The sequence below is a fragment of the Lolium perenne genome, chromosome 1, assembly GCF_019359855.2.
Source record: "Lolium perenne isolate Kyuss_39 chromosome 1, Kyuss_2.0, whole genome shotgun sequence".
Lineage (NCBI taxonomy): Eukaryota > Viridiplantae > Streptophyta > Magnoliopsida > Poales > Poaceae > Lolium > Lolium perenne.
Window position 1 is genome coordinate 97,127,107 of NC_067244.2, and position 72,089 is coordinate 97,199,195.

General features: G+C 45.9%; 1 long non-coding RNA gene across 3 annotated transcripts; it reads right to left on the reverse strand.

Moving 5' to 3' along the window:
• Positions 1–31,749: 31,749 nt before the first annotated feature.
• Positions 31,750–35,722, reverse strand: LOC127297801 (uncharacterized). Of its 3 annotated transcripts, none has more exons than XR_007849505.2 (3): positions 34,773–35,715; positions 34,380–34,626; positions 31,750–32,141 (listed from the first exon to the last, which is right to left on the reverse strand). It is a non-coding gene; the product is annotated as an uncharacterized lncRNA (long non-coding RNA). The 3 variants fall into 3 exon arrangements; XR_007849499.2 differs by having other exon boundaries at positions 31,750–34,626; positions 34,773–35,034; positions 35,155–35,710; XR_007849493.1 differs by having other exon boundaries at positions 31,750–34,626; positions 34,773–35,722.
• Between the last annotated feature and the right edge of the window lie 36,367 nt (positions 35,723–72,089).

Sequence of the window (72,089 nt, forward strand, 5' to 3'; positions counted from 1 at the left end):
CCATGAGGAGGGAGTAGTTCTCCATCGAGGCTCGGGGCTGTACCGGTAGCTATGTGGTTAATCTCTCTCCTATGTACTTCAATACAATGATCTCATGAGCTGCTTTACATGATTGAGATTCATATGAGTTTTGTATCACTATTCATCTATGTGCTACTCTAGTAATGTTATTAAAGTACTCTATTCCTCCTGCATGGTGTAAAGGTGGCAGTGTGTGCATCATGTAGTACTTGGCGTAGTTTATGATTGTGATCTCTTGTAGATTATGAAGTTAACTATTACTATGATCGTATTGATGTGATCTATTTGGTTATGTTGATCTATCTTGCACTCTAAGGTTATTTAAATATGAACATCGAATATTGTGGAGCTTGTTAACTCCGGCATTGAGGGTTTGTGTAATCCTACACAGTGGTGTTCATCATCCAACAAGAGGGTGTAGAGTCTAGCATCTATCTATTTATTTATGTGATCAATGTTGAGAGTGTCCACTAGTGAAAGTATGATCCCTAGGCCTTGTTCTTAAATACTGCTATCGCTGCTTGTTTACTGTTTTACTGCATCTGTACTTCCTGCAATATTACCACCATCAACTACACGCCAGTCCTGGACAGCAAAGCACTTTTCTGGTGCCGTTGCTACTGCTCATATATATTCATACCACCTGTATTTCACTATCTCTTCGCCGAACTAGTGCACCTATTAGGTGTGTTGGGGACACAAGAGACTTCTTGCTTTGTGGTTGCAGGGTTGCATGAGAGGGATATCTTTGACCTCTTCCTCTCAGAGATCGATAAACCTTGGGTGATCCACTTAAGGGAAACTTGCTGCTGTTCTACAAACCTCTGCTCTTGGAGGCCCAACACTGTCTACAAGAATAGAAGCTCCCGTAGACATCAAGCACTTTTCTGGCGCCATTGCCGGGGAGGAAAGGTAAAAGGCACTCATACTCCGGTTCCAGGTAACAGTACTTTTCTGGCGCCATTGTGTTTGTGCTCGAAGCTATTTCCTTTAGATCCTGCAATTGCATATTTTTGTTTCTTGTTTTACACTAGTTAGGCATAATGGACAACAGTGAGCTTCTTATTTTATTTCCTGATTTAAGACATGGATGGTTTGATCCGAAAATTAAAAAACCCATGGAACATATTAGCATGAACACATTGAACACCATTGTTGCTAATGATATGGAAAATTCTAAGCTTGGGGAAGCTGGTTTTGATGAGCATGATCTTTTTAGTCCCCCAAGCATTGAGGAGAAAATTTACTTTGATGATACTTTGCCTCCTATTTATGATGATTTTAATGATAATAGTCTTTTGGTGCCGCCTGTTATGGAGGATAAATTTGATTATGATTACAATATGCCTCCTATATATGATGATGAGAATAATAATGATAGCTACTTTGTTGAATTTGCTCCCACTACAATTAATAAGAATGACTATGCTTATGTTGGGAGTAGTAATAATTTTATGCATGAGACTCATGATAAGAATTCTTTATGTGATAGTTATATTGTTGAGTTTGCTCATGATGCTACTGGAAGTTATTATGAGAGAGGAAAATATGGTTGTAGAAATTTTCATGTTATTAAAATACCTCTCTATGTGCTGAAATTTTTGAAGCTATACTTGTTCTATCTTCCTATGCTTGTTACTTTGCTCTTCATGAACTTGTTTATTTACAAGATTCCTTTTCATAGGAAGCATGTTAGGCTTAAATTTGTTTTGAATTTGCCTCTTGATGCTCTCTTTTGCTTCAAATACTATTTCTTGCGAGTGCATCATTAAAACTGCTGAGCCCATCTTAATGGCTATAAAGAAAGAACTTCTTGGGAGATAACCCATGTGTTTATTTTGCTACAGTAACTTTGTTTTATATTTGAGTCTTGGAAGTTGTTACTACTGTAGCAACCTCTCCTTATCTTAGTTTTGTGCATTGTTGTGCCAAGTAAAGTCGTTGATAGTAAGGTTCATACTAGATTTGGATTACTGCGCAGAAACAGATTTCTTTGCTGTCACGAATCTGGGCAAAATTATCTGTAGGTAACTCAGAAAATTATGCCAATTTACGTGAGTGATCCTAAGATATGTACGCAACTTTAATTCAATTTGAGCATTTTCATTTGAGCAAGTCTGGTGCCTCAATAAAATTCGTCTTTACGGACTGTTCTGTTTTGACAGATTCTGCCTTTTATTTCGCATTGCCTCTTTTGCTATGTGGGATGGATTTCTTTGTTCCATTAACTTCCAGTAGCTTTGAGCAATGTCCAGAAGTGTTAAGAATGATTGTGTCACCTCTGAACATGTGAGTTTTTGACTATGCACTAACCCTCTAATGAGTTTGTTTCGAGTTTGGTGTGGAGGAAGTTTTTAAGGGTCAAGAGAGGAGGATGATACAATATGATCAAGGAGAGTGAAAGCTCTAAGCTTGGGGATGCCCCGGTGGTTCATCCCTGCATATTTCAAGAAGACTCAAGCATCTAAGCTTGGGGATGCCCAAGGCATCCCCTTCTTCATCGACAACATTATCAGGTTCCTCCCCTGAAACTATATTTTTATTCCGTCACATCTTATGTGCTTTACTTGGAGCGTCTGTATGTTTTTGTTTTTGTTTTTGTTTGAATAAATGCTTGTGTGGGAGAGAGACACGCTCCGCTGGTTCATATGAACACATGTGTTCTTAGCTTTTAATTTTCATGGCGAAGGTTGAAACTGCTTCGTTAAATTGTTATATGGTTGGAAACGGGAAATGCTACATGTAGTAATTGGTAGAATGTCTTGAATAATTTGATACTTGGCAATTGTTGTGCTCATGTTTAAGCTCTTGCATCATATACTTTGCACCCATTAATGAAGAAATACATAGAGCTTGCTAAAATTTGGTTTGCATAATTGGTCTCTCTAAGGTCTAGATAATTTCTAGTATTGAGTTTGAACAACAAGGAAGACGGTGTAGAGTCTTATAATGTTTGCAATATGTCTTTTATGTGAGTTTTGCTGCACCAGTTCATCCTTGTGTTTGTTTCAAATAAACCTTGCTAGCCTAAACCTTGTATCGAGAGGGATTACTTCTCATGCATCCAAAATCCTTGAGCCAACTACTATGCCATTTGTGTCCACCATACCTACCTACTACATGGTATTTCTACGCCATTCCAAAGTAAATTGCTTGAGTGCTACCTTTAAACAATTCAAAATTTATCACCTCTGATTTGTGTCAATGTTTTATAGCTCATGAGGAAGTATGTGGTGTTTATCTTTCAATCTTGTTGGGCAACTTTCACCAATGGACTAGTGGCTTCATCCGCTTATCCAATAATTTTGCAAAAAGAGCTGGCAATGGGATTCCCAGTCCCAAATTAATTAATAAAAATAGACACTCCTCCATGGTATGTGATTGTTGGACGGCACCCGAAGGATTCGGTTAGCCATGGCTTGAGAAAGCAAAGGTGGGGAGGAGTGTCATCATAATAAAACTAAAATAAAAAGGCACTCCTTCATGGTATGAGATTGTTGGCAGGCACCCGAAGGATTCGGTTAGCCATGGTTTGTGAAAGAAAGGTTGGAAGGAGTGCCACCCAAAAATAAAAATAAAATGGGAGCCGCTCTTTGAAGATTTGTCTGGCAAGGGGGGTTAGAGTGCCCACTACCATTCGTTGACAACTACAAACACCTCTCAAAATTTTACTTTTATGCTCTCTTTATGTTTTCAAAATCAAAGCTCTAGCACAAATATAGCAATCGATGCTTCCCTCTGCGAAGGGCCATTCTTTTACTTTTATGTTGAGTCAGTTCACCTATTTCTCTCCATCCCAAGAAGCAAACACTTGTGTGAACTGTGCATTGATTCCTACATACTTGCATATTGCACTTGTTATATTACTTTACATTGACAACTATCCATGAGATATACATGTTACAAGTTGAAAGCAACCGCTGAAACTTAATCTTCCTTTGTGTTGCTTCAATGCCTTTACTTTGAATTATTGCTTTATGAGTTAACTCTTATGCAAGACTTATTGATGCTTGTCTTGAAGTACTATTCATGAAAAGTCTTTGCTATATGATTCATTTGTTTACTCATGTCATTTACATTGTTTTGATCGCTGCATTCATTACATATGCTTACAATAGTATGATCAAGGTTATGATGGCATGTCACTCCAGAAATTATCTTTGTTATCGTTTACCTGCTCGGGACGAGCAGAAACTAAGCTTGGGGATGCTGATACGTCTCCGACGTATCGATAGTTTCTTATGTTCCATGCCACATTATTGATGATATCTACATGTTTTATGCATACTTTATGTCATATTTATGCGTTTTCCGGAACTAACCTATTGACGAGATGCCGAAGGGCCAGTTGCTGTTTTCTGCTGTTTTTGGTTTCAGAAATCCTAGTAAGGAAATATTCTCGGAATCGGACGAAATCAACGCCCAGCATCTTAGAATTCCCGGAAGCATCCAGAACACCCGAGAGCCGCCAGAGAGGGGACACAGGCCCCCCAGGAGATAGGCCGGCGCGGCCCAGGGGTGGCCCGCGCCTCCCTGTGGTGTCGTCGCCTCGTTGACCCTCCGACGCCGCCTCTTCGCCTATTTAAGGGTCCTCGACCTAAAACCTCGATACGGAAAAGCCACGGTACGAGAAACCTTCTAGAGCCGCCGCCATCGCGAAGCCAAGATCTGGGGGACAGGAGTCTCTGTTCCGGCACGCCGCCGGGACGGGGAAGTGCCCCCGGAAGGCTTCTCCATCAACACCACCGCCATCATCATCAACGCTGCTGTCTCCCATGAGGAGGGAGTAGTTCTCCATCGAGGCTCGGGGCTGTACCGGTAGCTATGTGGTTAATCTCTCTCCTATGTACTTCAATACAACGATCTCATGAGCTGCTTTACATGATTGAGATTCATATGAGTTTTGTATCACTATTCATCTATGTGCTACTCTAGTAATGTTATTAAAGTACTCTATTCCTCCTGCATGGTGTAAAGGTGGCAGTGTGTGCATCATGTAGTACTTGGCGTAGTTTATGATTGTGATCTCTTGTAGATTATGAAGTTAACTATTACTATGATCGTATTGATGTGATCTATTTGGTTATGTTGATCTATCTTGCACTCTAAGGTTATTTAAATATGAACATCGAATATTGTGGAGCTTGTTAACTCCGGCATTGAGGGTTCGTGTAATCCTACACAGTGGTGTTCATCATCCAACAAGAGGGTGTAGAGTCTAGCATCTATCTATTTATTTATGTGATCAATGTTGAGAGTGTCCACTAGTGAAAGTATGATCCCTAGGCCTTGTTCCTAAATACTGCTATCGCTGCTTGTTTACTGTTTTACTGCATCTGTACTTCCTGCAATATTACCACCATCAACTACACGCCAGTCCTGGATATCAAAGCACTTTTCTGGTGCCGTTGCTACTGCTCATATATATTCATACCACCTGTATTTCACTATCTCTTCGCCGAACTAGTGCACCTATTAGGTGTGTTGGGGACACAAGAGACTTCTTGCTTTGTGGTTGCAGGGTTGCATGAGAGGGATATCTTTGACCTCTTCCTCCCTGAGATCGATAAACCTTGGGTGATCCACTTAAGGGAAACTTTCTGCTGTTCTACAAACCTCTGCTCTTGGAGGCCCAACACTGTCTACAAGAATAGAAGCTCCCGTAGACATCATGGATGCTCTTAGCTTTTTGCACCATGAACACTAGCTATGGACAGACAAAAAAAACTAGTTGACTCAGCTTTGTCTAGATACCTCCATCCCAAAGCTTAAGGCTTATTTATTTTTGAGAAATCAAAACAAGTAAAGTTTGACCAAAATTTTAGAACATTCTATCAACAAATATAATATTGTGTAGATACCGTAGGAAAATATATTTCACAACCTATTTAATGATATTAATTTTGTATTTTGCATGTTAATGATTTTTGGTAAAAGCTTAGTCAAATATGGTATAGTTTGACTTTCTAAAAATAATATAAGCCCTAAGCTTTGGGATGGAGGTAGTAGTATCTAGAGCTAAAACACGTCTAGATACATTCGTATCTACAGATAGTTGAGTCAATTAATTTGGATCTGAGGGAGTATCAGATTCAGACTACATCATGGAAAGTTGGTTAAAAAAATTACCCCTGGGCGGTCCCTGCCCAGCTCGGCAGTGGCATTTCGCTTCTTGTGCTGCAGATCTGGCCATGCTCCTGCAGCAGGTGGGGCGCTATCGTTCCCCATAGCCTCAGCACGGAACCTGGAGGTACCAACCTGATACAGAGAATATAGAGCATGGTGTCACAGAGGCTTTACGCACAAACAGCTGAAGACATGTGCTACTTTAAGCATTTTTCCAGAACAGGAACAGATTGAGGATGCAGACAGACGGAGTGGATAAGCAAATGGAGTACCCGCTTTCCGGGGCTGGGGATGCAGCTCAGGCTCAGCCAACTGCCCACATGCGTGGTGGCCTTACGCTTCATTGCCCCCACCACCACCACCACCGAGGTCTTCCCTTTCCTTTACAAGCTGACAAAAGATACAGTGAGGATCAGCAAAAACTACAAAGGTTGCAAATGTCGACAAATAAAAGAAGAACACCCCAATCCAAGCAAAGGTAGCCCCCGCCCCCCATCCCCATCAATCACTCCCAGCGCGAGGGTGACCAGAAAGACACCCCTTCGCCCAGAATAGGAAATAGATGCGCAAGATGTCGAGGTGAGGAAAAAAGAACCGATCTCGAGAAAGGAAAGAACATTACTAGTACTACCTAATCCGCTTGGTCTAGATGTAGCTTGCCCCTCCAAGCTGGATGCCTGGACGGTGGAGGCGAAAGGAGGGGATCGAGCTAGCGGCTTGCATCCGTCGGCTGCCGGCACTCGATCGGGAGAGACAAGGGGGGCTACATAAAGGGGAGGGGTAACATATTTTATTACACAGTGAACTTACTGATGTGACTAGTCATTACATGTCTCACTGAAACTGGGGCACATAGTGTGGCACCCCAAATTCACTTGAACCTGCCCGCGGGACGCATTGGCGCGTCAAGAAAACCCCCGAATTGTAGCGGGGAAATGAAACATTTCACAAAAATTCGAAATTCAAGCACACTGCCACGCGCCAAGCATGCGGGCTGTTCCTTCCTCTTCCTCGGTTCCTCCTCCCCTATCCGAAAAAACCCCAAATCCCAAGCTCAAACAACAACAAAAAAAACCAAATCCCCCGGCCGCCATGCATGTGAAGGAGATTTGCCCTAGAGGCAATAATAAAGTGGTTATTATTTATATCTTTATGTTTATGATAAATGTTTATATATCATGCTATAATTGTATTAACCGAAACATTAGTACATGTGTGATATGTAGACAAACAAAGAGTCCCTAGTATGCCTCTTAAACTAGCTTGTTGATTAATGGATGATTAGTTTCATAATCATGAACATTGGATGTTATTAATAACAAGGTTATATCATTGTATGAATGATGTAATGGACACACCCAATTAAGCGTAGCATAAGATCCCGTCATTAAGTTATTTGCTATAAGCTTTCGATACATAGTTACCTAGTCCTTATGACCATGAGATCATGTAAATCACTTATACCGGAAAGGTACTTTGATTACACCAAACGCCACTGCGTAAATGGGTGGTTATAAAGGTGGGATTAAGTATCCGGAAAGTATGAGTTGAGGCATATGGATCAACAGTGGGATTTGTCCATCCCGATGACGGATAGATATACTCTGGGCCCTCTCGGTGGAATGTCGTCTAATGTCTTGCAAGCATATGAATAAGTTCATAAGAGACCACATACCACGGTACGAGTAAAGGGTACTTGTCAGGAGACGAGGTTAAACAAGGTATAGAGTGATACCGAAGATCAAACCTCGGACAAGTAAAATATCGTGTGACAAAGGGAATTGGTATCGTATGTGAATGGTTCATTCGATCACTAAAGTCATCGTTGAATATGTGGGAGCCATTATGGATCTCCAGATCCCGCTATTGGTTATTGGTCGGAGTGAGTACTCAACCATGTACACATAGTTCGCGAACCGTAGGGTGACACACTTAAGGTTTGATGTTGAAATGGTAGAACTTGAATATGGAATGGAGTTCGAATATTTGTTCGGAGTCCCGGATGAGATCCCGGACATCACGAGGAGTTCTGGAATGGTCCGGAGAATAAGATTCATATATAGGAAGTCATATTCCAAGTTTGGAAATGATCCGGTGCATTTATGGCAGGTTCTAGAAGGTTCTAGAAAAGTCCGGAAGAAATCAACATGGAAAGTAGAGTCCCGGAGGGACTCCACCTTGCATTGCCAGCCAACCCTAAAGGGGAGGAGTCCAAGGTGGACTCCCCAAGGGTGGCCGGCCAACCCCCCTCATGGAAGGGGGGAATCCCACCCCAAGTGGGATTCCCACCTTGGGTAGGTTTCCCTACACATGGAAGGTTTTTGGTTCGGGTCTTATTCGAAGACTTGTAGTCCAACACTTGGGGCTTCCACCTATATAATGAGGGGCATAGGAGAGGGGGCTGACCACCACAAGCCCATAGCTTGGCCGCACCCCTAGGTGGCCGGCCACCCCCTCTCCCAAACCCTAGCCGCCCCCTCTCTCCTCCTCTTCTCCCGCACGCTTAGCGAAGCTCCGCCGGAGATCTCCACCGCCACCGCCACCACGCCGTCGTGCTGCCAGATTCAAGGAGGAGCTACTACTTCCGCTGCCCGCTGGAACGGGGAGAAGGACGTCGTCTTCATCAACACCGAACGTGTGACCGAGTACGGAGGTGCTGCCCGATCGTGGCACCGTGATCAAGTTCTTCTACGCGCTTTTGCAAGCGGCAAGTGATCGTCTACCGCAGCAATAAGAACCTACTCTTATAGGCTTTGGAAATCTTCAAGGGTTAGTCTTGATCATCCCCTCGTTGCTCCCGTCTTCTAGATTGCATCTTGGCTTGGATTGCGTTCTCGCGGTAGGAAATTTTTTGTTTTCTATGCAACGTTATCCTACAGTGGTATCAGAGCCAGGTCTATGCATAGATGGTTGCACGAGTAGAACACAATGGTTTTGTGGGCGCTGATGCTCTTGCTGTATTTAGTTTGAATACTTTGCATCTTTGTGGCATAGTGGGATGAAGCGGCCCGGACTAACTTTACATGACCGCGTTCATGAGACTTGTTCCTCGTTCGACATGCAACTTGTATTGCATAAGAGGCTTTGCGGGTGTCTGTCTCTCCTACTATAGTGAAGATTCAGTTTACTCTTCTATTGACAACACTATTATCACCGTTGTGGTTCATGTTCGTAGGTAGATTAGATCTCTCTCGAAAACCCTAAACCACGTAAAATATGCAAACCAAATTAGAGACGTCTAACTTGTTTTTGCAGGGTTTGGTGATGTGATATGGCCATAATGTGATGATGAATATGTATGAGATGATCATTATTGTATTGTGGCAACCGGCAGGAGCCTTATGGTTGTCTTTATATTTCATGTTGAGAGGTATTTCAAATTAGTTGTAATAGTTGCTACATGAGGTGAACAACCATGAAGACGGCGCCATGGACCTTGACGCTACGCCAACGATGATGGAGATCATGCCCGAAGATGATGGAGATCATGTCCGTGCTTTGGAGATGAAGATCAAAGGCGCAAAGACAAAAGGGCCATATCATATCACATATGAACTGCATGTGATGTTAATCCTTTATGCATCTTATTTTGCTTAGATCGCGACGGTAGCATTATAAGATGATCCCTCACATTAATATCAAGATAATAAAGTGTTCTCCCCTCATATGCACCGTTGTACAGTTCGTCGTTTCGAAGCATCTCGTGATGATCGGATGTGATAGATTCAACGATTCACATACAACGGGTGTAAGCCATGTTGCACACGCGGAATACTTGGGTTTGCTTGACGAGCCTAGCATGTACAGACATGGCCTCGGGACAACGGAAACCGAAAGGTTGAACACGAGTCATATGGATGATATGATCAACATGTTGATGTTCACCATTGAAGCTACATCATTTCACGTGATGATCGGTTTTTGGTGTAGTGAATTTGGATCGTGTACCACTTAACAACTATGAGGGATGTTGTATTAAGTGGGAGTTCATTAGTAATTAGATTAAAACATGAACTAATTATCATAAACATAGTCTGAGTAGTATTTTGAATTAATTTTGTAGTATTGGCATCCGTTTACTACTATGCGCTAGTCTTGTAATTGAGATAGAAATACTGTTAAAATCTGACAAGAAACTTTACGGATTGGTACCGTATTGTTAAAGAATCAAGAATTAATTAAGTCCTATTGCAAACTTTTAGTAAACCTCACATTGTTGATTCAAAGAGCTATGGTTTCAATTAGTACCTAAAGTTATCTTGTCTCCGTGAAACTTGAAGTTCAAATCTGTTTGAAAAGTAAGGAGCTGAAAATTTAGTTTTCAGAAATAATCAAGGTATGAGATATATGTGATATCTAAGACCTTATTGCAAGATGATAGAATATAAATTTGGTGAGACTACATAAACTCATAAGTTTTATGAGAATGTATGAAGGTTGAAGACGCCAGGCGTCACAATCCTCCAACTATTGGGGCACTAATAATATTCGCATATCCATGAAGTTATCATCCTTAGTATGCACCGTTGCTAAGACTCGTCGTTTCAAAGCATCACGTGATGATCGGGTGTGATAGATTCTACGTGTGCTTACAACGGGTGCAAGCTAGATTTGCACATACGAATACCAAGGTTAAAACTTTACGAGCCTAACATGTACAGACATGGTCTCGGAAAGTCGTCATGATATGATGGATAAAATTATGAGTGAAATTGTTCATCATATTACAAAGTTACTAATAGTGAAATCTGAAACACTTGTCATATGATGATCAACTTAAAGTAAGAACCTCAAGGTTATTGGTATTTGACCAACAAACCTAGAAGTTAATAAAGTTAAAGTGTTTTTCTGAATAATGAGGAAAACTAAAAGAGAAACTGCAAAAGATATTTTGGCAAAAAGAAAAGAAAAGACTAGAAAGTCTAGCTCAGGTGTATATAAATGATATACATGTTATGGTTGTATTCCTAGTTAAGTCACACTATGAAATTCTTGGGTATTAGTACTATATTGGTTGGTATGAAGTGTCATACAAAACGAATACAATGGCCTAAGTGACTGACAAGGAATATGATAGGAATGCACGTCTGGAACAAAAATAAAGTGTTATTATGTTCGTCGTTGGCATTCTATCTAGCGCTTAGAATTTATAATAAAGAACTTAATAATTGTTATTTTGCTCTGGTCAAATGAAAACAATGAGTTGTTCAAATTATGACATTACTCCATGTACGATGGATAAGTTATTATAAATCTTAATGGTGAAACACATATACATAACACTGACGCTAAAATGCCATAAGGCAAATGATTTGAATTCCACTTATTTGTGGAACCGCCATTTAGGTCATGTTAGAAAGGATCGCATGAAGGAACTCCATGCAAATGGATTTTTGGAGTCATTCGATTTGTTGAATCGTTTGGCACTTGCAAAATCTTTTCTAAAAAGTAATGACTGAAATACCGTTCATAGGTCGAGAGTTGAACGGGCAACTAACTTAGTGAAAACATACATAATGATATATGTGGTTCACTGGGCATAGTTGTGTGCGGGAGATTCTTCTACTTCATGAAAACTTTCAACAATGAATTGAGTATATATGTGGATATATTCAATAAGGAAAAAGTTTGAAACATTTCAATGGAGTCAAATAAATTTCAGCATGAAGTGGAAATCATCGTAATAGAAAAGTCAAATATCTATGATTGGATCATGGTGAAAATATTTGAATTACGAGTTTTAGCGAACATCTAAGAGAGTCATGAAATTGTTCTACAACTCACATTTCTTGGAGAATCATAATGATATAGTATCCAAGAGATGTATCCAAACCTTGTTGGATTAATGATGAGATAAAATATTATGACGCCATTATATTTTTGTAGATTATGCTTTAGTGACTACCGCTTTTACACTGAATAGAGCATCATCATGATCCGTTGAAATGACACCATACAAGTTATGGTATGGGTATAAACCCTAATTGATGAGGTCTAAGACCCCGTGTGTGGCCCGATCTCGCGGATTGACTTCGAAACCAAGGGGGAAGATGGGAAAACGCGAGGAACACGAAGAACACGGCGATGAACACGAGGAACTCCGAGACTCACGCACACACACACCCCGATACACCCGATGCTTACCTCCGTGGCTCGATGGACCACGCCAATAGAATCTCCGAGGAAGAGACACGCGGTAGAATTCCCCGGGGAGAGATTGGGATTGGAGAAGAAGAGCTTGGTGAGGGAGAGAGAGTATCTTGTACTAGAATCTCACTCAACAAGTTCCAAATCAACAACCAAGGTGCCTTGATTACAGAGGGATGATACCCAAGGGAGACTAAGCTCAAATTTAGGTTTGAGTTCAAAACAAGTCTAACCCTAATCTGGAGGAAGGGGTGAGGTACTTATAGGTCCAGATTCGTACAGGGGTAAAATCGGCACTACATAAATTATCCTGGTCCATAGATGCGAAATCAACGGTTGAGATGAAGTCAACAGGGGCTTGGCCGGCAGTGCCGGTGATGGTTGGCCGGCAGTGCCGGTGAGGCCGGCAGTGCCGCTGGTCCGAGGCCGGCAGTGCCGCTGGTCACGTCTGCAGCTGGAGGGGCCGGCAGTGCCGGTGTCCTGAGGCCGGCAGTGCCGGTGCGAGTAGGCCGGCAGTGCCGGTGGCTTGGGGCCGGCAGTGCCGGGGTGAGCAGGCCGGCAGCGTTTGCACCGGAGGCCGGCAGTGCCGGTCCTGAGTGGAGTCCTTCGGCGGCCACTCTTCTCCTCCTCCTTCCTCGTCCATCTTCGGGTCTGCTGCGACGTCCTTCTCTCGAGGTTTATATCTGATAACACAAAGCATATCGGCCTGAGGTAGCAGTCCGTCCAATGGGGTATCAAGATCAAGGGTAGTGAGGAGTGAGTTCACCTTATCATGTAGCGCTTTGACTCGGGCTCGTGTCATCGGTCCACTTGGGGGACTTGTTGGTCTTGGTGTAGCGACGTCGGTGACCGGGGCTACATCATCTCCCCCCCCTTGGGAAAGAGTCGTCCTCGACTCTTGCACTTCCTCATCTCCATGATAGGGTGACAAATCCGAGACGTTGAACGTGTTGCTCACCAAGTACTTGGATGTTGGTATGTCGATGACGTAAGCGTTGTCGTTGATGCGTTTGAGGACCTTGAAGGGGCCATCTCCTCTTGGCTTGAGCTTGGAGTTGCGCTCATGGGGGAACCGTTCCTTCGGAGGTGGATCCAAACGAGGTCTCCTTCTTCGAATATCCTTGCCTTCTTCTTGGCGTTGATGTGGTTGGCTTGACGAAGAACATGTGCTTGTATGGTTGCCCTTGTCTCTTCATGTAGTTTCTTGACGGCGGCGGCGCGCTTGTCGAAGTCCATGTTGATGCGCTCGTGGAGGGGAAGCGGAAGTATGTCGAGTGCCGTGTAAGGTTCGAAGCCGTAGACGACCATGAAGGGGCTCCTTGATGTAGTCTTGTGCTTGGCGCGGTTGTAGGCGAACTCGGCGTGAGGAAGGCACTCCTCCCATGACCTCAAGTTTTTCTTCACGAGGACCCGTAGGAGGGTGGAGAGGCTTCGATTGACCACTTCCGTTTGGCCATCCGTTTGCGGGTGCGATGATGATGAGAACAAGAGCTTGACTCCAAACTTCGCCATGATCGACTTCCAAAGATAGCTCATGAACTTGACGTCTCGATCCGACACAATGCTTTGCGGTACTCCATGTAGGCGAACGATTTCCCTGAAAAACAATGAAGCAATGTGTGAAGCATCGTCGCTCTTATGGCAAGGTATGAAGTGAGCCATCTTAGAGAATCTATCCACTACAACAAATATGGAATCATGACCATGCTTAGTGCGAGGCAAGCCTAGAACGAAATCCATGCTAATATCGGTCCATGGTGCATAAGGAATAGGCAATGGTATGTAGAGACCATAAGGGTTGGAGGTAGACTTAGCTTGTAAGCATGTTGTGCACCGACGGCAAAGGCGCTCCACATCTCGCTTCATCTTTGGCCAATAGTAGTGGGTTGAGAGCATGGCATATGTCTTGTCACGGCCAAAGTGGCCCATAAGACCTCCTCCATGAGACTCTTGCAAAAGCAATTTTCGAAGCGAAGACGCGGGAATGCAAATCTTGTTGGCTTTGAACAAATAGCCATCATGCAAATAGAAATCATCCACTCCTCGCTCAACGGAGCACTTCTCAAAAATGGGAGCAAAGAAAGAATCGGAAGGATAGAGTTCTTTGATCTCTTCAAGTCCCAAAACATGAAAATCCAAACGAGTTAGCAAAAGGGTGTTTTTGCGGGAAAGAGCATCCGCCACAACATTGTCCTTGCCCTTCTTGTATTTGATCACATATGGGAAGGACTCAATGAACTCGACCCATTTTGCATGTCGTTTGTTCAAGTTGTGTTGGCTTTTCAAATATTTTAAGGACTCATGGTCGGAATGAATGATAAACTCTTTTGGCCAAAGATAGTGTTGCCAAACTTCAAGAACGCGAACCAAAGCGTAGAGCTCCTTGTCATATATAGGATAGTTGAGGCGTGCGCCATCCAACTTCTCACTATAGTATGCCACGGGTTTGCCCTCTTGCATAAGCACACCACCAATACCAAGCCCACTTGCGTCACACTCAATCTCAAAAGTTTTTGCAAAATTTGGAAGAACAAGAAGTGGAGCTTCGGTAAGTCGTTTCTTCAACTCATCAAAAGCATTTTGTTGGGCCTTGCCCCAAACAAATGGAACATTCTTTTTGGTAAGTTCATTCAAAGGACACGCAATGGTGCTAAAGTCTTTGACAAAGCGGCGGTAAAACCCGGCAAGTCCATGGAAGCTTCGGACTTGGCCAACATTTGTAGGGGTAGGCCAATTATGGATGGCCTCCACCTTGGAAGAATCAACTTCAATCCCATTAGCGGAAACCACAAAACCAAGAAAAACCAATTTGTTTTGAGCAAATGTGCACTTGGGGAGGTTAGCATAAAGCTTTTCATGGCACAAGATGCACAAGACTTCTCTCACATGTTGCACATGGTCCTCGAGGTTTTTGCTATAAATAAGAATATCATCGAAGTAGACAACCACGCTCTTGCCAATGAGAGGACGCAAGATGTGATTCATGAGGCGCATGAAAGTAGATGGTGCATTGGAAAGACCAAAAGGCATAACGAGCCATTCATAGAGACCAAGTTTGGTCTTGAATGCCGTTTTCCATTCATGACCAATAGCCATGCGGATTTGATGGTAACCACTACGCAAATCGACTTTGGAGAAAATTGTGGCACCACTAAGTTCATCAAGCATGTCATCTAAACGCGGAATGGGATGGCGGTAACGGACGGTAATGGCATTGATGGGGCGACAATCCATACACATCCGTTGCGTCTCATCCGGTTTAGGCACAAGAATCACGGGAACCGCACAAGGGCTAAGGCTTTCTCGGACGTACCCTTTTGCGAGGAGATCTTGAATTTGGCGGTTGATCTCCTTGGTCTCTTCGGGGTTGGTGCGGTAGGCGGCACGGTTTGGAAGCGGAGCGCCGGGTATGAGGTCGATGCGGTGTTCTATGCCGCGGAGTGGTGGTAGTCCATGAGGGAGCTCGTCGGGGAAGACGTCTCGAAATTCCTGCAAAAGAGACAACAAAGACGGAGGAATGTTGGTTAAGTCGTTAGTCTCCGACGCGGTTCCCTTGCATATGAGCACATAGTGCAATATGGTGGATGGGTTCTCTTGGAGCTCTCTCCACTCACTCTTGGTGGCTAGAAGGACACTCTTGGGCTCACTCATATATGGCTTGTGGCGCTCACTCTCTTTGTGGTGGGTCGCTCCCTCTCCTCTCATCTCACTATGGTGGGTGCGGAGTTGTGCCCTCGCTAAAGCCTTCGCATTATCCGCGATGATTTGGCTAGGAGTCATCGGGCGCAAATCGAACTTCTTGTCGTTGACCTTGAAGGTGTATGTGTTGGAGAGTCCATCATGTATAGCCTTCTTGTCATATTGCCAAGGGCGGCCAAGCAACATGTGGCACACCGTCATGGGTACCACGTCACACTCGATGGTGTCCTCATAAGGGCCGATCTTGAAGTTGACGGTGACGGTATGTTGTATCTTGACGTTGCCCTTGTCACTCAACCATTGGATATGGTAGGGGTGAGGATGCTTGCGGAGAGTGAGGTGGAGCTTCTCACACAACTCGGTGCTCGCAAGGTTATGGCAACTTCCACCATCGATGATGACCTTGATAGACTTGCCACCAATTCCGGCACGGGTTTGGAAGATGTTGCACCGTTGTTCTTCCATATCATGAGGTTGTGTGGTTAGCACCCTTGTGACCACAAGTGAGGGACTTGGGTCATGCTCACATAAGAGAGGATCTTCTCCACTTTCTTGCTCATAAGCTTCTTCACTTGCCACGGCGGCTTGCACAAGGGCTTCATATTCATCCTCATCAAGAGTCTCGATGTCACCATTCTCCATAGTGATCATGACCTTGGTGTTCTTGCACTCAAACGATTTGTGACCTTGGGTGCCACACTTGAAGCAAGTGACACTAGAGGGTCCCGTGGATGCCTTAGAGGAGGCGGTGGAGGAGACCGTTTGCTTCATGCGACTTTGGATAGTCGGTTTCTTGGAAGGTGTAGAGGAGGCTTCGGCCTTGGCACTTGTAGCATAAGGAGTTGATGAAGTAGGAGGGGTCGATGTAGCGAGCTTGGAGGAGAAATAGGACTTGGCCTTGGAGTACTTGATGTCCTCAATCACTTGGCGCTCGGCCTTCGATGCTTGGTGGACTAGCTCAACCATGTTGGAGTAAGGTTGGAACTCGACAATCCTCTTGATGGGATAAGTAAGGCCATTGAAGAAGCGAGCAATGGTTTGCTCCTCGGATTCTTGGATGTTGGCTCGCATCATAGTGAGCTCCATCTCCTTGTAGAACTCCTCAACGGTTTGGGTGCCTTGCTTCAACTTTTGGAGCTTGTTGAAGAGGTCTTTCATGTAGTGCTTTGGGACAAAGCGAGCATGCATCTCCTTCTTCATATCTTCCCAAGTGTCAATTGGAGGTTCGCCCTTCTCTTCTCGGAGAGTGAGGACTTGCTCCCACCAAGTGTTGGCGTAGTCTTCAAACTCGAGTGATGCCATAGCCACTTTCTTGGCACCGGAGTAGTTGTGGATGCGGAAGATCTTGTCCACCTTGAGTGCCCAGGAGAGGTAAGCTTCGGCGTCGTCTTCCCCTTTGAACTTGGGCATGTTGAACTTGAGCTTGCCATACATGTTCTCTTCATCCTCCAAGTTTCTTCTACGAGGAGGGGCGCCTTCGACTCTTGCGGCTAGAGGTGGAATAGGAGGTCTTCTACGGCCAACCATAGCATTGGGTTGGTGGTGGAGTTGAACACTTGCTTCACTTGGTTCACGGTGAGGATGTGGTTGAAGATCTTGTCGCGGTGGAGGACGATGCTCAATGTTGGGTCTCTCATCTTGATCATGGTGAGGCTCTCCTCGTCCACGTTGGTCATGGCGAGGGTGGCGACGAAGATCTCGCCGAGGTGGATCTTGAGGATCTTGGTCTTGGGGATGGCCATCACGCCCATGGTGGGCATGGCGATCCGCTTGGTGACGATCTTGTGGAAGGTCTTGAGCTTGTGGAGGATGCTCATGTGGACGAGCATGGCGATGTATTTCTCCACGCCTAGAGTTGGAGCGGGAGTCTTCATGACGAGCATGTGAGCGATGAGGTCGATGATGGTCTTCACGCCTTGAAGAAGAGCTTGGGGATGAAAGGCCACCATGAGAGTAATGGTCTTCATGCCTTGAGGAAGAGCTTGATGAAGAGGAAGTAGAGCGGTGTCGACGATGACGACCCAAGTTGGTGATGGCGCGCTCGAGGCTATCCATGCGCCGCTCCATGTTGGCATCATTGGCCGCCATTTGGCCATTCAAGTTGTCCGTAGCTTCACGAAGAAGGGCCAAGTCGTGGTTCACGGTGGAGAAGTTGTGAGCCACTTCATCGTATTGCTCATCGATGCGCGTCTCGAAGAGGGAGAGTTGCTCCTTGAACTCTTGTCGTTGTGTCCATAGGTTGTGTTGAGTAGCCAACCTCTCGGTGTTGTGAAGGATCTCTTCATCCCTATTGGTATCTCCGTTCCTATCCATGATGCAAAGACAAGAACTATGTTGTGTATGTTAGTGGAAGGAGACTACCTCGTACCCTTACCAAGGTAAGATAGTATTGAGGCAATCCACCAAACCGAAAGCAAGATCAAGTGTATCGGGAACACACGCAAAACCACACGCAAAAGCTAGCAAATATGGTGTTAGGCGAGTGTTGTGGAAAGCCAAAAGACAAATCCAAGATCGAGTATGTTGTTAAAAGTGGGTGAGTTCCAAAAAGTAAGTGTCCAAATGGTGATCACGAAAACACGGAAAAGTTGTGGAACACACACACGAGATAAGCGGGGTTAGTGCAACCAAAAGTGAGCGGAAAAGTGTATGTATAGTGCTCGGTGTCACACTAACACAAGGAGAGTCAAAGCTTTGGTTGCAAAGGAAGAGACAACAAGATTCACACGCGGCCTCTCTTCTCGTATCTCTCTTTGCTTAAAAGCTTGTTCTCTCTTGTATATGTTGGCACTTGCACTCGTTTGTATCTTTGGTGGCACGTGGACACTTTGTATGTATGGGCGTATGGATGTATGGATGTATGGATGTATGGTGCTACTCGCACTCTTTTTGTGTTTTTGGGGCTTTTTCACACACTATGTTAGCGTTAGCCTCGCTTTTGCTATCTTGCCACACGAGTGTTTGCTTGGATGCTTTACTCAACGCGACACACACACCTCACAATGCGGGGCCACGTGCAATGTCTCGCAACACTAAACAAGCAATGCTCGGGAAGGTTGGATCGCAAAAGGAACGAGGAGTTGCAAGTTATACCTCGATGTGTCGTAGGCGGTGATGATCACACAACTTGCAATATGGTGTAAGGATCAAGAGTACGTTTGCAAGTCGGGGTGCCGAGAGTGTCGTCGCTTGCGTCGTAGCTGCGGGTTAGATTCACACACAAGGCACTCAAACCAGAACAAGCAAACACAAAGGTGAAAACGTGGTCGAAATGTGGCTGGTGAGCTTGGCTGGTTCCTGGCGGCAGTACCGGCCTGAATCGGGCGGCAGTGCCGGCCTGGGCGGCAGTGCCGGCCTGGATGCGGCGGCAGTGCCGGCCTGGGCGGCAGTGCCGGCCTGATGGGGGCGGCAGTGCCGGTCCCTGACGAACAGCTCGAGCTGTTCTTCGCGAAAAGCGGCTCAAATTCGACCAAAACGTCAGAAATCGATGGAATTGAGGTCTAGAAAGTGGGGAAAACGTAGATCAACCAGAGGGGCACGAAATCCATGGATCAAAACCACTCAAAACGCAACCAAATCACAGATCGGTCAAAAGGCAATTTGGGGCTATTTTTGGGGATTTTTTGGAAAATTTTCTAGGGACGAAATCGGGTGGGTGGGAGGTCAAATCCGCGGTAACCAAGAGCTGCTGATACCATATGATGAGGTCTAAGACCCCGTGTGTGGCCCGATCTCGCGGATTGACTTCGAAACCAAGGGGGAAGATGGGAAAACGCGAGGAACACGAAGAACACGGCGATGAACACGAGGAACTCCGAGACTCACGCACACACACACCCCGATACACCCGATGCTTACCTCCGTGGCTCGATGGACCACGCCAATAGAATCTCCGAGGAAGAGACACGCGGTAGAATTCCCCAGGGAGAGATTGGGATTGGAGAAGAAGAGCTTGGTGAGGGAGAGAGAGTATCTTGTACTAGAATCTCACTCAACAAGTTCCAAATCAACAACCAAGGTGCCTTGATTACAGAGGGATGATACCCAAGGGAGACTAAGCTCAAATTTAGGTTTGAGTTCAAAACAAGTCTAACCCTAATCTGGAGGAAGGGGTGAGGTACTTATAGGTCCAGATTCGTACAGGGGTAAAATCGGCACTACATAAATTATCCTGGTCCATAGATGCGAAATCAACGGTTGAGATGAAGTCAACAGGGGCTTGGCCGGCAGTGCCGGTGATGGTTGGCCGGCAGTGCCGGTGAGGCCGGCAGCGTCGCTGGTCCGAGGCCGGCAGTGCCGCTGGTCACGTCTGCTGGAGGGGCCGGCAGCCGGAACCTGAGGCCGGCAAGGCTGGCAGCGAGTAGGCCGGCAGTGCCGGTGGCTTGGGGCCGGCAGTGCCGGGGTGAGCAGGCCGGCAGTGCCGGTGCCTGGAGGCCGGCAGTGCCGGTCCTGAGTGGAGTCCTTCGGCGGCCACTCTTCTCCTCCTCCTTCCTCGTCCATCTTCGGGTCTGCTGCGACGTCCTTCTCTCGAGGTTTATATCTGATAACACAAAGCATATCGGCCTGAGGTAGCAGTCCGTCCAATGGGGTATCAAGATCAAGGGTAGTGAGGAGTGAGTTCACCTTATCATGTAGCGCTTTGACTCGGGCTCGTGTCATCGGTCCACTTGGGGGACTTGTTGGTCTTGGTGTAGCGACGTCGGTGACCGGGGCTACATCACTAATAGTCTTTTCTTTAAATTTTGGTCTAAGAGTTTACAACCAAAATCAGATGAATGTCTTTGTTGGTTATCCCAGAGATTTAATTGGGAATTCTTCCCACGAGACAAAGACAAAAGTGTTTGTCAATGTTTCTTATTTCCGAGAAATTGTTTCTAGCGAAGTATTTGAGTGGGAGGAAAATAGAACTTGATAAGGTTTATGAACCTGAGCATAATGATCAGAGTAGCGCAGCATCGGAAATTGGTTCCGGAAGCGACCACGACGATCATGGCTCCCATGACTACAAAGTGTTTTAGCCATGGAGATCAAAGTACATATTGAACCTTGTAGGTATGGTTTACTTTGTGATCAAATAAATGATTTGTGGACAAAGGATTGATTGTGAACAATGATAAACCAACTACAAACAAAGAAGTTATGATGGGCCCTGACTCCGTTAAAATGGCTATACGCCATGAAATCCAAGATAGATGAATACTTTTTGAAAGTAAATGGATCTATAAAATTGATGGACTTGGATGAAATATCCTTGAAGAAGCTTGACTTGTCGAAAAGTTGTTTACGACAAATTTCAAAGAGTTGACTACGACAAGATTAGATCTTCCGTAGCAATGCTTAAAGTCTATATGGATTATTCTAGTAATCACTACATATTTCCTTTATGAGATATGATAGTAGGATGGAAAAATACATTACTTATCAGAAGTGTGTATTAAAGGTGTATACAAGATACAACCAAGAGTTTTGCTGGTCCGTGGAATACTAGATAGGTATACAAACTTCAATTGGATGAAGTAAGTATCGCGGAGTTGGAATCTTCACCAGATGAAATAGTCAAAGAGTTTTTGATTTCATCAGAGACGATGAAGAGGCTTGCATTTGCAAGAAATTAAGTGGGAGCGCTAAGACATATTTATAATACTTTATGTAGGTGACATATAGTTGGTTATAAATGATGTAATTATATACTTGATTAAAAAGGTTTCATTGAGAAATTAATTTCAATGAAAGGATATGGACTGAAACATATCTAGTGTCAAGATCTATGAAGATAGATTGAAACACAAAATAAGTTTAAGTCAAAGTACATAGAATGGATATTGAAATAGTTAAATATAGAAATATTAAGAAAATGTTCTTGTCATGTGAAGTTTTAACAAGACTTGAGTGTATCTGATACTCAATGAGTAAAAACACATGAGTGATTATGGATCACGAATAATATGTACACAATCAGATGTCCTGTGCTCTAAAATGTTATGAGCATATACCAGAATGATTCATGAGATGATCATTGGACGACAGTAAGAGTATCCTTGAGTACTTTAGAAGAACCAAGGATATATATATAGTTTTGTATGGAGAAATGACAAACAAATCGCTGTAATGTGATTACACCGATATTTGTTTTGTCACATATAAAAATAGAATTTCAATCTCAAATTAGACTAAGTGTTGTTTTAAAGGTAGCACAATAAGCTAGAAGTTGTCTATGTTAGATTTAGAAGAGTTCTAAATATTGTGACTGATTCTACAAAAGAAGGCAGAGTATGTCATTGTTTTGACAAATGACTGAGGATGTTGAGTCAAGAAGTTCTTTGAGAACTTGGTGTAGTTCCGATAGTGTCAGAACTTTGAAGCTATATTGTATGTGACAATATGAGTGACTTATTTCAGACCGCGGAATTAAGGTTCCACCAGAAGATCAAACATATTTAATGCCGACTCTTTTGGAAATGAGTGATGCGTTGAGACGCAAATGAATTACAAAATACATACGTTTCTGAGCATGTCAGATCCGTTGACTAAAACCTCTCCCGTGAGCAATACATGATAAAGCACCGGAAGGCCAAGGTGTTATATCTTTACAAATGTAAACTAGATTATTGACTCTAGTGCAAGTGGGAGACTGAAGGAGATATGCCCTAGAGGCAATAATAAAGTGGTTATTATTTATATCTTTATGTTTATGATAAATGTTTATATATCATGCTATAATTGTATTAACCGAAACATTAGTACATGTGTGATATGTAGACAAACAAAGAGTCCCTAGTATGCCTCTTAAACTAGCTTGTTGATTAATGGATGATTAGTTTCATAATCATGAACATTGGATGTTATTAATAACAAGGTTATATCATTGTATGAATGATGTAATGGACACACCCAATTAAGCGTAGCATAAGATCTCATCATTAAGTTATTTGCTATAAGCTTTCGATACATAGTTACCTAGTCCTTATGACCATGAGATCATGTAAATCACTTATACCGAAAAGGTACTTTGATTACACCAAACGCCACTGCGTAAATGGGTGGTTATAAAGGTGGGATTAAGTATCCGGAAAGTATGAGTTGAGGCATATGGATCAACAGTGGGATTTGTCCATCCCGATGACGGATAGATATACTCTGGGCCCTCTCGGTGGAATGTCGTCTAATGTCTTGCAAGCATATGAATAAGTTCATAAGAGACCACATACCACGGTACGAGTAAAGAGTACTTGTCAGGAGACGAGGTTGAACAAGGTATAGAGTGATACCGAAGATCAAACCTCGGACAAGTAAAATATCGCGTGACAAAGGGAATTGGTATCGTATGTGAATGGTTCATTCGATCACTAAAGTCATCGTTGAATATGTGGGAGCCATTATGGATCTCCAGATCCCGCTATTGGTTATTGGTCGGAGTGAGTACTCAACCATGTCCACATAGTTCGCGAACCGTAGGGTGACATACTTAAGGTTTGATGTTGAAATGGTAGAACTTGAATATGGAATGGAGTTCGAATATTTGTTCGGAGTCCCGGATGAGATCCCGGACATCACGAGGAGTTCCGGAATGGTCCGAAGAATAAGATTCATATATAGGAAGTCATATTCCAAGTTTGGAAATGATCCGGTGCATTTATGGCAGGTTCTAGAAGGTTCTAGAAAAGTCCGGAAGAAATCACCATGGAAAGTAGAGCCCCGAAGGGACTCCACCTTGCATGGCCAGCCAACCCTAAAGGGGAGGAGTCCAAGGTGGACTCCCCAAGGGTGGCCGGCCAACCCCCCTCATGGAAGGGGGGAATCCCACCCCAAGTGGGATTCCCACCTTGGGTAGGTTTCCCTACACATGGAAGGTTTTTTGTTCGGGTCTTATTCGAAGACTTGTAGTGCAACACTTGGGGCTTCCACCTATATAATGAGGGGCATAGGAGAGGAGGCTGACCACCACAAGCCCATAGCTTGGCCGCACCCCTAGGTGGCCAGCCACCCCCTCTCCCAAACCCTAGCCGCCCCCTTTCTCCTCCTCTTCTCCCGCACGCTTAGCGAAGCTCCGCCGGAGATCTCCACCGCCACCACCACCACGCCGTCGTGCTGCCGGATTCAAGGAGGAGCTACTACTTCCGCTGCCCGCTGGAACGGGGAGAAGGACGTCGTCTTCATCAACACCGAACGTGTGACCGAGTACGGAGGTGCTGCCCGATCGTGGCACCGTGATCAAGATCTTCTACGCGCTTTTGCAAGCGGCAAGTGATCGTCTACCGCAGCAATAAGAGCCTACTCTTATAGGCTTTGGAAATCATCAAGGGTTAGTCTTGATCATCCCCTCGTTGCTCCCGTCTTCTAGATTGCATCTTGGCTTGGATTGCGTTCTCGCGGTAGGAAATTTTTTGTTTTCTATGCAACGTTATCCTACAGCATGTCCTCGTTAACCCGCTGGAGATCGTTCCCGGACGAGGCGGACCCCCCGCCCTGAGATGCCGAGTTCGTCCGTTCCGTCCACCTCGAGGCACTGCGTGCTGTCTCGCAGCGGCGGCTTGAGGGCGCTGCAGAGGAAGTTCCACCGGAAAGTGCTCATGGCAACCATGCAAGCTCACCGGCGTGCTGTATCCCGAGAGGAACTGGTCAAAGCTTTGCTATTCGCAAAAAAAAAGCGGGCCAACATCTGGTCAAAGCTTCGTCGATGGCTTGCCGCGAGAGGCTTGGAGTCCAGAGTCAATAAACTAGCTGCTCGAGGACTTGGGCGGTTTACACCGATTCATATTAACTGACTCAAGTTTGTTAGTCTAGTTAACAAATGCATCTAGATACATCCATATCTAGACAAAATTGAGTCAATTAATATGAATCAGAGGGGAGTGCCTGAAAGTGTTTCATGCTACCAATTAATGCGCTGGCAGGACTGGCTGTAGAAGTAATTGTGCTACTACTCATACGATGAACTGATTGTGTGGGTGTCAAATTTTGCAACGCGATCATCCACTGAATGCTTAATTATAGTTCTAGCGCCAAAGGGGTACAAATCATAACAAAGATAGTACATACTACAGCACCAGAACATAAGAGTACGAATCATAAAGTAGGTCAACATTTTGCATCAGGGCTGGGTGGTCCTGAGACTACCGGGACGCCCCTGATGATCTCCGGGCGTGCATCCACTTCAACGCAAAGCTGTGTACTCGGTCCAAGGCCTCCTTCTGTAGGCTGGATAATCTCAGGTGCAGGACCTTCATCTATGAAAGGCTCGTCATCAATACCATCCACAGGTGCATCAGGGCTGGGTGGTCTTGAGACTACCAGGACGCCCCTGATGATCTCTGGGCGTGCATCCACTTCAACGCAAAGATGTGTACTCAGTCCACGGCCTCCTTCTGTAGGCTGGATAATCTCAGGTGCAGGACCTTCGTCTATGAAAGGCTTGTCATCAGTACCATCCACAGTGCATCAAGCGAGATTCATCTTCAAATCTCCCATCAAACTGAGAGACCTCTTCAACTCTATGCTTCTGCAATTAGTACATCAACAGATTAGACAAACATCTAAGGGATGCAACCTGAACAAATGCCGTTTTACATATTTACCTTCTCATCTGGCACATCACATGTCCCAGAGCTGAAACCCGTTTCCTGAAGAAAGCGCTTTTTCTCTCCTTCCCGTCCATCCATCTGCAACAAGTTAAATTTGAGTACAGAACCTTGCACAGCAATGCAAACTATTGATCGAAACAGCGGCATCATCCATATAAATAATTAACTACATATGCCAAAGACACATACAGTGTGAGCAAGATCTGCTTCTCCCGCTGAAGGATCATTATATGGTTCACCATGATAAACCCACCTAACATATGTGCGGTCCATCCCAAAAATGTGTAAATGATCTTCCACTACATGGTGAGGCCTCTTCTCACCATTCATACATGTGCAGCGCGGGCAATACACGTCCAGGTTGTGACCTTCATGAGCTCTAATAAACCCCATAAAGGGTTGACCACCATTTATATATGAAGGGGAACATAAGTGTCCATGCAGTATCCAAGTTCTGTCCATCTGTTTAATTATGAGATACAATGGTTGGTGATTAATTTAAGGTGAAGTAGGAAATGTATATCCATCGAGTACAAAACTATACTAGTACATGATTATGCATTTCAGCAATCATGTCGAGTACAAAACAAAAATTGCCCATCGACATTTTAGCAAATAGATCGTGTACAAAACTCTACCATGGCATTTCAGCAAATTAACGGATCGAGTACAGAACTGACTCTATATGACCACGTAAATGAACAAATTGATCGAGGACAAATCGAGCGGAAAACTATAAAGTGCCAATTAGTTCGAGCATACTGACGATTTTTTTTAAGCAGTATCAAGAAAATATAAATCGTTAGGCCGTGTTGCCCGATGCATGATTGAGCTAGAGATAGCAGCCCTATCGTGGATCAACTTGACCGCCGGTGCGTCTCGAGAAGAGCGACGGGGAGGGGAAGCTTCTTCTTCGCACGGACGGGACGGGGAGGGGAAGCTCTTCGCACGGACGGGGATAAGTTGTGTAGCGCTGGGTGGGGGTCATGCGGCCGGGCCGCCCGGTAGGTGGTGTTTAATGGAGTTGCGTGTGTAATTTGCCGTGCACAAGGTTGAGGAATAGGCGGTTCCCTTTGCCGCGCGCACAATTCAAACTATCCCGCCCATGTAGTTTAAATTCGCCCTATTTTCGTTAAATCGACATAAAGTCATGTGAGTGGATGGAAATTAGCAAAGTTGCTTGAAAAATAGTAAAACTCTGGAATTATCCTTTAAATATGCTCTACTTCGTGTGAAAATCGGGGTGTGGAGGCATGTTGAGCTGTTTTATTTGTACTTTCTTCATTAAAATTCCCATTTTATGCACTTTGGATGGAAAGAAATCATTTGTACATAAATTTTGACAACGCCATTTGCAAACATTAATTGTTTTACATGCCAAGATGCACCCATCCACCAAATATGGGGCAAAAGTTTATCACAATCTAGATATATATGTATAATTAGTGAGGGACCCCTTTTGATTTTGTGCAATTTCCACTAATTAGCTAGAGAGAAGGGGTCAATTAATTAGGCCATGTTAGGGGCTATGTGTTTTAGATTAGGGTTGTGTGAATTCAAATACAACTTCTTTATTTGTGTTATCAGTACTCATATATATAATTAATTGAATTATCAGTACTTATTATATAATTAATGAATCCCAATAATGTCTATATATATATATGATCGATATAGGCCATATATATTAATTGGGGTTATATAATCTAGGGTTTACTAGCTATATATAGCAAGGTTTTATTAGATTGGGTTATTAATTAGCTTGGGGTTATGTGTTTTAATGAGGGTTTGATTATCTAATTAAGGTTAGTTTTATATATATATACGATTTAGGGTTTAGGGTTAATGGCACATATATTTAATTAGAGGACCGCGAGGACCCCTGGCCTGCTTGATGCGCAATTAAGGGTCGTCGTTGTCCTATAGCTAGCTATATAGGGTTTTATGGTTTATTTAGAGGGTTTATGTGTTAGGGTTAATTATAACTTATTGTGAATTAAATTACAACTTTTTTATTAGTGTGCTACACAATTAATCAAAACTCTAGCTAGATCGATCGAGTGTGCACAGACATGCACTATTAGAGGCACCCGCCTTTGTGCGTAAAGTGCAAGCATAATGTGTGTCGTTGCGCTGGCCACACCAATCGATAAAGAGAGAGATAGAGATGAGAGATTATTGAAATCGCCAAGAATGTTCAAATATATATATATATATATATATATATATATATATATATATATATATATATATATATATATATATATATATATATATCTATATGCATGCATGGTAGGCCATGCATGCATGCACACTAATTATATATATATATATATTGTGAGGCAACTTAATCAAATGTACGTGTTTTTCATTCGAAAACTTGTCAAAATTCAAGTTAATTAATTTATCAGCGCTAATTAGTTGGTCGCCTGCTTGATGCACAATTAAGTGTCGTTGGCCTATATATATATGTAGGGTTTAATTAGGGTTTAGTGTTTAGTGTTTAGGGTGTTTAGGGTGTACGTTTAGAGTTTAGGGTTTAGGGTGTTTAGGAATTAGGGATTAGGGTTTTAGGGTTGTATGGTTTAAGGTTTAGGGATCATCGATCGAGTGCACACACACATTATTAGAGGCACCCGCGCCTTTGCGCATAAAGTGCATGCGCGTATATATATAAGTGTGTTTCTTGGCCACCAACGATATATAGATCAAGAGAGAGAGAGATTGAAATATATATATCCCCAAGAATATGTTCAGATATATATTGAAATATATGCACGAATGATATGTGCAAGGTATGCCATGCGCGCATTCACACTAATTTATATATATATTATGAGGCAACTTAATCAAATGTGTTTTCATTCGAGAGAACTTGTCAAAATTCAAGTTAATTAATTTATCAGCGCTAATTAGTTGGTCGCTTGCTTGATGCGCAATTAAGTGCCGTTGGCCTATATATATATAGGGTTTAATTAGGGTTTAGGGTTTGGGGTTAGCTAGCTAGGGTTTTAGGGTTAGGGTTAGGGTTAATTAGGGTTTAGGGTCTATATAGGGTTTAGGGTTTAGGGTTTGGGGTTTAGTGTTTGGGGTTTATATTAGGGTCTAGCTAGGGTTAGGGTTTAGGGTTTAGTGTTTAGGGTTTAGGGTGTAGTTTTTAGGGTTTAGGGTCTAGGGTTTAGAGTTTAGGGTTTAGTGTTTAGGGTGTTTAGGGTGTATGTTTAGGGTATAATTAGGGATTAGGGATTAGGGTTTTAGGGTTTAAGGTTTAGGGATCATCGATCGAGTGCACACACACACATTATTAGAGGCACCCGCGCCTTTGCGCATAAAGTGCATGCGTATATATATAAGTGTGTTTCTTGGCCATCAATGATATATAGATCTAGAGAGAGATTGAAATATATTTAGGGTTTATGGTTTAGGGTTTAGTATTTAGGGTGTATGTTTATTAGGGTATAATTAGGGATTAGGGGTTAGGGTTAATTTAGGGTTTAAGGTTTAGGGATCATCGATCGAGTGCACACACACATTATTAGAGGCACCCACGCCTTTGCGCATAAAGTGCATGCGTATATATAAGTGTATTTCTTGGCCACCAACGATATATAGATCGAGAGAGAGAGATTGAAATATATATATCCCAAGAATATGTTCAAATATATATTGAAATATATGCACGAATGATATGCAAGGTATGCCATGCGCGCATGCACACTAATTATATATACTAGTTGAATGCCCGTGCGTTGCTACGGCTCTCAAGTTTATTGATGTCACATATATATACGTAAATAACGCATATTGCTTACAAATGTACACATGTGAACATAGACACATTGAGTAAACACCGTACCGCTTATGGCTCGTCCCCATGGCAACCTGGGGCAAACCCCAACCCACATGCACCCCTCCTCTTGCTCCCTTCCATGCCCCTCCGCTTGGCAAAGCACATGCGGTGCTGGTGGGTCGTCCTTTCCTTGGCATGAGAAGGCTATGCGGGGCGGCGCATTTCCATGGCGACGGTGCATTTCGGCCGAGGTTAGAGGGGCTTGGCGTGGAGATGGACATCGTGCTGCATCAGGGGCGGCTACTCACTATGGAGGTGGCGGTGGGATGAGTTCGCGTCAGCTGCGGCTGGGCGCTCTCCCGTGGCGGTGATGGTTGACCGGGCTCGACCTGCAGATCTCGGCCAACTGCGCTTGCCCTCATGTGGCAACTGTGTCCCTCTTCAAATTTGGCTGTGGCACGATGGGGCAGCGTGGGTCAAGGACGATAGGCTATGCTAGGCAGCTGGCCAGCAAGGCTCTTTCCCTTGGCCATTGGCCTGATTCGGGTTGGGCGGGCCCTACTGTCCGCGTGGTTTGAGGGGCTGCCGACCGACTTGGGAACCCATCCCTCCAGTGGTTGAGGTGCGATCTAGGCCAGCGAAGCCAATAAGTACTTATCGGCGTCGGTGAAGCTGATAAATACAAAATTTATGTGTATGAAACTATAGGCATAATCGAGTGATATGAGCAACCCAAACCAACAAAAAAAACTACAGGCATAAGATATTTCTAAGAACCCATAAGATTGTATCTCATTTGAAGTATACTTGGATAAGAGACATAGTCGACATCGTTTGAATATAAAAATCAGCACTCAACTATTTTTTTATCATTTAATTTTTTCGACAACATACATAACTAATATACGGATCTTCTGGTGGCACATGGTCGTCCCATGGATCGTTAGGGTGGTCGGAGCTTGGACCGGCGACATGAGATGGAGGAGGGCGTAGAGAAGGGGGGTTGGGTTGGGAGCAGGGGACGGTGTTCGGTGGTTTTCTGTTAGCGGCCGAAGAGACCATCTGGTGCACGGTTCAATGGGCATCTGCAACAAAAATAAGTAGCGTGCACTTCCCAGGTCCATGAGCTGGTAGACTACAGAAGATGATGAATTCAACAGCTAATTATTGAGTGAAGAACAACATATCTCATCACTTTCATCTGTCTCAGAGATTTAAATAGAGCTCAAAGCTGTGCATAATCAGATGAAATGAAAGGCATCGTGTTTGGGTAGCCTCGAATGGCACATTTGTTCAATATGTTTACAGTCACCCTACAGTAGTTCTGCAGAACTATCAACGTTCAAAAAAGCGTACGCTCAGGCACGCTTAAGCGGTGATTAGAGCGAAGCGGTGGCATACCGCTTCGTTTCAGGCCTGAGCGGGAGGTTAAGCGCTGAGCGCGATTAAGCGTTGCGATTGGGCGTTAAGCGCGCGGAAGCGGAGGTAGGCGGAAGAAAATCGCTCGCTGCGCGTCCACAGTTTGTCGGCGGGAGAAGGAATAATTGAGCCCAGCTGGGCAGGGAAGCCAGCAGATAGGGTTCCAACTCGGCCATTCCCCCACATCCGAGACAAGAGAGAGAGAGGGGAGAGTGGCGGCGCACCAGATTTCCGCTGGTGAACCTCCGTCCGCGCCGCCGGTGCAGTCCAGCATGCACAGCCCTCCGCCTCTTCCTCCAGGCCGGCGGGAGCTCGCCCCTCTTCCTCCAAGTGCTCCACCTCCACCCCCGCGTTCCTCCCCGTCTAGGTGCCCCAGATCGAGGTCGACATCAATCTGCTCACCGCCGGCCGCCACATCTCTCAGATATCCCCTAATCTCTATTTTCCCAGCTCGTGCGTGGGTGTGTGCGATGTAGCTCGTGTGTGCGTGCGTGTGTTGCCTGAATCCTGATTAGATCATGTGCCTTTAGGTTCCGGGGTGTGTGCATTCGTGTGTTGCCTCAATCGTGTGCACGTGGCTGTGTAGGTTCCTGGGTGTCTGCGATGCGCTGCTGGCTAAGTGCTGAACTGCTACTGTTGTTGTTTGCTGCGTTGCTGAACGCTACTGTTGCTGTTTGCTGCTGCAAGAGCTAAGAGATTCTTGCAATTTTGTAATGTTTGTACGTACTGTAGAATTACATGCTTATGATACAAAACTACAGCATATTATAGTCTTCTGTATGTCCAATTTGCCTTCCGTGCTCCTGGACATACGATTTTGCCCTGCACGCTTAAGCGGCGCTTAAGCTCGCTTAAGCAGCAGTTCCTCTAGGCAGTGCCTCACCGCTCGCTTAGCGCTCAGCGCTTTTTTGAACCTTGAGAACTATAAATTTCTGTTTTTACCACACAGAAGGATGGAACTGAACATCAGCACAAAAATACCAGTTGCAATTAACTTCAAAAAACCGAAGCATTCCCCATGACGCTAACTGAATCAATACACATATGCTGAATATTGCGTAAGAAAACCTAACGATATATTGAGGTACTGTCAATGCTTACTCCAGTGTTGATTTTCATGAGATCTAGCAAACAAAAAACTTTCTCGTTTTAGTTCAAATTGAAGATGGCTCTTGGGGTTCGGACTGACTTTTGAAATATTCCGGACATTAGCATACATATCTCAAACACACTGTTCATCATCAGGATCTGACAGCCCAATCTACACAGGTGACTATAGACCTATTTTACCGCTCGTGGCCTTCTTTCCCTTTCCAGATGTTGACAAAGCTTTCTTGAGGGCTGATTGCCTCAGCGGCCTTAGACCGAGGCATCAATCACAAGAAAAAAAGGTCAGAATCAATATGCTTTGCGGCCATCCAAAGATAAATGTAGAAATTCCCAAATAGAAATCACACAAATAATATACAGCTACAATTTACACAAAAATCCATGCATGAGGTTGACATCTAACAGGTGCGGGTGAACAATACCAGAGGACTTTAGAGGGAAGTACTATGAGGGTGAACAATACCAGAGGACTTTAGAGCTCACTGATTACCGGCCGTTCACAAAATAAAGTAACAATTAGTGCAACTTGTATACTTGCAACAACATCTAACATACGAAACTGCACTTCTACTAAAATGAAGTAACAATAAGGGTATATGCTCTCAAAGTTTTTGTCAGAAGTGCAGTTTAACTATATTTTAGTTTGTAATTGACACAAAAGACGAATGTTGAGCGTGACATGCATATGGCATCGCTGGGTGTCGCAACAAACATCTCGCCCTCTCCGGCAATATCATTCAATATGCAGCTGAGCATGTCTTCCTTGCTACAATGTTCTGTCCAATTGCACTAACTTATACTTTCAGTAAGAAGGATAAGTTTTGGTTGGATTCGATTCAACCTAAAATAGTGTACACTATAATGGGAAACTAAATTTTCTCGTACCGCAGTGAGAATCCTTGTTGAATTTTGGGACTTACAAGATTCTTTAGCTCACAAGATATTTGAATGTGCTTATCCATGCAATATACTATTTCCTACAGGAAATCTGTTGTGCAACTTTCAATGTTTACTTATGCCAAGAAAATTTCTACACTGAAATAACAATCAGAATACTGAATAACAAGTGCAACAGGTCGGCAGTGCAGATTATGTTGCTTTCTACTCTTGCTGACAGCATCATCATCCCCATCCGATGAAACATCTCAGATCACGTGCACCATTTATCAAATTCAACAGATAAAAAATTAAAGAATGGATATATAAGGAAAAAAACAGATAGTTTAGTATTTCCATAACAACTCCAAGAAACCTGAATATGGATTTTGTTTTTTGAGAAAGATCGCATTGTGTTATAATATGGAGTATATTTAAAGAGTGATACAAAGCGCACACATGCAGACACCGCACAAAGCTTCAAGACAGAACAATTGTCCAGACACAAAAAAAGGCACCCAAAAAAGGAAGTTACAAGCCCCTGGGGTCCCCAAACTCCACCAAGACCATGAAGGTCCGTCCCAACACTGTCTTCGCGCCCGCGGGAGAGAAGATGATGTGCCGTCTGCACACCAAGAACCAAAGGCACACCATCGACGTCGATCAGATTTGTGAGTCGATGGAGCGCTCTGCCGCCGGTGAAGCTCCTATCGATGTGTCCACATCGACTGGGGATCATCCCTGTGTAGCTCTGGCCCCAGATCTGGCCACCCCCATCGACACCGTCGAGGGAAACCACCAGATCTACCACCTTCAAGTCTCGAAACTTGTCTCTGTATAGCCAACCAACTCGAAGCACCAGTGTCGCTACCACGGAGCTAAGTAACACCCACTAAGAGGCTCCTGTACACATCCCCTCGCCCACCTTGATGGCGTCGGAGTGGACACCAACAAAGAGGGAGCAGAGGGAGGGGGACAAAGGTCCATAGCAGCGGCCGCCGTTGCCTTGATGCCACCATACAGACCAAACATGCGCTCGCCCGGATCTAGCACCTGGACGTTACATAGCTCGCCAACCATAACCAGCGCCGACAACAAGGGAAACCACCACTTCAGAAGGTACTCTGAAGGCCTCTTGTTCTCTGCCGCTATCACCCCCACCGGCACAGATGAGATACACGGCCGAAAACCTAGCAACCTAGCTACCCTAGCTACTGTTATACACACTCAACGCGGCGTCTAGCGATCCCACCCACCGACAGCCAAGACCTTCAGGATGGGGGAGTCGCCGGGACAGGCCAGAAGCGAGGTCGCCGCACGCGAAAGCTGGGTTAACATGTTTAAGCCAAGCCTTTGATAATCATCAGGAGCGCTTTGTTTATGATATTGTCATCCACTACTAACCCTTAGCAGTAATATACTATCGATCTACAATAGGGAGGGTGACAAATCACTCCATTTTGTTATTCTATATACTGAACATGCATGTCAAGCATCACCAATTAACTGTAGAGCTTTTCCACATGGAATCTTTGCAAAATCTCAGCGTATTATGGAAGATATGTATACATGTCCACTGGGCATATGCACTTATGGTTTAGAAAACTCACATCAGTATTATGTTCTCACTTGACTTCTACTTCTCTCCTTTGGGTGCCTCTCTGCTAGAACATACAAAGTTACATAACATAAAATCTAGTAAAAAGGCGTTGTTGGATCTGCACTGAAAGAAAGAGCATATATTATTCTGCGGGGCTTTTGACTAAGCTAGTGCATGCTAAGGTCTCACAAAGAAAATAAACAAACACGTAAAAAGTAGAGAACTGATACACCGTTATATCCAAGCACTTGCAGAATCTGCAATAATGAAGAAAACAACATTCAGTTGAGGCAAGTACATCATCACATGTAGTTTACACCAACCAATTATATGGAGATCTATCGGAAGTCAAATGCAGGTCAAACAAAAGAAAACAGGTCATAATTCAGCTTATTGTACTTACCAACGTTGTTAATCCTCTTGGCAAGACCTGCTTAACTGCTTCACCGGCGGGGAAAAAGAAACAACATTTTGTCAACCAAACCATCATGTTTGCCCGTACTGATTCTTTCTCGATGTGTGACATTGTCTCCATATGCAATTTTTTCTGGACATTTTGTTAGAAGCATTGGATTCCATGCATTGTTGCTAAGAACGCCGGGCAGTTCTTTTCAAAGCCTTGTATGTGGCGATTTTTATTCTCATGACCTCTTTCTGAACTAAGACTGCAAAAGCTCGACCAACCTGAATTAGTAAATTAGTTACGGACAGGCTGAAGCGAAACTGGTTAGCCTGTACGTTCGTGGTTAGAACTCATGAATTGCAATAGGAAGAAATCAATATACCCGTGGGGATGATCTGGGACTCAAGGTACTTGTGCGCCCTCCAGATTATCGTTGATCGCTGCTGGGCACAGTAGAAGAGGACTGTTTCGTGGAGGGCTCTGTAGTTTGTACCGAGGAGTGCGAAGAGTATCCACCTAGTTGGCCTCTTACTCTCCAACTTGCAACCGTCCTCTTCCTCTGTGCGCCGAATCCTCTTCCTTTTCGAGCGACCACCGCAATTTTAGTGGTGAGGCCCTAGACTGCACGCGGTCCTTCATCTGTTGGCCATCGCTTGGAGTCATCCCGTCATCCTTCCCCTTGATGGATCGCTTGGCGACGGCCGCATCGCCGCCCTTGGGCTTCCTGGCTGGCCTGCCGCCACTATCATCGACGGCGTCGCTGATATCGATTCCAGCGTATTGGTGGAGGAGATCGATCGGGCGGAGGGGGAGGGGGTACAGGGGCAGGCATGGGAATGGCGAACTCAGTGGGGGATGGGGCGTCGACGGTTGCTTGGCCTAGACCAGGAGTTTGACGAACGGGGTGGGGGATGAGGATGGGAGTCGTGCGTGGCTTGCGGGGTGTGAGAAGCGGGTTCTCTTCCCGAACTTTTTTTTTCGTGCGGTGGTAGTCTATGACGTACCTACCAACCATCTCACCACCTCTAGCCATTTAATATAGTAGAGATATTATGAGACTACTTAATCAAATGTGTTTTCATTCGAGATCGAGAACTTGTCAAAATTCAAGTTAATTAATTATCAGCACTAGTTAGTTGGTCGTCTGCTTGATGCGCAATTAAGTGTCGTTGGCCTATATATGTAGGGTTTAATTAGGGCTAGGGTTAGGGTTAGTGTTAATTAGGGTATAGGGTCTAGGGTTTAGGGTTTAGTGTTTAGGGTTTAGGGTTTAGGGTTTAGGGTTTAGTGTTTAGGGTTTTTTGGTTTAGGGTTTAGGGTTTAGGGTTTAGGGTTTAGTGTTTAGTGTTTAGGGCATTTAGGGATTAGGGATTAGGGTTTTAGGGTTTTATGGTTTAAGGTTTAGGGATCATCGATCGAGTGCGCGCACACATTATTATAGGCACCCGCCTTAATTTGCGCATAAAGTGTATGCGTATATATATAAGTGTGTTTCTTGGCCACCAACGATTTATAGATCGAGAGATAGAGATTGAAATCCCCAAGAAATATGTTCAAATATACGCACACACATGAATTATTAGACGCACCCGCGCCTTTGCGCATAAAGTGCATGCGTATGTATATATATATAAGTGTGCATCTTGGCCACCAACGATATATAGATCGAGAGAGAGAGAGATTGTTATATATATATATATCCCCAAGAATATGTTCAAATATATATTGAAATATATATATGCACGAATGATATGTAAGGTATTCCATGCGCGCATGCACACTAATTATATATATATATATATTATAAGACTACTTAATCAAATGTGTTTTCATTCGAGATCGAGAACTTGTCAAAATTCAAGTTAATTAATTTATCAGCCCTAATTAGTTGGTCGCCTGCTTGATGCGCAACTAAGTGTCGTTGGCCTATATATGTAGGGTTTAATTAGGGCTAGGGTTAGGGTTAGTGTTAATTAGGGTATAGGGTCTAGGGTGTAGGGTTTCGGGTTTAATGTTTAGTGTTTATGGTTTAGGGTTTAGGGTTTAGTGTTTAGGGTTTGGGGGTTTAGGGTTTAGTGTTTAGGGTTTAGGGTGTTTAGGGATTAGGGTTTTAGGGTTTTACTGTTTAAGGTTTAGGGATCATCGATCGAGTGCGCACACACATTATTAGAGGCACCCGCCTTAATTTGCGCATAAAGTGCATGCGTATATATATAAGTGTGTTTCTTGGCCACCAACGATATATAGATCGAGAGATAGAGATTGAAATCCCCAAGAATATGTTCAAATATACGCACACACATGAATTATTAGACGCACCCACGCCTTTGCGCATAAAGTGCACGCGTATATATATATATATATAAGTGTGCTTCTTGGCCACCAACGATATATAGATCGAGAGAGAGAGATTGATATATATATATATATATATATCCCCAAGAATATGTTCAAATATATATTGAAATATATGCACGAATGATATGCAAGGTATGCCATGCGCGCATGCACACTAATTATATATATATGATGAGACTACTTAATCAAATGTGTTTTCATTCGAGATCTAGAACTTGTCAAAATTCAAGTTAATTAATTTATCAGCGCTAATTAGTTGGTCGCCTGCTTGATGCGCAATTAAGTGTCGTTGGCCTATATATATATGTAGGGTTTAATTAGGGTTTAGGGTTTAGGGTTAGCTAGCTAGGGTTTTAGGGTTAGGGTTAGGGTTAATTAGGGTTTAGGGTCTATATAGGGTTTAGGGTTTGGGGTTTAGTGTTTAGGGTTTAGGTCTAGCTAGGGTTAGGGATTAGGGTTTAGTGTTTAGGGTGTAGTGTTTAGGGTTTAGGGTCTAGGGTTTAGGGTTTAGTGTTTAGGGTGTTTAGGTCGTATGTTTAGGGTATAATTAGGGATTAGGGATTAGGGTTTTAAGGTTTAGGGATCATCGATCGAGTGCACACACACATTATTAGAGGCACCCGCGCCTTTGCGCATAAAGTGCATGCGTATATATAAGTGTGTTTCTTGGCCACCAACGATATATTGATCTAGAGAGAGATTGAAATATATTTAGGGTTTATGGTTTAGGGTTTAGGGTTTATGGTCTAGGGTTAGGGTTTAGGGTTTAGGGTTTAGTGTTTAGGGTTTAGGGTTTAGTGTGTAGTGTTTAGGGTTTAGGGTCTAGGGTTTAGGGTTTAGTGTTTAGGGTGTTGAGGGTGTACGTTTAGGGTATAATTAGGGATTAGGGATTAGGGTTTTAGGGTTTAAGGTTTAGGGATCATCGATCGAGTGCACACACACATTATTAGAGGCACCCGCGCCTTTGCGCATAAAGTGCATGCGTATATATATAAGTTCTTTCTTGGCCACCAACGATATATAGATCGAGAGAGAGAGATTGATATATATATATCCCCAAGAATATGTTCAAATATATATTGAAATATATGCACGAATGATATGCAAGGTATGCCATGCGCGCATGCACACTAATTATATATATATATTATGAGACTACTTAATCAAATGTGTTTTCATTCGAGATCGAGAACTTGTCAAAATTCAAGTTAATTAATTTATCAGCGCTAATTAGTTGGTCGCCTGCTTGATGCGCAATTAAGTGTCATTGGCCTATATATATATGTAGGGTTTAATTAGGGCTAGGGTTAGGTTTAGTGTTAATTAGGGTATAGGGTCTAGGGTTTAGGGTTTAGTGTTTAGGGTTTAGGGTTTAGGGTTTAGGGTTTGGGGCTTTTGGGTTTAGTGTTTAGTGTTTAGGGTTTAGGGTGTTTAAGGATTGGGGATTAGGGTTTTAGGGTTTTATGGTTTAAGGTTTAGGGATCATCGATCGAGTGCGCACACACATTATTAGAGGCACCCGCCTTAATTTGCGCATAAAGTGCATGCGTATATATATAAGTGTGTTTCTTGGCCACCAACGATATATAGATCGAGAGAGAGAGAGATTGAAATCCCCAAGAATATGTTCAAATATACGCACACACATGAATTATTAGAGGCACCCGCGCCTTTGCGCATAAAGTGCATGCATATGTGTGTTGTTCTGGCCACCAACGATAGATCGAGAGAGAGAGAGAGATTGAAATCCCCAAGAATTAGAGGCACCCGCGCCTTTGCGCATAAAGTGCATGTATAGTTTGAATCCCAATAATGTTCATACATGATAGGCTATATGTGAATCAATTTTTTCTTCCAAGAACTTGTCAAGATTCAAATTTATCGGTGCTAATTGTCAACACCCGGAATTTTAAGTCCGGATGCCTATTATGTCATACATCGCAATCCCAGGAATATTGTTGTTGCAAGGCATAATAGTTAAGTATCACAGTCATCATTCATTACCAACCATAATGTCTTACAAATTGGAATCACATGATCCATATTACACAAATAGTTGATCTATTGATCAACGAACAAAACACAAGTTCATAGCGGAAGCGTAAGATACAAGGACTCTCTAGTCCACAGGCCAACGCTTGACGTCGGAAGACTCCTAGTTGTCGTAGGCGTCCTGCTGGTCATCTCCTTGTTCATCTTCATACTCTGGCCATTTGAATAGCCAGGGACAAAGCCGTGAGTACTTCAAGTACTCGCAAACTAATACTAATGTAAGTGCTACACATTTCTAGTAAGGTTTGCTAAGCTCTAGTTTATTTGCATAAAGCCAATTTTAGTTCACAAATATTTGAGTAAAACCTTATTCAAATGCTAACTAACTCAAGTGGGAACATTAGTGTCATTCCCACCATTCAAGTGGTGATTTCAATTCAATTCACCACAAGTCATTTCACCCGTTTCAGTTCAACATCATTTTCAAGAATTTGACATCGGCAACTGTATGGCCTTTCCAACCGTCCGTAACCGTGGACGCGGCTATTCGAATAGATTGACACTCTACAGAGGTTGCACACTTGTGCCACAACATTTGATTTCATCCGTCGGGATTACCCCGAATCATCGTAACACAGTACGCGGATCATCAACCATAACCTTTCACTTACAAATCCTAGTATGAGCACCTTTCCCCATGAGCTTGGCCTCCCAGTGAAGACCAACTGTCAACCTGGGAACTGCACAGGGCTTGGCCGTACAATTCACCTCAATTCACATCATTTCTCAACAACGGAGGCAGCCTCAAGCATAACCCCTATGATGTGTGTTCAGAGGGAACCCATACTAAGATGCATAAACTTCCAGTTAAGCCCAACCCATAATCAGGTATTGTGGGGGTACTCAATATTGGAAAGGTATCGCATTCAAACCAATATCATGTTTATCAAAAATCACCATCTTCTCTTTGGCATATTCACCTTAAAAAATCATTCAATGGAATGCTTCATCATTCCAAGGTTTCAAAATTTCAGTTCAAGTCACATTGTTCCCATCTAGAGTAGTCAAGTTTTCATTCATTAGCAGTAGCTCTAAATCATGCGGGGTGCTATCTTGCTTTGCTTGATGGAGACTAACTTTACGACTCTAGTAACTTCTTTCACTTTGACCAAAGTTAACTATAAAAGTAACTCTTGGAAAACAACAAGTAAAACTTGTAATGTAGAAACTTGGGATAGGCTTATGGTAAGAAAAGATAAGACTATGGTGCCTTTCCCCAAAAGGGCTTTGCACTTTGCAAGAATATTAGCTTGCCTTGGTAGTTCTCAAAGTTCTCCTCCTCCTCCTCTTGGTAGCAACCTTCTTCTTCCGGGTATTCTCCGGTGCTAGTGTCTAAATTTAAATACGAGTATAATCACTCAACTAATTCAATGGCTATTCCATACATCACATATAATCACACAAACTATTCTAAGCACACAATTAATCTAATTAGGGTGCATTGGTTGTGTTGCTTGAGGAGAAATAATTTCCTTTTATTTAATATGTAAATGATAGTTTCCATAGGGTTCTTGAGAAATAATTTCCTCTCATTGAAATCTTCTTAAGATTTAATTTCTCAAACAATCATGCATGAATTTATATTGACCTAAGTCAAACATTCATTATCATCATTTGAGAAAATGAGTTAAATGAGGTAGACCACCTCATACTATTTAATAATGCTACTATTGATTTAAATCTCCAAGTAATTCATATAAGAGAGCTTGGCCAGGGGTCCAAACATCACATGAATTCATTTGGGACAAGATTTAAATGAAGTAAAATACTTCATATGATTTGCATAATAGTTTTGGACAATATCACTTAGATAAACTAGCCATATTGTCCATTAATTAAACTAGGGCATGATCATGCTAAGTGACCACACCATTTTCTTGCATAAACAATTAGTGTAAGTCAAATGTGAGCTATTGGAGTTGGAATTAACTTAATATCTATTTCGGTTGATTTTTAATAATTATTTGAATAGGGAAAAGTCCCTGCCTTCATCTTTTTATCAGATTAATTCTACAACTAATTTTGAGATGGGACCAGTGGCATATTGTAGATCTTTTTAGTAGCTTTCCAACAATATGCAGTTTGTTAAATTTGGCCAAGTCAAACAGATTCTATTGAATTTCATAGTTGGAGCTAGTATTGAATTTAACTGGATTTGAATTAAATTGGATTTGAATAAATGGGCTGGCGGGAAACCAATGTGGGCCGAAACCAATTCAAACGCAGCAAATCGGCCCTGTAACGCATCCAGTGCGCTTGGGCTTGCTGACAGGGTGGGTCCCGCACGTCAGCGGCTGTTAAAACCCGAAACGGTATGACTTAACAGGGGCGTTGGATTAGAAGCGAATCGGACGGCTCACGTGCATCGTCGTCTCCGACGAGAGGCCGTGGCTTCTCCGGCGAGCCTAGGGGGTCGGAGGGCTCACCGAGGCTCCAGCAAGGTTTGGCAGTGTGCGTGAGGTAGATGTGGACGACGGCGAAGCAGCTGGTAGCAGTGCTGGAGCTCGAGGTGGCCTGGATCGACGGCGATTGCTCCAAGGCTTCCGCGGCTCCGAGCTTGCGATTGCGGCGACTCCGGCGGCAATTGACTTGGCTAATGGTGCGAGGAGAAGTGGTGAAGGGTGGGGAGTGAGATGGTGTGCTCAATGGCATCCAGGGAACGCGGTATTTATAGAATCGAGCGAGGGCTGCGGGGCAGGGTGGTGGTCGACATGGGCGCGGCGATTCCGGCGAGCGGTTGGGCTAGGCAAGGGTTCAGGGACGTTCTCCTCGTCCAGGCGAAGCTGTAGGTAGCAACGGCACGGTCGGGCGGCGTCTGTGGGCGACGCATTGCTTCCGCGTCGTCGGGCGGCGTCTACGGGATTTTCTTCTCCGTCTCCGGCGGCGGCGGTCCAGGGTATGGTCGTGAGCGTGTATGGTGGCGTCGTGGTGTCACGGCGATGCTCAACGCGTTGCAAGCGGGGCCAGAGCGAGTGCGAGCGAGTGGAACGGCGCGTGGCCAGTGGCGTCCACGCGCGACGCGAGCGGCATCCAGTGGTGATCTTGGCGCGCGATCTCCGGTGATGGTCGGCGTCGAGCTTGACCGTGGCTTGGCTAGGGTGATGTAGAGGAGCACGGTGGCGACGTTTGACACCAGGGCCAGGGTGGTGAGTGAAGGAGAAGAGGGGGAGCTTGTCGAGGTGGCGACATGGCCGGCATGGCCATGCCCTAGCTGGCCATGCTCTCCCCTTAGGTTTACTATGTGTCATTAAGGGTGAGAGGGGGCAGGGGAACCATTTAGAGTAGGTTGGGGTAGATTAGGGTTGGGGTAGATCACTATTTCAAATAGTGTCAAATAGTTCCATAGTTGGAAATTTGCAAATTTGTCCAAATTTGATTTAATTCAAATGGTTGCCCAATTTGAAAAGTGTGTGTTTAGTTGAGTTGTATTTGACCAGAGATGATGAGAGGTGGTGGTGGAATTGTTAAATTCAAAGAATTGCAAATTTGGCTAAGTGGGAGATTGTTCCATTTAATAAAATGTTGCAACTTTGGATGAGCATAGCATTTGATCTAGAAAGAATTTGGCATGGTGATCTTTACAAAAAGTGTTCACCTTGATGTTGTCTTGGATGAGGTGCAAAGATTTAGCAAGGTTTAGTTTGAAAATTTTGAATTGTAGGTGCCCAAAGTAGTGATCAGACTATAATTGGCAGATTTGACCATTATCATATGTGAGCCAAATTTGAATTTGAAATCCATTTGATTTGTGTTTCTTTGATTCCAAAAGTTGTAAAAAGTGTTTAGTAACATTGTTCAACTAATGGTGAAGACCAAATTGGTCTAGGGTCAAAATTTATAAAAATGACATAAGCCATATGTGAGGGTTTTAGGGTTTTTCCTTTTATTTGATTTCCTTCTCTTTTTGATTTATTTGGTTGGTGATCTTCTCATGATCACATTAGGGTTTTTGAGTACAGCACATACACATAATAACAATCATCACGGCATATCAATCAAATGCACAAGTCCTATGCATGGCACTATATGCAATTTAAAAAGTTTTTGTTGGTTTGAAATTTTGCTCTCTGGAATCTTCTAACTTTCTTTTTATTGAAATTTGGGATGTTACAAACCCTTCCCCCTTACAAAAGATCTCGTCCCGAGATCGAAAAGAAAGTTAGGTACTAAAGAGATTTGGGTACTCCTTCTTCATGAAGTCTTTGCGTTCCCAGGTGGCTTCATCTTCAGTATGATTGCTCCATTGTATCTTCAGAAACTTGATGCTTCGGGTGCGAGTGGTTCGTTAAGCTTCCTCCAGGATGCGAATCGGCACTTCGCGGTATGTCAGGTCCTTGTTGATATCCACCGATCGGTGGTCGATGTTCTTGAACACTTCGGTCTTCTCAGGGACTTCAAGGCACTTCCGGAGGAGTGAGATGTGAAACACGTCATGCACAGCCGACATTTCTTCGGGCAACTCCGGTTGATAAGATACTTCACCTCGGCGGCTGAGGACTTCGAAGGGTCCGACGTATCGGGGTGCGAGCTTTCCTTTCAGCTGAAATCTCTGCATTCCTTTCAAGGGGGATACCTTGAGATAGACGAAGTCTCCGATCTCAAAGGTCATCTCCCGACGTCTCTTGTCGGCGTAGCTCTTCTGTCTTGATTGCGTCGTCTTGAGGTACTCGCGAATCTTGTGCACTTTCTCTTCGGCTTCACGAAGAACATCTGGGCCAAAAACTTGGCTTTCTCCGACTTCTGACCAGTTCAGGGGGGTACGGCATTTCCTTCCGTACAAGGCTTCAAAGGGGGCCATTTGTAGGCTAGCTTGGTAGCTGTTGTTGTAAGAGAATTCTGCGTAAGGTAAGCAGTCTTCCCACTTGGATCCATATTCCAGTACACATGCTCTCAGCATGTCCTCCAGTATCTGGTTGACTCTCTCAGTCTGTCCGTCGGTCTGAGGGTGATAGGCAGTGCTGAAATTCAGACGGGTTCCTAGTCCTTCGTGCACTTTCTGCCAGAATCTTGAGGTGAACTGTGATCCTCTATCTGACACTATCGACTTCGGGGTTCCGTGCAGGGCGACTATTCTAGAGATGTATAGTTCAGCTAACTTTGGGCCTTGGTATGTGGTCTTGACGGCGATGAAATGGGCGACTTTGGTCAATCTATCGACAACTACCCATATTGAATCATTGCCTTTGCTGGATTTGGGCAGTCCGGTGATAAAGTCCATTCCTACGGAGTCCCACTCCCATTCTGGAATCTGCAGTGGTTGTAGCAGTCCTGCGGGTCGTTGATGTTCTGCCTTGACTCTCTGACAGATGTCACACTTGGCGATGTAGCTGCCGATTTCTCTCTTCATTCCATGCCACCAGAATTGCTCCTTCTGGTCTTGATACACCTTGGTACCTCCGGGGTGGATTGAATAAAGGGTGTCATGGGCTTCTTGCAGGATGACTTGCTTCAAGTCTGAGTCCAATGGTACGCAGAGGCGTTCTTTGTACCAAAGAACTCCGGCTTCATCAACAGTGAATCCAGGGGCTTTTCCTGCGGCTATCTGTTTCTTGATTCCGTCAATGCTAGCGTTGTCCTTCTGGGCTTCCTTGATCTGGCTAACCAAGGTGGGTTGCAGTTCTATGCTGGCTAGGAATCCTTCACTAACAAGTTCAGGTCTGAACTGTTCAAACTCTTGATACATGCTGGGCTGTTCGGTTGCGATCATGGAGTTCAACTGACACGGCAGTCGACCTAAAGCATCCGCTACCACATTGGCCTTGCCGGGGTGGTAGTGAATCTCCATGTCGTAATCCTTGATCAATTCGATCCATCGGCGTTGCCTCATGTTCAGCTCCTTCTGGGTGAAGATATATTTCAGGCTCTTGTGGTCGGAGTAGATCTCGCATCGATTACCCATGAGGTAATGACGCCAAACTTTCAAGGCTAGGACCACGGCTGCAAGCTCGAGGTCATGGGTTGGGTAGTTCTGTTCATGTTGCTTCAGCTGTCTTGAAAGGTAGGATACAACTTTGCCTTCTTGCATAAGCACACATCCAAGACCAGTCTTGGAGGCGTCGCATTATACGTCAAAGGGCTTGGTGATGTCTGGCATGATCAGGATTGGGGCTGTTGTCAGTCTACTCTTGAGCTGTTGAAAGCTCTCTTCACATTTGTCAGTCCACTCAAACTTCTTGTCCTTCTTTAGCAGTTGGGTCATTGGTCGAGCGATGCTCAAAAAGCCTTCTACAAATCTGCGGTAATATCCGGCTAATCCAAGAAAATCGCGGACCTCGGTTTGGGTGGTTGGGGCTTGCCATTCCATAACTGTTTTGATCTTGGCGGGATCTACGGCAATTCCTCCTGCAGACAAGATATGTCCCAGGAATCCTACTTCCTCCAACCAAAACTCACACTTGCTGAACTTGGCATACAACTGGTGGTGTCTAAGGGTTTGTAGGACAGTCTCCAAGTGTTGTTCATGTTCCTCTTTGGACTTGGAGTATACAAGGATGTCATCGATGAAGACAACGACAAACTTGTCCAAAAAGTTCATGAAGATCTTATTCATGAGATTCATGAAATAAGCGGGTGCATTGGTTAGTCCAAACGACATGATGTTGTACTCATACAACCCATATCTGGTGGTAAAGGCAGTTTTTGGAATGTCGGTGGCTCGGATCTTCAGCTGATGATATCCAGTTCTAAGGTCTATCTTGGAGAAAACTTTGGCTCCGGTTAGCTGATCAAACAAGTCTTCTATCTTGGGTAGGGGGTATTTGTTTTTGATGGTGACATCGTTAAGCTTACGATAGTCCGTACATAAACGATTTGCACCATCCTTCTTGTCCACAAACAAAACGGGGGATCTCCAGGGGGATGCACTAGGTCTAATCAGACCTTTGGCTAACATATCATCTATCTGTTTCTTCAGCTCCACAAGCTCTGTTGCGTTCATGCTGTAGGCTCTCTGGGCTATGGGTCCAGTTCCGGGGATTAACTCGATGATGAACTCGATATCCCGATCTGGGGGCATACCGGGTAGATCATCCGGAAAAACATCAGGGTAGCGACAAACGACCCTGATTTGATCCAGAGTTGGCTTGGATACACTTTGGTTGCAGGTGAATTTTCTGGGTAGTCTTTCAGAGACATGTTCTACTATGATACCGGTGCTGCTAGTCATGGTTATGGCTTTCTTGGCACAGTCTATCAATCCATTTTGTTTTGACATCCAGTCCATTCTTAGTACGACTTCCAAACCTTTGGTACCCAGAATGATTAGATTGGCATAGAAATCTACATCATAGATTTTGATGGGTACATTTTTGCAAAATTTTCTGGCTTTGGTGGTTGATCCGGGAATTTGAACTATCATAACATGCTTCAAACTGATAGGTTGAATTTTACTTGTTGATGCAAAGTCTTCAGTGACAAAAGAATGAGATGCTCCGGAATCAAACAACACTCTGGCAGGGATGTGATTGACAGAAAACATACCCAGTACAACATCTGGTGCTTCCTGGGCTTCTTCGGCGTTCATGTGGTAGAGACGGCCGTTGCGGTTATTGGGTTTGTTGGGGGCGAACTTCTTGCCGGTGGAGACACGGCGTTGCTGCTGAGCAGGTGCAGCGGTGTTGCCGGCGAGCTTGGCGAGCCTCTTGGGACACTCGTTGGAGTAGTGCCCCACTACACCACACTCATAACAAGTGATGGTGGCCTTGTCCTTGGTCGCAACGGGGATGGCGTTGCTTCCGGTTCTGGGAGCTGTGTTGGTGTTGTTGTTGTTGTTGTTGTTGGGGGCTCTGGGCGGAGCGCGGTTGTAGTTGTTGTTGTTGTAGCCTCCTGGCTTGGAGTTTCCTCCACTCCGGTTCTGATAACCGGGGCGCGAGTTCTGCATCGGGGGCTTGTTGTTGTTTCTCGGAGTGAAACCTCCGCTTGAGCTGGGGTGATACTTCTGGGCATTGCTAGACCCACTCTGGTGCATCATGCGACGCTTGCGGTTCTCATTGGCTTTGGTTCAGCTTGCCCTCCATCTGGATGGCGGAGTCAACGAGGGCTTCAAGGTCAGCGAAGGGGATGTTGACGAGGACAGTCTGCATCTCATCATGCAGTCCGTTCAGGAATCTCTCCTGCCTCTTCTCGGTGGTGTCGGTCTCGACGGGGGCGTACCTTGACAGTGTAAGGAACCTGTCGCGGTATTCTACCACCGTCAAGCGACCTTGCTTCAGTTCAGGGAACTCATCCCTCATCTTTTTGATAAGACCCGGGGGTACATGGTACTTGCTGAACTTGAGCTTGAAATCCTCCCAAGTCATGAACTGACCTCCGTTCATGGCACGGGTGCTTGTCCACCAAGCGCGGGCTGGTCCGGCAAGATAGTGGGTTGCAAACAAGACCTTCTCATTGGCTTCCACTCCGGCTACTTCCAAGTTGTTCTCCATAGTCTGGAGCCAGTCGTCGGCGTCGAGTGGTTCCTCCGTCTTGCTAAACACCGAAGGGTTGGTGTTCTGAAAGTTCTTGAGCTTGGATCCGGGGTGGTCATGATTTCCAGGGCCTTGATTGGCAATGTTCTGCAAGGCTGCGATGTTGGCTTGGCGTTCAGCTCTTTCTATCTCCCTGTCGGCAAGCAGGGTTTGCAGCAGTTGCATCATCGCATCGTTGGTGCGATTGGGAGGGGCCATCTGAAGATAGAGAAGATCATAAGATAAGAGGGAAATTGCTATGGTTTATTTTGAGTAAGTTTGAAAACATTTGAAACTTGTAATCTTTCCATGACAAACATAACATTCATTCATTCATTCATCACATAGTACAAACTAACACACACATACTTCCATGGTTTTAAGAACCATTCTCATGCTACGATACAAAGGACGGGGTACAACTCACACCTACATAAGTGAAACTAGTGCAACTACTCCTCATCCTCGACGTCGATCGGGACGTAGTCGTCAGGTCCTGCCTCCAGGAACTCGTAGTCCTCCTCCTCGGTGAACTCGTCCTCCTCAAAGTCGTCGTCGTCGCTCAGGAAGGCTCCTCCTCCCTGAAGGTTGATACCTCCGTCGTCATCCTCCAGCTCTCTAATCTGATCCTCCTGGGTCTTGACAGTGGCCTCAAGAGACGCGATCTTGGCGCGAAGGCGCACAATCGTAGCGTCCTTCTTGGCACTCTACCGGCGAAGGCTCTTGTGGTCGTTGTTGAGTAGCTTGATCGCCTCACCCTGCTCGACGATGTGAGCATGGGTCTGGTTCGCGTAAGCGCGAGTGGCGTCGAGGTCCTTTTGAGTCTGGTAGAGCATGAAGTCCAGGTGCTCAGCATGGTGCCTCAACTGCGGGTGCGGCTGCAGCTCCATGGGCACTCCCATAGCATCACGCCTCACGAGATGCGCGAAGCGCGAAGCGAGGATGCGCACCACGTTCTGTCCACAGAGGCGCGCAAGTGCCTCCTGAAGGCCACGTGCGAGTCCGTCGAGCCAGTTGCTCTCGCGGAAGGAGAAGAGGATCCTCTCCGAGGTGGGAGGCTCCATCTTGCCCCTCAAGTCGGCAGTGATGATCCACTGCAACTCTCCTCCAGGAGTGTCGTCCACCTGAATCCCGTGGTACTCAGGGTGCGGGCGCTCGAGGAAGTCCGAATGGGCGTTGAGGTCGTGCTCGAAGATCAAGCTCCCTCCGTTCCCAAGCTGGTAAAAATTGGTGTTGATGGGTTCATTCGGCTCCATCTGAAAGAGAATTGGATGAGTAAGTTAGAGAGTGCAAAGTGTGGCAAAATTTTAAGTCAAATAAGATAGAACATGATGTAGCCCCGGTCACCGACGTCGCTACACCAAGACCAACAAGTCCCCCAAGTGGACCGATGACACGAGCCCGAGTCAAAGCGCTACATGATAAGGTGAACTCACTCCTCACTCCCCTTGATCTTGATACCCCATTGGACGGACTGCTACCTCAGGCCGATATGCTTTGTGTTATCAGATATAAACCTCGAGAGAAGGACGTCGCAGCAGACCCGAAGATGGACAAGGAAGGAGGAGGAGAAGAGTGGCCGCAGAAGGACTCCCCTCAGGGCCGGCACTGCCGGCCTCCAGGCACCGGCACTGCCGGCCTCAAGCCACCGGCACTGCCGGCCTCAAGCCACCGGCACTGCCGGCCTGCTCGCACCGGCACTGCCGGCCTCAGGACACCGGCACTGCCGGCCCCTCCAGCTGCAGACGCGACCGGCGGCACTGCCGGCCTCGGACCAGCGGCATGCCGGCCCCACCGCATCGCCGGCCAACCATCACCGGCATCGCTGCCAAGCCCTGTTGACTTCATCTCAGCCGTTGATTTCGCATCTATGGACCAGGATAATTTATGTAGTGCCGATTTTACCCCTGTACGAATCTGGACCTATAAGTACCTCACCCCTTCCTCCAGATTAGGGTTAGACTTGTTTTGAACTCAAACCTAAATTTGAGCTTAGTCTCCCTTGGGTATCATCCCTCTGTAATCAAGGCACCTTGGTTGTTGATTTGGAACTTGTTGAGTGAGATTCTAGTACAAGATACTCTCTCTCCCTCACCAAGCTCTTCTTCTCCAATCCCAATCTCTCCCCGGGGAATTCTACCGCGTGTCTCTTCCTCGGAGATTCTATTGGCGTGGTCCATCGAGCCACGGAGGTAAGCATCGGGTGTATCGGGGTGTGTGTGTGCGTGAGTCTCGGAGTTCCTCGTGTTCATCGCCGTGTCCTTCGTGTTCCTCGCGTTTTCCCATCTTCCCCCTTGGTTTCGAAGTCAATCCGCGAGATCGGGCCACACACGGGGTCTTAGACCTCATCATATGGTATCAGAGCAAAGGTTGCCACGAATTTGACCCCCCAAATCCACCGATTTTCGCCCAAAAAATTTCCCAAAAAATTGCCCCAAAAAAATAGCTCGAAATTTGATCTCCGGATTTATTGCGTTTTTTGTGGTTTTGTTCCACAGATCTGATGTTACTAGTGTTGATCTACAACTTCCCCAATTTTTGTGCTCCAATTCTTCCAAAGTCGCGAGAAATCTGAGGATTTCTGGGCCAACTTTTCTGTGTGTTCTTGGCTGTTCATCGAGGAATTCTTCGTTCTCGATCCCGCTCGCCCCGGCCACCAGGGCCCCGCTCGATCTCCTCACCCGCGCCGCTGCCTGCCTCCTCTTGGCCGCCTGCTGTTTCTTCCGCTGCCCACCACCCTGCCGCTGGTTCCGCCCGCGCGTTGACCATCGCCGCCTAATTCCGCTCACCTTCCACATACGCCGGCCGCCACCCATCTGCTACTCCCGCCGCTTTGTCAAAGACTTTAGCACCATTGCGTGTCCTTTGAATGAACTTACCAAAAAGAATGTTCCATTTGTTTGGGGCAAGGCCCAACAAAATGCTTTTGATGAGTTGAAGAAACGCCTTACCGAAGCTCCACTTCTTGTTCTTCCAAATTTTGCAAAAACTTTTGAGATTGAGTGTGACGCAAGTGGGCTTGGTATTGGTGGTGTGCTTATGCAAGAGGGCAAACCCGTGGCATACTATAGTGAGAAGTTGGATGGCGCACGCCTCAACTATCCTATATATGACAAGGAGCTCTACGCTTTGGTTCGCGTTCTTGAAGTTTGGCAACACTATCTTTGGCCAAAAGAGTTTATCATTCATTCCGACCATGAGTCCTTAAAATATTTGAAAAGCCAACACAACTTGAACAAACGACATGCAAAATGGGTCGAGTTCATTGAGTCCTTCCCATATGTGATCAAATACAAGAAGGGCAAGGACAATGTTGTGGCGGATGCTCTTTCCCGCAAAAACACCCTTTTGCTAACTCGTTTGGATTTTCATGTTTTGGGACTTGAAGAGATCAAAGAACTCTATCCTTCCGATTCTTTCTTTGCTCCCATTTTTGAGAAGTGCTCCGTTGAGCGAGGAGTGGATGATTTCTATTTGCATGATGGCTATTTGTTCAAAGCTAACAAGATTTGCATTCCCGAGTCTTCGCTTCGAAAATTGCTTTTGCAAGAGTCTCATGGAGGAGGTCTTATGGGCCACTTTGGCCGTGACAAGACATATGCCATGCTCTCAACCCACTACTATTGGCCAAAGATGAAGCGAGATGTGGAGCGCCTTTGCCGTCGGTGCACAACATGCTTACAAGCTAAGTCTACCTCCAACCCTTATGGTCTCTACATACCATTGCCTATTCCTTATGCACCATGGACTGATATTAGCATGGATTTCGTTCTAGGCTTGCCTCGCACTAAGCATGGTCATGATTCCATATTTGTTGTAGTGGATAGATTCTCTAAGATGGCTCATTTCATACCTTGCCATAAGAGCGACGATGCTTCACACATTGCTTCATTGTTTTTCAGGGAAATCGTTCGCCTACATGGAGTACCGCAAAGCATTGTGTCGGATCGAGACGTCAAGTTCATGAGCTATCTTTGGAAGTCGATCATGGCGAAGTTTGGAGTCAAGCTCTTGTTCTCATCATCATCGCACCCGCAAACGGACGGCCAAACGGAAGTCGTCAATCGAAGCCTCTCCACCCTCCTATGGGTCCTCGTGAAGAAAAACTTGAGGTCATGGGAGGAGTGCCTCCCTCACGCCGAGTTCGCCTACAACCGCGCCAAGCACAAGACTACATCAAGGAGCCCCTTCATGGTCGTCTACGGCTTCGAACCTTACACGGCACTCGACATACTTCCGCTTCCCCTCCACGAGCGCATCAACATGGACTTCGACAAGCGCGCCGCCGCCGTCAAGAAACTACATGAAGAGACAAGGGCAACCATACAAGCACATGTTCTTCGTCAAGCCAACCACATCAACGCCAAGAAGAAGGCAAGGATATTCGAAGAAGGAGACCTCGTTTGGATCCACCTCCGGAAGGAACGGTTCCCCCATGAGCGCAACTCCAAGCTCAAGCCAATAGGAGATGGCCCCTTCAAGGTCCTCAAACGCATCAACGACAATGCTTACGTCATCGACATACCAACATCCAAGTACTTGGTGAGCAACACGTTCAACGTCTCGGATTTGTCACCCTATCATGGAGATGAGGAAGTGCAAGAGTCGAGGACGACTCTTTCCCAAGGGGGGGGAGATGATGTAGCCCCGGTCACCGACGTCGCTACACCAAGACCAACAAGTCCCCCAAGTGGACCGATGACACGAGCCCGAGTCAAAGCGCTACATGATAAGGTGAACTCACTCCTCACTACCCTTGATCTTGATACCCCATTGGACGGACTGCTACCTCAGGCCGATATGCTTTGTGTTATCAGATATAAACCTCGAGAGAAGGACGTCGCAGCAGACCCGAAGATGGACAAGGAAGGAGGAGGAGAAGAGTGGCCGCCGAAGGACTCCCCTCAGGGCCGGCACTGCCGGCCTCCAGGCACCGGCACTGCCGGCCTGCTCACCCCGGCACTGCCGGCCTCAAGCCACCGGCACTGCCGGCCTGCTCGCACCGGCACTGCCGGCCTCAGGACACCGGCACTGCCGGCCCCTCCAGCTGCAGACGCGACCAGCGGCACTGCCGGCCTCGGACCAGCGGCACTGCCGGCCCCACCGGCACTGCCGGCCAACCATCACCGGCACTGCCGGCCAAGCCCCTGTTGACTTCATCTCAGCCGTTGATTTCGCATCTATGGACCAGGATAATTTATGTAGTGCCGATTTTACCCCTGTACGAATCTGGACCTATAAGTACCTCACCCCTTCCTCCAGATTAGGGTTAGACTTGTTTTGAACACAAACCTAAATTTGAGCTTAGTCTCCCTTGGGTATCATCCCTCTGTAATCAAGGCACCTTGGTTGTTGATTTGGAACTTGTTGAGTGAGATTCTAGTACAAGATACTCTCTCTCCCTCACCAAGCTCTTCTTCTCCAATCCCAATCTCTCCCCGGGGAATTCTACCGCGTGTCTCTTCCTCGGAGATTCTATTGGCGTGGTCCATCGAGCCACGGAGGTAAGCATCGGGTGTATCGGGGTGTGTGTGTGCGTGAGTCTCGGAGTTCCTCGTGTTCATCGCCGTGTCCTTCGTGTTCCTCGCGTTTTCCCATCTTCCCCCTTGGTTTCGAAGTCAATCCGCGAGATCGGGCCACACACGGGGTCTTAGACCTCATCAGAACATGATTAATCAAATTTTGGAAAAGTCTCAAAGACAAGAGTGTAAGTAAATTTTCACAAATATTCTCTTCATTCGATTTCAAAGTTAAGTTTTTCCGAACGCCCATTCTAACTAAGGTCTTCTAAGGTCAAACAATGGCTCTGATACCAACTTGTCAACACCCGGAATTTTAAGTCCGGATGCCTATTATGTCATACATCGCAATCCCAGGAATATTGTTGTTGCGAGGCATAATAGTTAAGTATCACAGTCATCATTCATTACCAACCATAATGTCTTACAAATTGGAATCACATGATCCATATTACACAAATAGTTGATATATTGATCTACGAACAAAACACAAGTTCATAGCGGAAGCGTAAGATACAAGGACTCTCTAGTCCACAGGCCAACGATTGACGTCGGAAGACTCCTAGTTGTCGTAGGCGTCCTGCTGGTCATCTCCTTGTTCATCTTCATACTCTGGCCATTTGAATAGCCAGGGACAAAGCCGTGAGTACTTCAAGTACTCGCAAACTAATACTAATGTAAGTGCTAGACATTTCTAGTAAGGTTTGCTAAGCTCTAGTTTATTTGCATAAAGCCAATTTTAGTTCACAAATATTTGAGTAAAACCTTATTCAAATGCTAACTAACTCAAGTGGGAACATTAGTGTCATTCCCACCTTTCAAGTGGTGATTTCAATTCAATTCACCGCAAGTCATTTCACCCGTTTCAGTTCAACATCATTTTCAAGAATTTGACATCGGCAACTGTATGGCCTTTCCAACCGCCCGTAACCGTGGACGCGGCTATTCGAATAGATTGACACTCTGCAGAGGTTGCACACTTGTGCCACAACATTTGATTTCATCCGTCGGGATTACCCTGAATCATCGTAACACAGTACGCGGATCATCAACCATAACCTTTCACTTACAAATCCTAGTATGAGCACCTTTCCCCATGAGCTTGGCCTCCCAGTGAAGACCAACTGTCAACCTGGGAACTGCACAGGGCTTGGCCGTACAATTCACCTCAATTCACATCATTTCTCAACAATGGAGGCAGCCTCAAGCATAACCCCTATGCTGTGTGTTCAGAGGGAACCCATACTAAGATGCATAAACTTCCAGTTAAGCCCTACCCATAATCAGGTATTGTGGGGGTACTCAATATTGGAAAGGTATCGCATTCAAACCAATATCATGTTTATCAAAAATCACCATCTTCTCTTTGGCATATTCACCTTCAAAAATCATTCAATGGAATGCTTCATCATTCCAAGGTTTCAAAATTTCAGTTCAAGTCACATTGTTCCCATCTAGAGTAGTCAAGTTTTAATTCATTAGCACTAGCTCTAAATCATGCGGGGTGCTATCGTGCTTTGCTTGATGGAAACTAACTTTACTACTCTAGTAACTTCTTTCACTTTGACCAAAGTTAACTATAAAAGTAACTCTTGGAAAACAACAAGTAAAACTTGTAATGTAGAAACTTGGGATAGGCTTATGGTAAGAAAAGATAAGACTATGGTGCCTTGCCCCAAAAGGGCTTTGCACTTTGAAAGAATATTAGCTTGCCTTGGTAGTTCTCAAAGTTCTCCTCCTCCTCCTCTTGGTAGCAACCTTCTTCTTCCGGGTATTCTCCGGTGCTAGCGTCTAAATATAAATACGAGTATAATCACTCAACTAATTCAATGGCTATTCCATACATCACATATAATCACACAAACTATTCTAAGCACACAATTAATCTAATTAGGGTGCATTGGTTGTGTTGCTTGAGGAGAAATAATTTCCTTTTATTTAATATGTAAATGATAGTTTCCATAGGGTTCTTGAAAAATAATTTCCTCTCATTGAAATCTTCTTAAGATTTAATTTCTCAAACAATCATGTATGAATTTATATTGACCTAAGTAAAACATTCATTATCATCATTTGAGAAAATGAGTTAAATGAGGTAGACCACCTCATACCATTTAATAATGCTATTATTGATTTAAATCTCCAAGTAATTCATATAAGAGAGCTTGGCCAGGGGTCCAAACATCACATGAATTCATTTGGGACAAGATTTTAATGAAGTAAAATACTTCATATGATTTGCATAATAGTTCTGGACAATATCACTTAGATAAACTAGCCATATTGTCCATTAATTAAACTAGGGCATGATCATGCAAAGTGACCACACCATTTTCTTGCATAAACAATTAGTGTAAGTCAAATGTGAGCTATTGGAGTTGGAATTAACTTAATATCTATTTTGGTTGATTTTTAATAATTATTTGAATAGGGAAAAGTCCCTGCCTTCATCTTTTTATCAGATTAATTCTACAACTAATTTTGAGATGGGACCAGTGGCATATTGTAGATCTTTTTAGTAGCTTTCCAACAATATGCAATTTGTTAAATTTGGCCAAGCCAAACAGATTCTATTGAATTTCAAAGTTGGAGCCAGTATTGAATTTAACTGGATTTGAATGAAATTGGATTTGAATAAATGGGCTGGCGGGAAACCAATGTGGGCCGAAACCAATTCAAACGCAGCAAATCGGCCCAGTAACGCATCCAGTGCGCTTGGGCTTGCTGACAGGGTGGGTCCCGCATGTCAGCGGCTGTTAAAACCCGAAACAATATGACTTAATAGGGGGCGTTGGATTAGAAGCGAATCGGACGGCTCACGTGCATCGTCGTCTCCGACGAGAGGTCGTGGCTTCTCCGGCGAGCCTAGGGGTCAGAGGGCTCACCGAGGCTCCAGCAAGGTTTGGCAGTGTGCGTGAGGTAGATGTGGACGACGGCGAAGCAGCTGGTAGCAGTGGCGGAGCTCGAGGTGGCCTGTATCGACGGCAATTGCTCCAGGGCTTCCGCGGCTCCGAGCTTGCGATTGCGGCGACTCCGGTGGCGATTGACTTGGCTAATGGTGCGAGGAGAAGTGGTGAAGGGTGGGGAGTGAGATGGTGTGCTCAATGGCATCCAGGGAACGCGGTATTTATAGAATCGAGCAAGGGCTGCGGGGCAGGGTGGTGGTCGACATGGGCGCGGCGATTCCGGCGAGCGGTTGGGCTAGGCAAGGGATCAGGGACGTTCTCCTCGTCCAGGCGAAGTTGTAGGTAGCAACGGCACGGTCGGGCGGCGTCTGTGGGTGACGCATTGCTTCCGTGTCGTCGGGCGGCGTCTACGGGATTTTCTTCTCCGTCTCCGGCGGCGGCAGTCCAGGGTCTGGTCGTGAGCGTGTCTGGTGGCGTCGTGGTGTCACGGCGATGCTCAACGCGTTGCAAGCGGGGCCAGAGCGAGTGCGAGCGAGTGGAACGGTGCGTGGCCAGCGGCGTCCACGCGCGACGCGAGCGGCATCCAGTGGTGATCTTGGCGCGCGATCTCCAGCGATGGTCGGCGTCGATCTTGACCGTGGCTTGGCTAGGGTGATGTAGAGGAGCACGGTGGCGACGTTTGACACCAGGGCCAGGGTGGTGAGTGAAGGAGAAGAGGGGGAGCTTGTCGGGGTGGCGACATGGCCGGCATGGCCATGCCCTAGCTGGCCATGCTCTCCCCTTAGGTTTACTATGTGTCATTAAGGGTGAGAGGGGGCAGGGGAACCATTTAGAGTAGGTTGGGGTAGATTAGGGTTGGGGTAGATCACTATTTCAAATAGTGTCAAATAGTTCCATAGTTGGAAATTTGCAAATTTGTCAGAATTTGATTTAATTCAAATGGTTGCCCAATTTGAAAAGTGTGTGTTTAGTTGAGTTGTATTTGACCAGAGATGATGAGAGGTGGTGGTGGAATTGTTAAATTCAAAGAATTGCAAATTTGGCTAAGTGGGAGATTGTTCCATTTAATAAAATGTTGCAACTTTGGATGAGCATAGCATTTGATCTAGAAAGAATTTGGCATGGTGATCTTTACAAAAAGTGTTCACCTTGATGTTGTCTTGGATGAGGTGCAAAGAGTTAGCAAGGTTTAGTTTGAAAATTTTGAATTGCAGGGGCTCAAAGTAGTGATCAGAATATAATTGGCAGATTTGACCATTATCATATGTGAGGCAAATTTGAATTTGAAATCCAGTTGATTTGTGTTTCTTTGATTCCAAAAGTTGTAAAAAGTGTTTAGTAACATTGTTCAACTAATGGTGAAGACCAAATTGGTCTAGGGTCAAAATTTATAAAAATGGCATTAGCCATATGTGAGGGTTTTAGGGTTTTTCCTTTTATTTGATTTCCTTCTCTTTTTGATTTATTTGGTTGGTGATCTTCTCATGATCACATTAGGGTTTTTGAGTATAGCACATACACATAATAACAATCATCATGGCATATCAATCAGATGCACAAGTCCTATGCATGGCACTATATGCAATTTAAAAAGTTTTTGTTGGTTTGAAATTTTGCTCTCTGGAATCTTCTAACTTTCTTTTTTATTGAAATTTGGGATGTTACACTAATGGAAACTAGTGCGCACTAGACGAGCCCCTTGCGCAAGTGCTGGCCATTACATATAGTTTAAATCTCAAGAATGTTCATACATGATAGTCCATATGTGCAAAGGATTTTTTTCCCCGTGAACTTGTCAAAATTCAAGTTTATCGGTGCATATGGAAACTAGTCCAAAAAATTACATAGAGGTCCAAAAGAACTAGACAACAACTAATAGGACCTGCAACTTTACAAAAAGGACCCAAAACATATAGAAGAAAATCAATCGAGTCCTTCTGGACCGCACATCAGATCTCTGCTCCGCATCCTTTCCAGCAACTCCGTCGCCGGGGATGCACCACTTGGGATGGTGTCGCCGGTAGTCGCCAGGACGAAGGAGAAGAAGGGCCTCAGCAACGGCATATTGGCTCTGAGAAGGGCCGCTGAAAGGCCAAGATGTTCACGGGCAAGACGGATGACGCCGTTGTATGCCCCGAGCTTGTGAACGTTAGCAGCTTGACTTCCCCATTGGCCAGATCTGAAGCACTGACCAAAGCAAGCCTCACCGTTAGCGCCATCACCTTGATGGCACCAGATCGGGGTTTGGCCGGCAAGATCTGCCAGATCTGATCCGCCAGATTCACCATAGTCCAGATCTGAAGCCGATGACGAGATCCCCGGCTCCATTGCGCCATTCTGCTCATGGGATACACTGGATCTAAGCTTACAACAACACTAACTCCCTCGGATCCAAATTAGCTGACTCAACTTTGCTTATCTAAATATGGGTGTATCCACACATGTTTTTACTCTAGATACATACACGTCTAAGGATAGTTGAATCAATTAATTTAGTTCGGAGGGTGTGCGATATACAGAGAGAAGTCGGCCTCGTCCCCGGCCGGCGAGGCCGCCGGAGAGAAGGGGGAGAGGAGCCGGGGGAGTGGGAGAGACTCGAGAGAGAAAGAGAAGAGGAAGAAATGAGAGCTCCCTGGGGAAGAACATTATTTTTGTCGTTCTGCTCGTAGCTTGAAACTAAAAATTTCGGCCGCGCGCCAAATCATCCCGCCGCATCCATTCGAAAATCCCGTGATCAGTTTTACCCTTTAAACCCTGGTCCGGAAGCTACTACCCACCGACCATGGAGGGCTCTTTCGGTAACAATGAAATATCTTGCCTAGATCCCGAACCCTCCCCACAGGCCCACACCCACCCACCAACCATTCGCCCCATTAGCTCAAAAATACTCTCACACGCCAAAGCTCTGACTCTCTACAGTACTAGATCTGCTTCGCCGCCGGCATACTCCTCCATAGCGTAGCCTTGATCGTGTTGGCTGTCCACCCACCTGATCCGCTCCCCCGCCGCCCTCACCACCGAAGGATCTACTTCACCGCCGACCTCGCCACAGATGGATCTGCTTCACCGCCGACCTCGCCACCGACGGATCTGCTTCACCGCCGACCTCGCCACCGTCGGATCTGCTTCACCGCCGACCTCATCCACAGCGTAGCAATCAACGCCTTTCCTGTCGACGCACCGGATCCTCTCCAACGGAACCGGGTCTACTTCACCGCGGCCCCCCCTCCACAGAAGCCGATCTATTCCACCGACTACCTCGGCGCAGCGGCTGTATCAACTTCACTGAATCCCTTGCCAGCCAACAAGATCCGCTTCACTAACGCGTACTTCTACTGAAACAGGGTCGACTCATCGTCTCCCGCGTTCGCCGCCACTGGAATGCAAGTTGCCGCCCCCGTCCACCCCGCCGCAGCTTGGTTAGTACGCTGGCCCGTTAGATCGCGGTGTTTCTTTAGCCATGTTTTGTGTAGTTATTTGCAGATCTCATATGCCATTAACTTTCTTGATGTGTTACTTCGCATGAAGTTCGTTTAAATATTGTACAGTACAAAAGCATTATCCGGTCGCTACCATCCTGTTCATTCTACTGACACCTGTGTGCATCCACATATTTATAGCCTTATACCCATTCATTTGCTGCCAACTGTTTTTGTACAGCATGCTATTCCTTTTATAGTCATGCTATGGGCATTTCCAATCTGGTTGTTCTTATACCACGTCATTAGCTCACCGCTAGCCGCTAGCTGTTTTCCCGTGCCTGCTATTCTCACAATGCTTTTATAATCATGCTATGTGATGAGATCTGAGATCTAGGGTTTGGCCCGATCTCGCGATTTGACCCAAAATCAAGGAGGAAGAGGTGGGAGAGCGCGAGGAACACGAAGAACACGAAGAACGCCGGTACTCACGCATGCACACCAACCCGATACACCCGATACTTACCCCCGTGGCTCGATGGACCACGCCAATAGAATCACCCGGAAGAGGCACGCGGCAGAATTCCCGGTGAGAGATTGGTATTGGAGAAAACGAGATTGGTGAAGGAGAGAGTGTGACTTGCACTAGAATCTCACTCAACAATGTCAAGATCAACAACAAGAGTGCCTTGATTACAAAGGGATGCTTGTCCAAGATGGATGCTAACCCTAGGGAGACAAAAGCTCAAGTAGTGTTTAAGCTCAATTTAAGTCTAAGGGGTAAAAGGAGGGGTCCAGGCTACTTATATAGGCATACATGGCCAGCCAGGCAAAAAGGTACGCAAGTGGATAACTTAGGCAGTTTGGTGAGTCATTCCCGTCAAATCCGGTTTGGGGCCGGTCAGACCGGGCCTGTGACCGGGTGGTCCGGTCCTGGGGCCGGTCGACCGGGCGCCAACCGGAAACCTCGCAAGTTTCCGTCCGGTTGCTTTCCGGTACGATGCAGGGAAATCCGGGTGGCCGCCCGGTTGACCGGGCCTGGGACCGGATGACCCAGTTGTGGGGCCGGTCCGACCGGGTCCTGGGCCGGCCAGCATTCTTCTCTCCCTTTGAGTGCTTCGAGCGACGTCGGGTCCAGCTTCGTGATCATCTCCATGTCCCGCTGCTCCTCTCCTTCCCTTGACCATGGTGTGTCCTCCTCTCCGGGGTCTTGATGCGCCTTGTACCTAATGACACAAAGCACATCGGCATGAGGTAGCATTCCATCCAAAGGAGTACCGAGATCAAGGGTGGTGAGGAGCGAGTTCACCTCATCATGTAGTGCTTTAACCCGAGCTCGCGTCATCGGTCCACTTGGGGGACTTGTTGGTCTTGGTGTAGCGTCGTCGGTGAGCGGGGCTACATCATCTCCCCCCCTTGGGAAAGAGTCGTCCTCGACTCGTGCTCTTCCTCATCTCCATGATAGGGTGACAAGTCCGAGACGTTGAACGTGTTGCTCACCAAGTATTTGGAGGTCGGGATGTCGATGACGTAGGCATTGTTGTTGATGCGTTTGAGGACCTTGAAGGGGCCATCTCCTCTTGGCTTGAGCTTGGAGTTGCGCTCATGAGGAAATCTTTCCTTCCGGAGGTGGATCCAAACGAGGTCTCCTTCTTGAAATATTATTTCCTTCTTCTTGGCGTTGAGGCGGTTGGCTTGACGAAGCACATGTTCTTGTATGGTCGCTCTTGTGTCTTCATGTAGTTTCTTCATGGCGGCGGTGCGCTTGTCGAAGTCCATGTTCGTCCTCTCATGAAGGGGGAGTGGTAGTATGTCGAGTGCCGTGGAAGGTTCGAAGCAGTAGACGATCATGAAGGGGCTTCGTGATGTCGTCTTGTGCTTGGCTCGATTGTAGGCGAACTCCGCGTGTGGAAGGCACTCCTCCCATGACTTCAAGTTCTTCTTCACTAGGATGCGTAGGAGAGTGGAGAGGCTTCAATTGACCACTTCCGTTTGGCCGTCCGTTTGCGGGTGCGAGGATGATGAGAACAAGAGCTTCACTCCAAACTTTGCCATGAGCGACTTCCATAGATAGATCATGAACTTGACGTCTCGATCCGACACAATGCTTGCCGGTATTCCGTGTAGGCGAACAATTTCCCTGAAAAACAATGAAGCAATGTGTGAAGCATCGTCGCTCTTATGGCAAGGTATGAAATGATCCATCTTAGAGAACCTATCCACTACCACAAATATAGAATCATGACCATGCTTAGTGCGAGGCAATCCTAGGATGAAATCCATGCTAATATCGGTCCATGGTGCATATGGAATAGGCAATGGTGTGTAAAGACCATAAGGGTTGATGGTGGACTTAGCTTGAAGGCATGTAGTGCAACGGTTGCATAAGCGCTCCACATCCCGCTTCATCTTTGGCCAATAGTAATGAGTGGATAACATCGCGAGTGTCTTGTCACGTCCAAAGTGTCCCATAAGACCACCTCCATGTGACTCTTGCAAAAGCAACTTTCGAAGAGAAGACTCGGGAATGCAAATCTTGTTGGCTTTAAACAAGTAGCCATCACTACTAGAAAAAGGGCAATCAGTGGCGCACCACTTTTACCCATCAGTGGCGCACTAGTGGTGCGCCACTGTTATCACGCCACTGCTAACTCATAGTAGTGGCGCACTAGGGGTGCGCCACTACTAGCCTGGATACCTGTGGCGCACTGACTGGTGCGCCATTGACATGTCCTCCAGTGCGCCACTACTACTCCAAAGTGGTGCGCCACTGTTGGTCAGAGGCAGTGCGCCACCACTGTGTAGAAGAGGTGCGCCACTGCTACCGTCTTGCGTGCGCCACTGGTCCAGCGAGGAGGTGCGCCACTGCTGCGTGAGTACGTGCGCCACTGCCCTCTCCAGGACGTGCGCCACTGCTACTTATCCTGGTGCGCCACTGCTAGTCTCGGAGAGGATCACAGGGCAGTGCGCCACTGGATCCAGAGCAGTGCGCCACTGCTACTTAGTGGTAGTGCGCCACAGATGGTCCACTAGTGCGCCACTGCTAAGATTTCGAATTTTTTTTTGTATCTTGGCAGGTATTTATACAGGTTGTATATGACAGTACAATATAGCACAATACAGGATATATAACAGCATATAAACAACAGCACAGCTTATCCATACATAGTTCTTCACATTAGCCCCACATGATTCACAAGCATTCGCATTAGAGAAGAGGTTACAATGCAAGTTACGGTGTTACAAGTCACAAATGAGCTAGTGGTTACACAAGGTCGATCATCTAAACTAGCATCACATAGAAGAGAGCTAGAGTCACTACTAGCACCGTCCCGATGAAAGTGGTCTTCATCCGGTTCCTCCTCCGCTCCGTCCTCTCTCCCGCCAGATAGCGTGCGTATCTGTCTTCGGCCTCCGCTCTAGTGGTGTACCCTTTGTAGCTGTTACCGCTAAAACGGTGAACCTGTCTCCGACACTCCTCCCAGTCGTTGTAGACTCCGGGAACCTTGCCCTTGTACACGACATACCACGTCATATCTGCACATATATGAACAAGCCAAAGAAACATTAGTGCACGCTCATAGATGTTTGCAACGAATAAGAGCAAACTCAAAAACGATCCAAGTAGTATGAACTAAATGGAATGCCTCATACATTGTTGGTCGAAACAAATATGAACATCCCGGGATGGCGTTAGTGAGGCCAGGTAGGATGCACAAGAGATTGATATTTGTGCCATCACACCAGGCTCACTAGCGTCACCCCGGAGTGTAGTGACCACAAAATTTAATCATCGGCCAATGCAATTAAGAAGTGCAAACTCAAATAAGAGACAAGTAGCTAGTATGAACTAAATGGAATGTCTCATACATTGTTGGTCGAAACAAATATGAACATCCCGGGATGGCGTTAGTGAGGCCAGGTAGGATGCACAAGAGATTGATATTTGTGCCATCACACCAGGCTCACTAGCGTCACCCCGGAGTGTAGTGACCACAAAATTTAATCATCGGCCAATGCAATTAAGAAGTGCAAACTCAAATAAGAGACAAGTAGCTAGTATGAACTAAATGGAATGCCTCATACATTGTTGGTCCAAACAAATATGAACATCCCGGGATGGTGTCAGCGAGGCCAGGTAGGATGCACAAGAGATTGATATTTGTGTCATCGCACCAGGCTCGCTGGCGTCACCCCGGAGTGTACAGTTGACCAAACATTTCGTACACACATCATGGAAAACAGCCAATTCGTACACACATCATGGACATAACATCATCATACCTAACATCGTAGCTTCATACAATTTAAGATAGAATTCAAACAACACGAAGCAACGAAGATAGAGTTGACAACACTCTAAGTTCTAACTATCGGTGTCCGAGCCGGATTCGCCGGTGTGGTAGTGCACATGGCAGGCGGTGTCGTCGAACACCTTGACGATCATCTCGCCGTCCCCCTCGTACAGGAAGGTGAGCTGGCAGCCGGGCTCGAGGTGGAGGTCACGGGCGAACTTGTCCCACCCCGTGTGCAGGTACATCTTGCCCTGCCCGTCGAACAGGACCTCCACGGACCAGCGGCAGAAGTTGCAGCTAGCCTCCCGTAGCTGCAAGTGCGCCGGCTCGACGCCGTCGACGAACTCGGCGAACTTGTCCGGTAGCCTCTTGATGCCGAGTGGGTCGTCGTCGATGCGGAGGAGGAACTCGAAGCAGCGTTCCTCATGCGAAGACGAGGAGGATGCAGGTGACGGTGACCGTGGGGCCCTTGCTGCTCCACCGCGGCGGCCCCTTCCCCGGCCCCGGGGGCGCCCAGGACCGCGGCCTCGACCGCCTCGCCGGCCACCGGGACCGGCCATCCTACATGTTTACATTTTTGAACCATATTACGATCCATTCCACTAACAAATATGAGTTACTCCATCACAGACGTAAGCTCTGCTCATTTTTGCCTCACCTAGTCACCTCATGCTAATTGTAGTCACCTTTTGTTCTTCTGGAGTTGACATGCATTTGGCACACATTTGACAACCAACATAGCTAATCTACATATATAATAAAGGAACAAAAAGATGCACTTTAATGCTTTCTCAAGCACTGCATTAACCATTTGATAGTGAGGCTGTGCAAGAATACAAGGTAACCTATTACTATGTTTGTTTCTTCAGGCACCAGAACCTAATCTGTTTCGGCACAATGTAGCATGCACTGCTGAGCGAGACGGTATTGTTTCTTTTTCATAGTTTTTTTTCTTCCGAGACATTTCAGTCCCTTATATCTACTGGATGGCTTTGTTCACTGCCTTTTTTTACTAGGTTATCTGTACACATTGAATGCTTCTACTCTCAGCAAGCAGTGGGAATCTGTAAGTTTTAAATTATTGCACTAATGTTGATAGTTAGTTATATTATCACAAGGAAAAATAGTATGAGTGTGAAAAAAACAGTAGCACTAGGTTATCACTAATGTAATAGAAGTTCCAGTAGCACTTTCAGTTCTACAATGTCTGGAGACTTAGAATTGGCTGTTTTGAGTACATGAGATGCCAAATGTGTCAACTGTCAAGTGTACCCCGCAGCAATAAACAGTATTCTCATTGGCCACAAATTTACATGTATTATGTATCATTTTCAACTTTCCAGGGGTGCTAAGTTAGTGTTTACACCTAGGGCTGAAAATTAGCTAACAATTGATGGTTTTTGTTCAAGAAGGAGATTTAACATCCTAACCTATATATTTTACTAGCCATCTATATTTACTAGTAGACACTGTCACTGCTAAATATAAAAGAAAAAGAAAAAGAAAGGCTGAAAACTAACATGGTAGCTAGGATTAATTTCAATAATGTGCAAAAAAACAAATGTGCAAAAAAGAACTACTGCAAGGACAAGCTACATTTGCAACAAAAAAATCCAATGAACTACAGAGAACCACCTTTGCACCTGGATATAAGTATAAGCATTTACAGTAGCTTGTTTGGGGTAGTTTTTTTTAACATCATATGATCATAGTTATGATCAAAGCCTATCTAAATCACTACACAAATACCTGCAGTACCAAATCATGCTAAGCATATTGTGAGATAGATTTTTCCCTCAGATTGGCATAGAGATGCTATGCAAATTCATCACAGGGAATTTTAAAGACCACCACAAGTATCTGTTCTTAGCAAATGTATGGATCAAAGCCACTACCTTGGAAGGATGCGCGGCGTCGGTCCTCTGCTGCAGCGTCGGTCCTCTGCTGCTCCTCCTGCTCCGGCTCCGCGGCGTCGGTCCTCTGCTGCTCCTCCTGCTCCGGCTCCGCGGCGTGGCGGCGTGCTGCTCCTTCTCCGGGCGTGGCGTCGAGGGCGTGGCGGCGTTATGCTCCTGCTCCGGGCGCGGCGAGTACTGCGGGGGCGCGGCGGTGAGGGCTCGAGGCAGAGGATCTGCGTGGTGTTGCTGCAGATGAGAATCGAGGGGGGAGGCGACCGCCGGCGGGGAGGTGAATCGAGGGGGACGTACCTGCGCGGTGGGATCTGGTGTAGGGCGCAGGGCGTCGCCGGCGGAGAGGAAGAAGGGGAGGGGTGGTAGCGCAAGGCGTCGCCGGCGGAAAGGAAGAAGAGGGACGGCGGCGTCGCTCAGGGGAAGAAGGGGATCTGGTCGGGACGGGGAAGAGAAGGGGATTTTTCTCTAAGTCCCCGACTCCCCTTAGCAATGGCGCACCTCTAGGGGTGCGCCACTATGTGGCTTAGCAATAGCGCACCTCTAGGGGTGCGCCACTGCGTCTTTAGGTTTAGGTCAAAAGGCTGTCGCGTGGGGATTTGACATATCCCGAACCGTAACGCATCGCTGTCCCCGGTTGGTTTGTTCCAAACCCTGCCGCCCAGGTTCGAACCCTGGCGGCCCCATTTTTTTCCTTTTCTTTTTAAATTGATTTAACACTATCATAAACATCCAAAATAGCACAATACACCAAAATAAAAGGCATAAATAATTATAATTATGTAGAATATTTAAAATACTATAGAATCTAGAAAATATCCAAAAATATGAATTATATGTCTATTTTGATCGGTACAATGTGTAGATTAACAATATGACATCCATTATTCATACAAGAAAATGATACATAATTATCTTTTCACAATCTTCTTGCCCTTCTTTCTCGCGGTTGAATAATTTAGCCCCGGAACTCCTAGACTTCTTCTCTTGAATGGACGGCCTTTAGGTAGGGTGGTCCTGCTTCTTCTTGTTGTGTATGGTTCTTCATCATCGTCGTCGTCATCTTCCATCTTCGGATCGCCGTACTGGTCAAAGTCTAGCTCGTTGGCGGCTCCATCCATTCCGATGATGCTCCTTTTGCCTCTCCTCACGACAACACGGCTGGGCTTCTGCGGGTCGGTAATGAAGAAGCATTGGTCCACTTGAGAAGCTAGTACCCATGGCTCATATTTCACGGTGACCTTTGCGCCCGCTGTCTTGGATTTGGCTTCGGGTATAACCATGGTGGTGAAATGTCGGTCTTCTTTTACGACGTTCTTGGCCCACCTGACACGGAACATCGGCACATTCTCTCCGACGTAGCTCAGCTCCCAGATCTCCTCGATCTTTCCGTAGTATCTCTGCTTGATGTCACCGATGTAGGACTCCATCGTTACCCCGGAGTTCTGATAATCGCTCTTCATGTCCTTTTCCTCGGTGTAGAATGTGTAGCCGTTGATATCGTACGCCTGAAATGTCATCAGGTTGTGTTCGGCGCCCTGTGACAAGGCGAAGATGAGTTTTTCTTCCGCAGAAGAATCCTCGTCTATAGGGTACATCAGCATCTTGTCCTTGAACCACCGCGTGAAGGTTGAGTTGTGCTCTTTGATTATATCTCTGTCCGTCCTCTGTTGGCCCTGATCATTGTACGTCGTGGCGATGAAGGTTTTATGCTCTACCACCCAAGGATCGGCCACGTCTATGTGTTGTAGCGCGACTAGGTTTGCTCTTTCAAAGTCGGCGATTCGACCCTTGAAGTCGACATGCATTTCGCGGCTACCCTCGCGGTGACCCCATCCAGCGAGCTTCCCGAGGTGCCTGTTTACGGGCAGACCGACGGGATTCTCGATTTCTAGATAACTCGTGCAGAAGGAGATGCACTCTTCGGTCAGAAAGCCCTTGGCTATGCTTCCGTCTGGACGTGCCCTGTTGCGAACGTACCCTTTGATGACACCATTCATCCTTTCGAACGGCATCATGCTGTGCAGGAACGTCGGCCCCAGTTGGATGATATCCTCCACGATATGTACCAGCAGATGCACCATAACGTCGAAGAATGTGGGCGGGAAGTACATCTCAAGCTCGCACAGTATCACCACGATCTCTTCCTGTAGCCTTCTAAGTTGCCTCACGCCAACAGACTTCCGAGAGATGACGTCGAAAAAGTTGCATAGGCCAAAAAGCGTTTCACGGACGTGCGCGTCCATGATCCCACGGATTGCAACCGGAAGTATCTGCGTCATCAGCACGTGACAGTCGTGAGACTTCATCCCGTTGAACCTCTGCTTTGCTTTGTCTAGGTACCTGCTTATCTTCCCCGCGTAACCGTAAGGAAGTTTTACTCCTAGGAGACAGTCGAAAAACTGCTCGATCTCCTTCTGACTTAGAGTGAAGCACGCGGGGGGGCAGTAATATTCGATCTTTTTGGCCTTTTTGCCCTTGCGGCGACTTTGCGTGTCCTCCGCCTCATCATCGTCATCGTCATCATCATCATCATCATCATCATTAGGGCGTCCCGCGTGAAGATCCTCCCTGATCCCAATTGATTGCAAGTCGTACCTTGCTTTCGGCCCATCTTTGGTCTTCTCTGGCATGTTGAGGAGGGTACCAAGCAGACTCTCGCACACGTTCTTCGTGATGTGCATGACATCAAGGCTGTGAGGCACACGGAGGATCTTCCAGTACGGCAAGTCCCAGAAAACAGACCTCGTCTTCCATACCTTAAGCAGCGGCTCCGGCGCCTTTCGCTTCTTTCCCGGCGGTGGGCACTCTTTCCAATTTTTCAATAGCTCGTCTATTTGCTCGCCGCTTCTCGTACGTGGCCGTCTTCGTGGTTCGTCTTGACCATCGAACAGATCCTTGCGTTTCCTCCATGGGTTGTCCTCACGAAGCCACCTTCGATGTCCCATGAACACCGTTTTCGAGGACCCAGGATCTCTATCTAGCTGGCGGTACGTTGTGTCGTCCATGCACCTGACGCATGCATTGAATCCGTGGACCACCTGCCCCGCGACATATCCGTAACCGAGAAAGTCGTGCACCGTCGTGAGCAACGCGGCTCTCATAGGGAAATATTCTTCTGCGGCGGCGTCCCACGTGTTGGCAGGCGCGTCCCATAGCGTGGCTAGCTCCTCTTTCAGAAGCCCCATATACAGATTGATGTCGTTCCCTGGTTGTTTCGGCCCTTCAATTAGCATACTCATTTGAATGTACTTCCTCTTCATGCACAACCAGGGGGGAGGTTGTACATCCACACAAACACGGGCCAGGTGCTATGCGTGCTGCTCTGGCTGCCAAACGGATTGACTCCATCGGTGCTCGCGCCCAGCCTTATGTTCCTAGGATCGTCCCCAAATTCTGGGTACTCGAGGTTCAACGCATTCCACTGGCTAGCATCCGAAGGGTGTCTCAACATCCTGTCCTTTTTCTTTTTCTTCGGATCATCTGCGTCATCTTCTCCCTTCCTCATCTCCGCGTGCCAGCGCATTAGCTTTGCTTGCTTAGGATCCGCGAAATACCGCTGCAGACGAGGAGTGATCGGAAAGTACCACACCACCTTCCGAGGAGCTTTCTTCCCCTTCTTGTACCGACTGACGCCGCACACCGGACATATGGTACACTCCGCGTGCTCGTTCCGATAAATGATGCAATCGTTCAAGCACACATGGTATTTCACATGCGGTAAATCCAGAGGACACACGATTTTCTTGGCCTCCTCGATACTAGTCGGACACGTGTTACCTTTGGGAAGACGTTCCTGCCAGAATAACATGTTGTCGTTGAAGGATGTGTCCGTCATTCTGTGCTTTACCTTCATCTCCAGAGCCATGAGCGTTACTTTCAGGCGGGTATCCTCCGGCCTGCATCCTTCATACAATGGAGTAACCGCGTCTACCTCCAGTTGATCCATCTTGGCTTTCTCTCGGGCGGCAGCTCTTGCGTTACTCATCTGCTTGAGAACCAGCTCTTGAAGATAAGGGTCCTGCACCCAGTCCATCAACGATGGTCCATCGTCTTCATCTTCATGATCGTCATGATGACCTCCATCTTGATCTTCCTCATCATCAGGTCCAGGATCTCCTACATTGTGATCATGATCATCTCCGGGATCTTCTACATCCTGATCATGTCCGAGATCTTCTACATCCTGATCACCTCCTTCCTTATTTGTTGTTGAAATCCCATGGACAAATTCATAATCATCTTCGTCACCTTCCCACCGATAGCAATCCATGAAACCACGCATGAGAAGGTGGTCCCGCACCATATCGGCTTTAGGGTCCATAAGGCTCGTCAGCTTGCATCTTCGACACGGACATCTTATCTCCTTTTGGTTATTTCTAATCATCTCGGCTGTCGCGGCTTTCAAAAACCTAGCCACAACGCCTTCGCTCATCATGCGGACCATGGTCGCCTGCGGGTATAGAGAAAATGGATATCTTAGCATACCAAAAGAAAATTTTCGCATGACCTTCCCTAAAAATAGGACATATGTATATGCGTAGTATGCCCAACATTCGCCGAAACGGAAATGAATCAACGTTTCGGCAAAATATTGGCAACTCCATCGCATTTCAAATCCCTGCAAACAAAAACACATGCAACACATGTGTGGAGGCTTCGCATATACAACACATGTGGATCCGGAGGCTTCGCATACAACACACATGCACGTGACACTTTTCACGCATGCGCACAACACACATGATCATCGAGCTTCGCACATAACATATGTGCACACACACGTGTACGTGACGTGTGTGCAAGACGATCATATCGGAACCGGTCACACACAAAGCATAAAACCAACAAAGTTACCGATACGGCGAGACCTAGAGTGTTGGATGAGGTAAAAAGTTGAGATTGAGTAGGGTATTGAGCTAAGAAAGCTTCACCATTACTTACCTATGAAGAAAATTAAGTTTACCAACTTAATTTTGGTGAATGAAGAGGTGAAAATGAGGTGGGAAGGAGGGGCAACACGACCAGATCCAGATTTGGTGGGAGGTGGTGGTGGAAGAGTGTTTGGGGAAAGTGGGTGGCACATGTGAGTGGAGGGGTTAAAAGCAGGAAAATGGTCCCAGGTTAGCAGTGGCGCACCACCGAGCCGTGCGCCACTGCTAGGGTGACATAGCAATGGCGCACTGCTAGGTGGTGCGCCACTGCTAAGCCTCTCATCTCTAAATGGGCTCTGGCCACCCCCTAGCAGTGGCGCACATAACCACATGCGCCATAGGTAACCTATGTAGCAGTGGCGCACCACCTAAGTGCGCCATTGCTAAGCCTATCATCTCTAAACGGGCTCTGGACACGTCCTAGCAGTGGCGCACCTCACCAACGTGCGCCATAGGTAAGGAATGTAGCAGTGGCGCACCACAGAGACGTGCGCCACAACTAGTTTGGGGGAGGAGCTGGACTCCTGTCACCACTTACTTATGGCGCACCACAATCATGGTGCGCCACTACTACTTTTGTAACAGTGGCCCACCGTTTTGTGGTGCGCCACTGCTAAGTAGTAGTGGCGCATGGCAGTCATGGTGCGCCACTGCTGGCAGTCTTACGGCTAGGCCTTTTCCTAGTAGTGCATCATGCAAATAGAAATCATCCACTCCTCGTTCAACGGAACACTTCTCAAATATCGGAGCAAAGAAAGAATCGGAAGGATAGAGTTCTTTGATCTCTTCAAGTCCCAAAACATGAAAATCCAAGCGAGTAAGCAAAAGGGTGTTTTTGCGGGAAAGAGCATCCGCCACTACATTGTCCTTGCCCTTCTTGTATTTGATTACATATGGGAAGGACTCAATGAACTCGACCCATTTTGCGTGTCGTTTGTTCAAGTTGTGTTGGCTTTTCAAATATTTCAAGGATTCATGGTCGGAATGAATGATAAACTCCTTTGGCCAAAGATAGTGTTGCCAAACTTCAAGAACACGAACCAAAGCATAGATCTCCTTGTCATAAATAGGATAGTTGAGGCGTGCGCCATCCAACTTCTCACTATAATATGCCACGGGTTTGCCCTCTTGCATAAGAACGCCACCAATACCAAGTCCACTTGCATCACACTCAATCTCAAAAGTTTTTGCAAAATTTGGAAGGACAAGAAGGGGAGCTTCGGTAAGGCATTTCTTCAACTCATCAAAAGCATTTTGTTGGGCCTTGCCCCAAACAAACGGAACATTCTTCTTGGTAAGTTCATTCAAAGGGCAAGCAATGGTGCTAAAATCTTTCACAAAGCGGCGGTAGAAGCCGGCAAGTCCATGAAAACTTCGGACTTGACCAACATTTGTTGGAGTAGGCCAATTGTGGATGGCCTCCACCTTGGAAGAATCAACTTCAATCCCATTAGCATAAACCACAAAGCCAAGGAAAACCAATTTG